General features: G+C 40.6%; 1 pseudogene; it reads right to left on the bottom strand.

Annotated features, from left to right (window-relative positions):
* Positions 1-14,959: 14,959 nt before the first annotated feature.
* On the bottom strand, positions 14,960-46,381 carry LOC134615573 (non-muscle caldesmon-like; annotated as a pseudogene).
* Positions 46,382-72,089: the final 25,708 nt, after the last annotated feature.

Below are 72,089 nucleotides of genomic sequence, written 5' to 3'. Positions count from 1 at the left end.
ACAGGAAAGCAGTGAAAGAAAGAAAGCCTGTTTAAACTTTGTGGCATATGGTCGCTTGCTCACACTTTGAACTAGGGCTGTGACCAAAATCTAATATCCCGATATAAGAATTCTATCGTCCCTATAACGATATAAATCACAAAAATGTAACGTTTTCTGTAAATTCTGTGAATCTCGGGCAGCTCGACTTGCAGGAAGTGTTTCCAGCTGCGCGTCATGTAGCTGGAGTCGAGTGTTTTAACAGATGCATGAAACGATACATTTTTAGACATAAGTTGTAACAGCCGCCGTTTTCTTTGTGAGTATTTATTACACGGCGTGCTGCGGGGAAAAGTCTGTTCTAACGTTTGAGTCTAAGGTTTATTTTTTAGCACCTGGCGGCTCTTTTTTACTTCTCAACCGTAAATAATCTGCTCTTTCACGTGATTCGGTTTATTTTGAAAAGTCTCAACAGGATCTTGAGCTTTATTGTGAAAGGTTTATGTGAAACATAAACAAGCGGACACGCGATGGTGTTACCGTCGTTGTTGCTAACGACAACACATAAAAACAGGCTCTTGTCCGTCCATAGTGTGGTTATATTAAATATAAGAGAAAGAGAGAACTTTAAGAAATTAATATAGCCACTACAGTGACCATCAAAATGATGAAAAAATATTGCCGTAAACACTTTATTTTGCGACACCACAAAACAAACGATAGCGTAAAATGAAACGATAGATGTTTTTATATCGTCATCCGATATATATCGTTATATCGAACAGCCCTACTTTGAACTAAACTGGCACCCCTGTGATCTTATTCTTTTAGCCAACACCCTTGTTTAGGGATGCTCAAACTGTAAGTTGCCAGCTTCACCTTCAAGCAACAGCTCATGCCCATCTTGGAGTGGGGTATTTATCCTTTTCTGCTAAGCTACAGACTTGGAGGTGCTAATTCTCATTCTAGTCATGTCCCTGCTGGCAGAGGACATTGCTTGAACAGACACCAAAAACAGAGATGAGATCCTGAAACCATCAAATCTGTAAGTCTCCGGCCCTTGGCTGTGCAGGGTGTCACTGTTGTCACTGTTGGTGTCATGTTTAAGTTTATGTGATAAATTTAGTAGCTTTCGAACTGTTGCCTTGTCAAATGTTACTTAAATCAGTAATTCTGTAGCATTAATGTATATGAGGCCCTGAAACCAAACAAAATGTGAAATGTAATGAGAAAACCTTTTTTTAAAAAATAGTTTGTATGGGACTGCAGACTTGTCCAGGGTGTACCCCACCTCTCACCCTACGGCAGCTGGGACAATTTCTCTTACTCTTGTTCTTGTCCTTCTTTATTTCACTTCAGGGGTCTGCCTCTACCTATCTTATTCGTATCATCCACTACTGTCACACCAACCTTCTACATCTCTTTTTGCATTCATATAAAATTTCAATTTAGCATAAACAGGAACAAACAAGCTAATCATCACTAATTGACCATGAGAGTGAGAAACAGGTACATTGTGGAGCAGTAGGGGCATTATTTATGCTTGAATGATTCATAGGATCATTCAAGCATAAATGTTTGTTTCATAAAGTGCTTAAGCGGTTTATGAAACAAACAAACAAATCAAGGAGTGGACTCAAAATGAATAAACAAGCAGCTGATGTCCAAAGAAATCTTTGAAAGAAATTCAAAAAGCCTGAAAAACTACTTTATAAAAATAGAAATAGGAAAGAAAAAAAAAACATGGTTTAAATGGACTCATTGAATTTATCTTACCACTTATCCTGTACACAGTGTGCTGCCCGATTAGCTGCTTCTCAAGATATTAATAAATCCTGTTAGGATTCATTAAGGCCTCCAAGGAAGAAAGCCTAATCCGCACTGACAAATATAAATACATGAGTACCAGCAGAGTAATGAAGAGAAGTCTTACCATACCATACCACCTTTATTTATAAAGCACTTTAAAATAAAACCAGGGTTCACAAAGTGCTGTACATATATAAACAGAAAATAACATCAAATATGTTAAAAACAGGGGATTAGAAAAAATAGAAATAATAGAGTCAACCTCTTAAAAAGTGCCAAAGACCTCAGCAAATAAATATGTTTTAAGAAGAGTTTTAAACTCACACAATTAAGTGTGTTACATTAATCCAGCTCAGATGTAACAAAGGCATGGATTACCGTCTCAAAAAGCTATTTTGGCTAACTGCCTTAAATGAAAAAAGCTAGTTCTTACAACAGTTCTGACCTGGCTTTCAAGTTTAGGATCTGCATCCATTTTAACTCCCAGATTAGCAATGACCAGTTTAACATAATGTGCCAAGGAACCAAATCCATAGAAGTGCCACCAAAACCCATCACTTCTGTTTTTTGCTCATTCAAATGTAAAAAGTTCGAAGCCATCTAGGCCTTTATTTCATCAAGACATCTGAACAGGGAGTCTACTGAGAAAGCATTTATCTTTTTAAGAAGGATATAAATCTGGGAGTCATTGGCATAACAATGGAAAGAAATCCCATGTTTCCTGAAAATAGAGCCAAGGGGTAGCAGGTATAGAGAGAAAACAAGGGGGCTTAAAACTGAACCCTGTGGGACGCCACACTGAAGAGAAGCAGCGAAGGATACACACTCACCAAGTTTCACAGAGAAAGTTCACTCTGCCAAATAAAATCTGAACCACTACAGCGCAGTACTCCTGACACCCACCAGCTGCTCTAAGCAGGAAATTAAATTTTTATCATCCACTGTATCAAAGGCAGCAGTTAAATCTAAAAGCACAATAATAACACAGTCACCTGAGTCAGTTGCTAAAAACACATCATTAAAAACTCTTAAAAGGGCAGATTCTATACTGTGTAAAGCTTTAAAACCAGACTGAAAAACCTCTAAAATACCACGTTCTTCTAAAAAGGTCATCAGTTGCTTGTTAACTACCTTTTCAAGAATTTTTGAGATAAAAGGCAGGTTGGAAATAGGCCAGTAATTTGCAATAATATCAGGATCAAGTGCAGGTTTCTTGAGTAGAGGCTGAATTACTGCATGTTAAAGATTCACAGGTATAACACCAGAGCACAAACTGCTATTTACAATGGAATGTAAAAATTGTGCTATAGTGAGGAAGACGTTGTTGAAAAATTGAAGAGGGAGAGCATAATAAAGGGAACGGTTTTCTGATTTGAAATCCAGTAATATTGTAATATTTAATATGACACCAGAAGTTTATCCTTCTTGCACGTCCAGCTCTCCGACACTTTGTTCTGGCAGCACGGGTGGGTTCATTCAGCCAGGGTTCAGATTTGGCTTTTCCTTGCCTAAATGGGGCCACAGAATCCAAAACGGTTTGGCAGATTGAGTAAAACCATGAGCTAAGCTCTTCTGAATCATTATAGTCAAGCTGCATTAGTGAATAAATGACTGGATTTAACTGGTCAGCTGAAAGTCAGAAGTAGCCATGAACATGCTATTGATTATTAAGCATGGCTAAATGATGACAAATGCTGATAATTCAGCAGACTTCAGTGCTTTGCTTGAGCAAATACCGTTGCAGGAGAAATAAGTCTTCAACCTCTCCCTGAGGCAGTCAGTGGTCCCCACGTCCCTCAAAACATCCACCATCATTCCCGTTCCTAAGAAATCAGTGGTCTCCTGTCTGAATGACTACCATCCTGTTGCACTGACATCTGTCATCATGAAGTGCCTCGAGTGGCTAGTCAAAGGTCACATCTGCTCCTCCCTCCCTGACACACTGGACCCTCTTCAGTTCACCTATCGGACAAACAGAGCCACGGAGGATGCCATTGCCCTGGCAATGCACACCACCCTCACTCACCTGGGAAAAGGGAATACATATGCAAGAATGCTCTTCATCGACTACAGCTCGGCATTTAACACTATGATTCCCTCAAAACTTGCCTCGAAGCTTGTCGACCTTGGGCTAGGAACACACCAATCTGCAGATGGATTCTAAACTTCCTCACAAACAGGCCCCAGGTGGTGAGAGTTGGTAAGCACACCTCCTCATCACTCATCCTAAACACAGGAACGCCACAGGGTTGTGTGCTTAGCCCCCTCCTTTATTCCCTGTTCACACACGACTGTGTTGCTAAACATAAGTCCAACACCATTATCAAGTTTGCGGATGACACAACCATCATAGGCCTCATCACAGACAACGATGAGACGGCCTATAGAGAGGAGGTGATGGCACTACAAGTGGTGTCTGGAAAATAACCTGTCTCTCAACATCAGCAAAACTAGAGAAATGATAGTGGACTACCGGAAACGACCAATCAGGGAACACCAGCCCATCCACATAAACAGTGTCAAGGTCGAAAGGGTCAGCAGCTTCAAATTCCTTGGAGTCCTTCACACAGACACTGCTATCAGGAAAGCTCGCCAGCGACTCTACTTCCTGAGGAGGCTGAGGAAGTTTGGCAACACTAACATCACCTCAAATTTCTATAGGTGTGCAATTGAGAGCTTGCTGACAAGCTGCATTACAGTTTGGTACGGAAGCTGCTCTGCTAGCAGCCGTAAATCACTACAGAGGGTGGTGAAGGCAGCAGAGCACATCACTGGCACGAGGCTTCCTGCCATTCAGGACATTTATCTTCAACAATGCCTCTGCAAAGCACACAGCATCATCAAGGACCACAGCCACCCAGCACATAAGCTCTTCTCCTTGTTACCATCTGGCAGACGTTACAGGAGTCTGTCTGCTCGGACTACAAGACTTAAAAACAGTTTCTACCATCAAGCCATACGACACCTCAACCACAACACTTAAACACACTCCACAGGATGCACTCAGAAGCTACCCTGCAGCTTCACAAGTACACTGTACAATCTGCACTGGTCACTTCACTTTATTGGTATTTATATTAGGAAAAGAATGTGCAATACTGTACTAACTGCCGCTAAAAAAATTGTACTGTTCAGTCTGCACTGCTACTCATTCCTGCCACTGTGCAATATCCCATTTGCCCCCCGTCACATTCCTATTTAAGATTTTCTTTATTTAATCACTAGAGTGTACATATATTTATATATACATATATATATATATATATATATATATTTAGTCTGTTAACTGTAAATCTTTTTTTCTTTTACTATATTTTATTAATATTTTGCTCTTTACTATTTTTTTCTACTGTACCATTCTGCTGAGTGACTGTCTTTTGCTGCACGATCTGATATCGTGGTGTTGGTGTTGTTCCCAGATCATCATACTAAATGTTGTTCCAGGATCAACATTGCAAGTCACCAATCAGAATGTTGTGACGTCATACTTTTGCGACTTCGGGAAAAAACGCCGTAAAACAAAACTGTACTTAATCTGCGAGAAACCGCCTCTGTCCGCCGATCAATGGACCCTGACCCTAACCCTAACCCTTTAATAAACGGTAAGCAGAATTGATATTGTCCTTGCAACATTGGAATAAATGCACGAATGCCTTGGTGCGCAAAAGAATAACGTCACAACAGTGTGATTGGTCACTTGCAATGTTGAACCTGGAACAACATTTTCATGATGCTCTGGGAACAACACCAACACCACGATATCAGATCATCCGTCTTGTGCTCGTCAAATACATTTCATTGCAATGTGACCCTGTGCTAACTTGCATATGACAAATAAAACTTAAAACTGAAACTGAAGTGTTAAACATATACACCCAAAAATCTTTAAAATTTCTTTGTGGCATCACACGTTACTAAGTTACAGTTAGTGAGACCAAACTCAGAGCTAAAAGGGGAATGAATATTGGACTTCACATGGCTACAGATGAATCTTATTATTGCTAAGTATTTGCTAACATGTTGCAACCTCTAACAACCTTGCACCCTGATGACTGAGTAGTGGTTGCCAGCCTAATTTGGCTATACACCAAAATAAATACTATATATTAAGGCAAATACCTCAACCATTCCTGTTATTGTTATTGCTAATTAATTCATTACACTTATCAAAGATTATTTTTGAATAAATTCAAATGATATGCGTTAGCTCAATAGATTGTGATAAGTTTTCTAAAGGCCCATATGCTGCCCACTCAAAGTTCGGTGGGGACCTAAATTTACCCAAGATTTCTACTTGGTCCCACGTACATAAACTTTAAATCTAACGTTCCTCTAACATTAACATTAATCTCTTTTTATCTGCTTCTTGTAATATTTGCAATGCAGTGAATTGCCGAATATCCCCACCCCATCTTTTAAAACTGAGTGATAGTTAGTTATTAATTTCAGGTATCAGAGCTCAGTATTCAACAACCAGCATCCCAGCACAGTTTCACATAAATAAGAAGTATATTGACAATACTATCTCATAGTTGCTACACTGTGCGGCACAATACTGCCCCTGGTGGTAAATTCTATATCTATATCTATACTTTCAGAGGCAAAAAAGATAATCATAAAGTTGTGATTAATAAATTAGTATGACAGAGTCATTAACCATATCATTATAGTGGACTACTAATTAGCCAGGTAACCATGCATGTTTTTTCTGTATTGCATGGCTGTGATGTAAACAACAATTAAATGTGGGTTACAAACCAGTGACCCCAGTCCAGCTGATGTCCACCCCGAATGACTGAGTTGCTGTAAATAAAAGTTACCACCTTTCTTCAGGTAGAGGTGGCCATCAGCTGCCTGTAGGGGCGGCACCTCCGCCATCTCAGGTGGCATGGAAACCCCCCGTCTGCCATTGCAACACACACTGCAGGAAACATTTTTATTTTTGGAGTAGCCACGGCCACTGTGGCTTGCTCCCCAAGGCTCAACTTCACTTCAGGACGGGACGGCCCTGTGGCACCCTGAGCTGGGATTAACAAGCAGAGAGCAGTTGGTCCTGACAGCAACTCACTGAAGGTAAACCAGTCAAACTCAGTGTCTGTTTGATTGACAAGCTGGTGGTTCTTCAACATATTCCTGGCCTGTTGGCCAGGTGCTAACCTGCAAAGAGCACATAGGATTTGATAGCAACAAGTGCACGATATGAAATCTTAAACGCATGATGCATATCAGACATAATATCCGTGAGAAGGAAAACTTGCAATGCAAAGTTTAAAATGAACTTTTCAGCACAGTTTTGTGCTATGACAGCAAAAATCAAAGCATGAACCAGTTTTCAATCAAAACTGTGCAACAACACATTTATTCTTGTCTAAATGAATTCTTCAATTATTTTCTTACACAAAAATGTTGTTTGCTTTGCAGTTTGACCAATAAAACACAAACAACATCTACCTAACACTTAACACTTCAGGTAAGTGTTTCGAATATGTGCAGCACTCTGATAACAATTATCATGCTCGGCCTCCATTTTGCCTAATTGAGCTCTTTAAAGATTGAGGTCATGACACAGTTTTAATGCAAGCAGCTAATCTTATACTTTCCTCTTTTGAGTTGCTGCACTGGAGACCTCCCACGTCCAACCCCAGAGCCTTAAAAGGGGGTCTTCTTGAGTGTCAGCTGGCCTTCTTGTCACTGTGACAGCAGGAGTCACTTTGACAACAGGGGTTCATGATAAACATTTGCACAAAACCTTCCAAATATCCCAGGGTGTTAAAATTTGAAGGTGGGGCAGAAGATTTCACAGAAGATTTGCTACAATTAATGTATTTAAAGGAAATCAAGCTCATGTAAGGGCTAAACGTCTGATGCTTTCTTCGGACAAAACTGGTGCAAGCAGGACAATAAAAATTTAAGAGAAATCATCACTTCGAAACATGAGGCTAAGCTCACATTGGGAGCAACTCTGAGAGGATTTGGCCCTGGGATTAATTTCCAGCAGACTGAGGCTGTTTCAGTGAGTGCAGGACAGCAGGCAGCAGGTGCTCGGTGTCAGGATGTTTGCTCTTATTTCCCTAAGACTAAAATTAGACTGCAGACATTTTCTGCAGCCACCCAAAGATACTCCAGAGTTCAGGAGGAAAGGGAACGATTCAGCTCATACTCAGCAGCACAGACTGCTTTAGTCCACAACAAAACAACATTATATCCAACTGAAACTAAGCCGGTTTCAAGCTGGAGTTCAACTTTGTAGAGTAATTCTCTTTCATTTACGTCTAAAAAACTTGCTTCTTTTATAGGTATGTCTGATAATCATGTTTTTAGTCTTTGGCCTCTAATTCTGTTTGGTAAGGTGTGGCTTAGACAGTATAGTAGATAATCCATCAAATGCTGTATTTGTAGATCTATCCTCAGTTGTTCTATATGTGCCAAAGTTTCCTATGCTGAACCTAAAGTTGCCCCTGACGGCTCCTGTTGCCATTGTTGTGTGAATAACTGTGTGAACAAACACATTGTAAAACACTCTGTACAACCACAAATGCTAAAAAGGTGTTATGTAGGTGAGGACACTTTACCATTTGTGCCATCAGTGGTTGATCATTTTCAGCCGAGTTTACTCCCTCTCACTTTTTAAAACTTTGGTCATGGACTTAAAGCTACCACCCCTCTCCTCAACATGAATCTGGTCACCCTCCTGTATGTGTCAGTGAGCTTCCTTCGGTTTACTTTTATTTGGTACAGAGGCCATTTTTAAATCCTGCAGTCTTCTTGAGACACTATTTTTATTAGCAGTTTGTCATCCTTTCAAAGCAGCCTTGCCATAAGGAAGGACTTTACATGCCTTTCTATTTCAAATAGTGACACTTCTTGTAACTGTGCAGCATCTTCAGGACCCAATTAAAAGTTATGAAACCTGCTAATGAGCCTGTTGTCATATGAGCTCATAGTTTCCTAAACCTAGCTGAAAACTTGGCCTGGAGCCCATCTGCAGAGGTTAAATCAGTACAGCTAGCATGTAGATGAATTCTGGGCACACAGCAAAAGATTTTAACTGCACCTAAGAGCAAATCAATGAATGCAAAAGAAGAAAATTATAAACAGATAAAGTACCATAATCAATCATCAGCACTCAGTGTAACTGAATTTATTTATCTGTAGTCAAAGATGTATTAAGTTCCATCAGAAAAATATAGTATAAACAGAGATAAGACCTACTTTTTGCTTCACTACATTTTGCAATATTACAACAAAGTGCCACAGGAAACAGAAAATTTAAGTACTTTCCCCAACCTAAAGGCAGAAATACAGAGAATTGTCAAGTGATAGTGGCATTGTACTTTCATAATCCAACATGCGTTTTACAAATCTTCATAGAAGTGGCCAGCTGTGAAGGAAAAAACAAACAAACATATTATTAGCATTTACACTTGTAGAATGAATTACCTTTATCAAAGACCTATTATCTCTAATTAATGAAGATGGGTTGCTCATAATATTTCTGGCACTTCATGTGTACATTTTGTGTCAACTTTGTTGTGGAACAAAAACAACATTTGCAGCTGTGCAGCGACTGAGATTATCATGCATTGCAACATCTCATAAAAACAACAAAAAAAGCTGCTCTGAAGACTTAATAGTCTATTTCTTAAGCCTTCAAAGGGAATGCCAAAACTGTTTCATCATCAGTGTGTTTAGCAATGGTGATGTCTAACATCATCACAAAAGTATTTGTTTGATGTTTTTATAGAGTTAATTTCTTTTTTGAGGAAATGTTGTCTTTGTCCAATTACAAATATTGACTAAGCAAACTAGTCTTAGTCAGAACTCTTCTTTTGCGTTATTTAGACTAATCCATCATCTCTGACTGACGTGTGTCACCTGTTTTGTAGTGTGAAATGCTGATGGAAGTCAACTACAGCAACGGGCTGGAGTCTGACCTTTCCCAGCCATATCCTCCGCCCTTATTGCCAAAGCCGGGAAAAGACAACGCAAGACTTCAGAAACTCAAGAAGAAGAGAGCCAAGAAAAAAGGCAGCCTCACACAGACGCCCATCCCCTTTCGCTCCTGTTTGTCACCTGTCAATGAAGCAAGCACAGACCTCGAACACAGCGACCAGTCTAGCCCACCAAAGACACCAGATTCAGTCTACATTGCTGATTCATCTGTTTTTGGTTTTCCCTTTGGTTCCCTTTATAGTCACTCTCCATCTGCATTCCCTCATTCTCAGAGTATCTCATATGGCCAAACTGGTGGCTTCCCTCCTCAGCCCCTTGCAGCTCAGTTCAGGACAGTAGACGAGCAGGTAGCTCCGCTGTATGAGTGCTCCTCTTTCTTATTTGATGATGCTACTCCTCTTACAATGCCACCTTTGAGTTCACCAGCCCTCTTGTCACCCGATAAGCTTAAAACGTCACTTCTTTCTTCTACTGTCAATGTAAACATGACACAAAATTCCCATGGGTCAGCCACAACAGTCCCTCCAGTCACTATGTCGCAGTCCAGTCCTAAAATATCAACTCATGGCTTGACCCTCTCCCCAGCTGCCACCCACTATGGCCCAGACCTGGCACCTCGTCAAGCTGCAGAACAACCTTCTGTTCCAGTGCTGAGATCAATTTACAACAGTCACACACAACCTTTTATTTCGAGCCAGAGGGAGAACGATACCGGTTCAAAGGACAACCCTCAGAGCCAGATATCGTCTTGGACCGCCAGACCTACCAGTAATGGCCACTTTGTTCCAAGCCACATGTCTCCTGAAGTAACCGCCTCAAAAATATCACTTGTTGAAGCAGTGAAAGAGCCAAAGCCTGAAGTCACACAAACTAGGATTTATACATCAAAGGCAACATTTTATGAAATTTCTAAACCTTCCTCCATCCAAGACCTCACAGCAATAAATTCAGCTTACCATGGTGCACAATTATCTGCCACATTCAAGGAGAAAACAGCTGTGTCAGTGGTGAAAACAGAGCAGAACACATCATTTTCTAGGACACAGCATGGAAGACCTAAGACTCCCTCTTGCATGCCAAATCGAGTATCCACACCCATTTTTGAAATATCAAAACCTAACCCGCTTTTATTTGCCGCAAGTCCTGCATTCAGCTCTTCTGAAGATATGCAAGTACCTGTTCTCCCCAAGGAGGCTCCAAGACACAATTCAGTGATTCACACTAGTGCTATAAGTAAACCCCCAGCTGCCACAGAAGAACGAAGGCAGACTCATAATAATAACATGTCTGCTTTCAAGCAAGCCAGCAATTACAAAGAGGTAGACATTCATACCCAGAGGAGTTCTATAAATTTAAGTGTTGGCAGTTCAGAGCTGTGCCATAGAGAGAAAATGACTGTACCTAACATCCCCATGGCCAAACCAACACCAACAGGACTTGTCACTCCAAAACAAAATGCAGGACACTTTTCTGGAAATGAAGCTTTGTCTTTGCCAAAGATTCCATCATTTCTTTACGTGCCAAAGACTCCTAACCCTACACCAGTGACATCAGTCCAAATACCACCGTGTTCCAGCCCAGTGTCCACCACCTATCGCCCTCCTGTCATCGAGGCACGCAAGTCTTTGACATCACTGCTGGAGAGTCAAATGTCATTAGCAAATTCAAAGCCCAAATCACGATCTACATATTATGGGCTGACTCCAGCTGAATATGCTGCCTATGGTGGAATTAGGACTATCACATCACATCACAGCCATGTATCCCCCAGGAATAATGAAAGCTTTGCCGATAAACTACACTCGGATGTATGCATAGATTGCTCAGATATCTCAAAGCCAGAAAAACAGCTCAATGGACATGAGGTTCTGCCCTCTTCAGTTCACAGTTTACAACCTGTGTCATCATCAAACAATTCTGAACATCCAGCTGAACAGGTTATATCATGCAGGAAAGATGTCTTTGAGGAAAATTGGTCTGAAGCTCACAGTAATGGAATGCAATCACTTAAAACATCTAACGTGGACACAGTAAAACCTGAGATTCCCCTTGGCTTGGCACAGAAAACAATACAACAATCCCCAAGTGATGTATCCACACCAAAAGCCTCATACTCTGAGGCTCCAATACCAATACCTAAAGCAGGTGAGGTACTCACACAAAGTGTGGCACAGTTTTCTGTAGAGGCAGCACTAAAATGCCTCACTGATAACAATGGTTTGTCAAGTTCTTCCTCAGCCTTAACTAAAATACATCTAAATGCAGAAACACACCCTAAAACAAAAGTGGTACATTTTATAGAAAATGGTTACAAGCCCAATAAAACACCTCAAGTTTCACAGACTAATAAAAGAGACCAGTCAGGAAAAACAGAGCTAGGTCCAGTCCAAACTTACGAAACTGCTGGTGGAGTCAGTTTGCCAAATGTCCAAATCAATGCCAAGCCCGAGAAAAACCTGTCCGACTGTGAAAACCCATTAGTTCAATCTCCTCCCACACAGACAGAGTCCAAATTCTCAGAAAGCGACATTATTAATGACGAGTTCAACTCAGGAATGCAGCAGTCCAACAAAATGTTGATTAAAATACCTGCCGAAGCCACACTACACAAACAAAGAGAAGATGTCAAAAAGCAAACTAAAGTGTCCACTAAGACAAACATTGGGAACATTATGCCTTTAATGGCCGAATGCATTGCTGATATATCAATCAGTGAGCCCACTTTTTTAAATATGCACCCCAAGGAGACAGTTATTACAGCCCCAAGGTCTGCGGTATCCTATGGGCCTGTCACAGCATCTGTATGTTCTGCTGAGTATAGTATCTACACACAACCTGTAGCTGACCAAAGTCCCAAATTTATACAACCACCCAAAGCAGAAATGCAGGTTTATACACATAATCAACCAGTTGAAAATAAGAGCTGTCTGCCCATGTTATCAAATATGTCTGTAAATACAGAACCAAACCCTCCTGCCCTACATACCGCCACAATTCAGTCACCCAAGATTTCAAACAAAAACCCTTTAAAAACAGACTCATTCAATGTGGCAGCAAAAGAGCCTCAAAAGCTAACAAATATTAGCAAAAATATAAACACACAGACTATAGGATCCAGTAATCCAAGTAGTGTTGTTCAAGGGATACGTTTTTACACAAACTCTAGCAGAGTAATTGCTCAACAAGCAACTGAAATCATTCTTAATACTAAAGATGGAGTAATATCAAGCCAAGCAAATACAGAACCCAAACTGATAAATTATATTAATACTGATGCTAACAGAGACAAAAACTCAGCAGTTGACAAAGTACATCCACAGACCATCACTGAGAGAGAAGGTTTATTAACTGATAATATGGCAATAGAATGTCTTTCCACTACATTTTCCAAAACAGAAAACATTCAAGCAAATTGTGAGTTTGAAACAAAACAAGCTGCTCCTAGTCTTTCAAAAGGGACCACAGCGGTTAGCATACCCTTAAATGAAAACAAACTAGCCAGCAAACCAAATGCAAACTCTTTCACAGATGCAGTTCCACCAAGATTACTAAGAAATCTGGAGGCAATTCAACGGGAAAAGACACAGTCAAACAATTTCCAAAACAGCAATACTCAGTTTATTCCTCCTGCTGAAACCAAAGTCCCCAACAGGCTTCACATGGAAACTGCCCTGCCAATAATGGCAGATGCAGCAGTGAGTGGTAATCCAATATTTAATGCTTTACAGGCTGGTAAGCAAACATTGCCTCCTAGCCCTACAATGAGGCATATGATACCAAAAAGCCCTCAGATGAAAAATGACAGATCTGAGAGTCTATCTTCAATAAAGCCAGCCATGAATACTTCTCTTTGTGGCTCTGTTGATGGTAACCAGTTTGGCAAATCTGACACACCTGAACATCAAATTGCTACTAGAAACCATGTGAATAAACAAGTCTCTTCCAGCGAGCCAGTTATAAGCAATAAATCTTCAGCAACTCCACCTAGAAAACTGAAAAACTCTGAAATATCTATGGATACAACAACTTCCCTTTGTACTGTTCATACTGCACCATATTGCGCATCTATGGAACAGCAAACTACACAACTGTCAAGATCTAGTCAAATTATTGGAAATAATGCTCAGACTGTGAATTCAGTGGGCTCTCAGACTCTACTGAAACAACTTAGTTCTGCCACTGAAACAAACAAATCAATAGAAACTAACATGTGTGTTGTAAATTCTCCTACAATCTCTTATGGTGCTTCAAATAAACAGCCTGCTACAAATTTTCAATGGTTCAATGAAGCCACCAGTAATTTAAAAGTCCCGCATAGCCCCAATACAGCAACTAAACCTTCCCCTCTACCAGAGAGAAGAGTGTGTAATACACCTAAACAATCATGTACTCCTACCATACCCCTGTCCCCTCAAAGCTCTGTGACTTTAAACCATGTGACAGAAATAAACCCCTCTACTACCATAATGAAAGATCAGATAAACCCTCCAATTACAGCTTTTCAAAATAATACACCTACTAGAACCACTGAGCCATTTGCTATCTTAGAGAATACCTCAAAAACAGAAATAAAACCCCTTAGAACTAATGATACTTCAGCCACTGAGGTAAAAATAAACTCCCCAATGCAACACAATAAAATTTCAGCTCAAGATGTAAAACTCCCCCAACTAAGCACTGACGCTAGTATTCTCACCCATCACAGCTATTCTTCGCTGCTTAGTGGACCTAGAGCAGAAGCAAAACCTCCCATTAAGCAGGTCGGTCTTGGGTCTCCAAGACCGTCCTCAGGTGTACAAATAGAATCCTCAAAGTGTCCCCAGTATGTGGCTCAGGTTAGCTCACCAACTATTAGTATTCATTCTATGACAGAGCAACTCGTAGAGAGCATTTCCCCCACAAATCCAGCAACAGATACTGTCATGAAACCACCCATGATTAAAGCCGATGTGATTGATTCTGCCACTCCTGCCTCTCTGCCTCAGGCCTCAATCTCAGTAAAAGCTCCATCCCCAAACAGAGGAACGTCACCACTATCTCAGCAAAAAACTGGACTCAAAGGCAAGGATGTTCTCAAGTCCAAACCAGCTGCACCAACAGGAACCCCGATAGTCAAAGCCTCCATGAAGTCAGTGACATCAACTGCATCTTCAATTGCTGACAAGAAGCCTGTTGCAGCAGAAATATCTCCTTCATCCAGTGAGCAGAAAGCAGCCCAGAAGCCAAAAGGCCTTAAGAGTAAGCTTAGTGGTTGGACACGACTGAAGAAGCACATGGTCGTTGAGCCAGAGGAACCCCAGTTTCCAGAGTCAGAGGCTAAACCTCAGGTTAATTCCAGTGGCAGCGATAAGAAAATAGAACAAATTGATAACAAGTCGACAGCAGACCAACATGATCAGGAGGTAGCTACGAACAAAGAAGGTCCTAAAGCACTGAAGATGTGGGATGCACTCCTCTTTCAGATGTTCTCCACCAAAGAGCGAATTATGCACCAGATCAACGCCAACAAGACTGATTCAGACAAGAAAAAGTCTGCTAAAGATAATCAGGCAGAGGTTCCTTCATTTGTCAATCGTCTCCCAATTTTACTGTACAGCCCTCGATTTGATGCCAGGAAGCTGAAAGAAGCAGTGGAGAAGCCGCTCACAAAAATAGCAGCAGTGTTTGAAAGGGGGCTGATAAAACGGAAATCTCAGGAGGAAGAACGGAAGGACTTCAACAGAACAGCCAAAGGATTTGGTTCAACAAAGGCTGCAGATATGGAATGATGGAAATGATAATGATTTGAAAATTATATATCAAATCGCTAATTCATAACTCAATAGACAGAACACTGAAAGTAATTTGAAAAAAACAAAAACAAAATATTGGCTGACTATTCTTGGAAAGGTGGTGAAGGCTGCAAAATGACAACAACGCTGCAACAAGTGTTTGACCCAAGGCTGGAACTTTGTCATTGCCGTGGTGTAGTTTAAAGTATAAAGGTAAAGAAAGTAATGAAAAAGTAAAGAAAAAAAAAGAAAGAAATCCCTGCTACACAATAGATGTTTTCAAGTACTCTTAGTGGTGAAGAAGTGCAGGTTTACTTGACCAAAAAAGTAAACTTGACAAAAAAAAAAAAAACATAACGTAAAAAGGAGGAAAAATATTAAAGAAACACATTATAAATTCTAAATCTACTTGCTTAAATTTTTCTTTTTTCATTTGATCGTGGGCTAGTTGGGAGTTTTAAATGCTTTTATTGTAGATTTGATTGTTTTATTTGTAATGCTTGACCTTTTTCTATTTTTCTAAACAATTTAAAGCTTCTAGTATTCATCGCTGGCAGGCAGTTTGTCTGTGTAATAAAAAGGGCTTTGACATTCCTGCAACAACAGGGCAGATGGATTTTGAAAGAAGGCACACTTCCTGAGACAAATGAAGATTCAACGTGTGGTCAGAATAAATGTAGGTTTCTGTAAGTCAGATATTGATGAGAAAAAAGTGTTGGTTTTCAGGCAAGGCGGGAAACAACAATTAGTGTATAGGTTGGCATACTGCAGAGGTGGGCATTAATGAAAAAATATTGTGTTAACTACAGGAGCAATGTTTATGGTTTTAGCCATGCTAGCAACTTTAGGACCTGGATAGACCATTCTTCCAATGGTACGGTGGTCTGTTGGGTGTTCTTGACCTAATATCTTCACCTTCTATGTAAACAAGCAATAGATTTTGTACTGATATCAATGCCCCTGTTAGAACACAACCAAATTACCGTTGTTTTTATCTGCCACAAATAGTCATGGTCAAGTCTGGGCCTTCATTAGGTCCAAACTTTAGTTTGTCCAGTTCTCAGATACCAAAGTACCATACATAATGGCTTATTAATTAACAATAGCATGCTAGCATGCTAACAAACTAGACTAAAATGATTAAGGCTGTTAAGTGTTATGCCTGGTAAACTTGTGCTAGCTTTGTCACAATGTTATTAAAGCTTAAACACTGTTGTGCCTCAGTGCAGACTGAGAGAGCTGCTAGCATGGCTCAAAACTTGTTTCTTTTTAATAGCTTAATCATATATTGCTCAGGCTGGGGGCATCCCAGAATCAAATCCCTTTTCCATCACTCTTAATTCATAATGGTAAAGATTAGCTCCTCTGTCAGCAAAGTCAGTTGCACCAACAGTTGCCTCAAGGTGCTTTCTATTGTAAGGTAAAAAACCTACAATAATACAACAATACAAAATGATACCTATGAAAGTAGATATTTTCCTGTATGAGCATGTTGGAGAATGATAGTTTCCACCAAACAATGATGATATGATAAACTATCTTCATCTAGTGTGATAGTTAAAACAACATGAACTGTTTTATTGGTGAGGATTAGTTTCCTACATTGTTACAAATTGTTAAGGGCTTCTGACTAGATTGCAAGAAGGATGTGTATATATATAACCACTGGTAAATGATGATGACAGTAAATATGGCTGATGTAGGAAGACAAACTGAAGGAAAATGAGTGAAGAGTAGATTTGTGATATTTCACGTGTCTGTCTATAGGATTGTGCTGGACGGGATGCTGTTTTGTTTAAATCTTTCTCTTACATTACTGGGATTCAAAATCTGTTTAGTTTGGGTTTTTTTCTGAGATCACCATTGTGATGTGGAATTTCTTCATTGAAGGGGACTTAAATCACATAATCTAAAAACAGCCCCATTTATTATGCTGATGCTTAATATATCTTTGTGTGATTTTTAAAAATACAAAAAGTTTTGTGAAACTGTTGGATTTTTCTTTTTTTCCCCTTCTCTGAGGAAATACTGTGAAAGTTCCAAGTGGCGGATCAGAGAGGATAGCTCATTAGAATGTTCCACTGTTATACTTGGGTTATTTTCAGCCCCTCCAAAGTCTTAATATTTGACTTCCCCGTTTGGTCAAAAACAGGGAAAGATCTTTTTTTTTTCCTGATGACAGTTTCCTGATGATGACAGTTTTGATGAAAAAAAATGCAAACAGGTAAAAATAGAGAAAACGTGACAGACTAATATAACACATTAGTTCACATTTGATGGTCAAGTGATTATTTCTGACAGTGGGCTAAATAAAAGTTTCAGTGTGCATTTGAGCAAAAGCAACAAATCTTTTATTTGTTACTCAGACAATTTGGTTTAAGTAATTTAATTTCCAAACTTGAGTGTAAATATTGTTCAAGACTGTACCAATTGTAATTGTAACTTACATTTAAGATTCATACAGTAAAACCTTTAGCCAGTATTTTACATTTTAAAGTAAAAGTAAGGCTTTGGTATATGGAAAAGCCATGGTTAAACTAACTGTAAAAGTACTTCCTCCCATTGCTCAAAAATTAAGCTAGATTCTTTTCCATCAATATTCCACACATAGATTAATTGTCTCATTTGAGCCCCACCCACAATGTGGTGGGGCTCAAATGAGCCCCACCACATTGTGGGTGACAATGTCACAGTCACAACTGCACAAACTCTGGTTGCAAATAACATCACCGCTCCTGTAGCGACACACACTCTGATATTATATTAACTTAACTTTAGGGGAGCTTTCCTCCACATTTATATAAAACTGGATAAAAGAGTCATGTGATGAAACAGTCCTTAATATATTGCTCCCTCTAGAAAAAGAAAAAGAATATTTGATCACTTTTTCCCTGATTAGCTATCTCTCGATTATTGTGTGTTTTATTGAGCTCTTCATCATTTTCTATTTTGTATTTTATTGAGCTCATTTTCTTTCTCCTTTTTTCTTGTTTTATTTTTATTTATTTATTTTTTTTAACTTTTCCAAGCTATTTGCTGTTTCATAAAATTGTACTGAGCTGGGTCATTTTTGACATTCTGGCTGCTACGACATGACAAGTTTCCAACATTTTCCATTACAATAGTGCATCGTCTCTAATGTTAGCATTACTAGTTAAAGGATTCTCTCACCTGACTGGCAGTTTATGTCCTCACTGCATCCGCTGTCAACAGAAACCTTCTCATACTTGCCGTGACCTGTCACCACAAATTTATATCTTTTGCCAGTGGAGCTCTCCTGCAGTTCAGTTGATAAAACAATATTGATCAAGACAAACGTTTAAAAGTTTGTGTACTGCCATCCTCCGTGTGAGCGTGTACCTTTCCTTCTTTCCCAGACGATAACATGTCTCCAAGGCTCTCCCATAAATTTTTCTTGTTTAAAACACCACCAGGCTTGATTTCCTGAAAACAGGAACAGTAAACAAACCACACTTTGGTATCTCTGTCTGAACGAGCAACATGTGAAAGCTGCTGATGTTGCCATGAGGGGGCAGACTTTCACTGCCTGCAAACCTGAGGCTGATTTACACCAGACAGAAAAGAAACTGGGAAGCGAAAACTTGAAGGAGAAAAGAACAAAGAATGATGTGGACTGAAAGACATTAAAGAATAAGAAATAGTAAGAGATTTAGAGAATAGAGGAAAAAGCTGAAACTGTATGAAACTGACAATAATAATAAAAATAATAATAAATAATGATAGGAACGGAATCATAGCTAATTTTAGAGAATTTTGTGAATCTGACAATAAATAAATAAGAACAACAACAAAAAAGACATTTTAAGGTCACAGGACGACGAAACATTTTAAAAGTGGCCTTTTTAAATTATATTGGCATGAAAGACTGCCATGTGGGAATAGCTGAACACTCTTAATGTCAAGTACTCTCAGTGCAGAAAAAACAACAATGTGCATAGCAAAGCCTTTGGCAGTGAAAGCAGATGACACACACATGAAGAGTGGGGCAAAGTTTGATTTGCTCTTTCACCAAATACTCATGACATCATTCCCTTGCAGATGGCAGAATTCATCATTGCTTCTGAAATCAAACTTTTCTTCTTTTAAGCTTCACTATTTTGTACTTTATTTTGTATTCACTTTAAGGATTCACATTAAATGAATCTTATTTATTTACTGATTTAGAGAGGTCTGAAGTCTGAGCTTTTGGTTTTATTTATACAAACTACACTGACCTCATGATACTTTGGGTATGTTTAAGTTGAACATCCACTGCTATAGCAGTATATACAATGACAAAAAATATGAAATATGAAAAAATATGAGCAATGGGGTACCCTTTAAACAAAAGCTGATAGCAGCTGACACCGTGAACAGTGTGATACTTAAAGAGTGTGTTATAAGCAAGAAAATATTCATGTTCAGAGAAACATCCATAAAAGCAGAAGAAGTAGTTTTGTGTAAAAAGCACTAACCACTAGCTTGTTGAATAAGAAGTTTTTCTTTTTGCTGTGTGTGTGGGTTTTTTTTTTTTAACTGTGACAAAATCTGAACAAAAACATGCTCTTAGAACCATAGAAATCTTCCTGAGAGGATTAATAAACATGGAAGCAGAGGACATCATCCTGACACCCTGGTAAATGTTGACTTTTGAGCCACCCAAACTGACCGTATGAACATATATGGAATTGGGCAGCATGCATTAAAATCATAAATTAAACTTTTGGTTTTGTATATTTTTAAAGTAGTTGTTGCCTTTCCATTTTTGGTTGGAAAAAGACATAAAGACTGGGCAAAATACCTGTTTAAAAACTGATGTAATCAATTTAATGTAATTCATGTAGAAATAATAATAATAATAATAATCTGACTTACTGCTGGTTTGGAGGGGGAGCTACATCTGCTTCCGTCTTCACTTCCTTTCACCCACTGGTTGATGAGATCAGCAACACCCACTTTTAGAGCATCTGCGTCCTGAGAGAAAAGTGAGAAACATCATGTATTACAGTAATATCAAAAGCATTCCCCTAGGAATGCCTCCCGTTTTCTGTTTAAAATATATTATTTTGGAAATTATTGGAAACATAAAGTAACAACAACCCCCCCCCCCCCCCCCCACACACACACACACAAGTTATGTTTCCATAAACCTTAGATGCTGTGATCGAGGTGGCATTTTGGTTCCAGGCGTCTCCGGCCTCAAACAGGTTCTTCTTGGATGCAACTGGTTCAGTGGGAGCAGTGAGATCAGTCACTGTCTGGCAGCCTGATCGGCCTTCCTTTGAGGAGAGCTGAGAAAAATAAGATGACAGAAAGAAAAGTAGAAAAGTTTAGGTCAGTTCTGAGAATCTAGTGAGAGAGTCACTGTGTGAGCGAGTAAAGGAGTGCTAGTTTGTAAAGCAACCAAATATTAGTGGAATTTGTTTTGCCTTCATTGTGAAACGATGATACTCCACACATACACAAAAATGAAAACTCATTTGCACAACAGACCAATTTCTTCTTGATTTTACATCCTTCACTTTAATACTTTACCTATTATTGCTATATATATAGCAATAATGATGTGTGATTCACAAGACAATGTAAACCAGTTTATTTAAAAAATGTTTTTTAACGCAATAATTGTTGCCAGTCACAGGCAAATTGAATAGATGTAACTGTTTTTTCTCCACTTTCTTTATGTTTTATTAAACACCATCACCTTTTCGTTAATTTTAGAATTCTTTTTATTTGGATAAATACCCAGAAACACTTTTTCCCTGTGATAAATGATAACCGTATTTTCAAACGAGCCAAGACCACACCATCTTTTTCACACTCAGGTTAAAATATGTTTATTTTAACAAAGACCTCACAATGTTAAAAAAAAAAAGAAAAAAAAAAGGAAGAACTGCATTTTTACAGGAAGAAACCTCCAGCAGAAGGAAGGAGGATCAGGGAGGGAGGGAGGGATCCTCAGGGAGGATCAACCAACCGCTGCTAATAAAAAACAAAATTATAGCAGTCTAAAGTGTCCTCTGAGGTTTCAAGTGATCAGTCTGCGGAATCTGTTAATGATTACAAGACAATTATCCCACAAATATCCTCTTACTGGTTGAGAAGAAAAACACTCTGCAGTTTTACCTCCAGGGCGTGTGTATATTGTTCCAGTCTCTTGTCGATCTTGGAAACAGGAAGAGGTGGCAGTGTCTTCTTTATGTTGCTGGTGCTTTAGAAGAATGCATAAACAACAGAATCAGTCATGGCAAAAGTGTAATTCTGTCTGATTTTAGCATGTGGTACAAACTCTTTATGTCCTTCCAGAGGAAAGTTTGGTGTTTCTACGTGTAAATGGTGATGGACATCATATTACACTGAAAGAAAGGTTCCTGCACGTGTTAGATTTTGATCATTCTTGTGTGTGTTTTTTATTAGTAGGCCTACCTTCTCCTCAGAGACTCTGTTCGCTCTGTGATCTGAGGAATGGAAATTTTCTGTTTATTAATTTGCATTTCGCAGATCAACAATTTAAACAGGAGTAAAAAACCAAACAAAAAGGAGACACAAAAACGTCAGTGTTCTTTCACAAAGGAAATCAGCTGTCAAATAATATTCTACTAACAATTACATAATTACTGTCTTCATGACTCATCCAAACATTACTCTGATAAATTCTCTGTCTTCCTTCTCAAGTCCTCATCTCAGGTCCATGCAACAAAGATAGTAAATGTTCCCTCTCTTCAACCAGGTTCAGTTTAACAGGATAAACCTCGATCCTATAATGTTTATAATAAGAGCTGTTCAATACTTGACCTGTTAGACCTTTTGCAAAACACTGCAGGCAATTTGTTATCAGAAAACAAAGGTGTTTTATGCCTTGTTTTTACCCTCTGACAGAAATCCTTAACTTCCTGAGGCCAAAGTCATCATTAACAACTCCCAACCCCAACCCTAACTTTAACCCTAGCCCTAGCCTTATATGTCATTTTTGTTTTTATTGAATTGTTTTTCCAAGTCTTGACTATCAGGGAACAAAGATTATTCTAATTGACACACATAACTACTATTTACATTTGTTTAGAAAAACGTCTCTTTTGACATTCTTCAAAATATCGGGTTAGTCATATGTCATGACTTCAGGGGGTTAATCTCCAAAAGTTGAATCTGTTTATCTGGACGTAGCGTTTTGTGGAAGAATGTTTCGTCACTCATCCAAGTGAGTTCTTAAATCTCGGCTGACTGCAGGTTTCCCCAATCTTATAAACAGTGCATTTGCATAATGACTGAAACCAGCCCACTGAAGGAACAATGGGCTGGGAGGTCAGTTCCTTAATCATAATTATGCAAATTCTCATGACCATTGATCAACAACCACTGACCAAAACCCACTGATCAAAGACCACTGATCAATGGCCATGAGTACCATTCACAGAGAGTTGGGGAATGGCTGCAATCACAGCATTGTAAGATGGCGAAAGATGTACCCTTAGGCCCCCTCCTCGATTCAGAGATGGTCTTTCCCTTTTCACGTAAATGGCCTCCTTGACTCCGCGCTCAAACCAGCGTTCCTCCCTGTCCAAGATGTGTACATCCTCATCGTTGAAAGAGTGTCCACTGGCCTGTAGGTGTAAATAGGCTGCAGAGTCCTGGCCTGACGAGGTAGCTCTTCTGTGTTGTGCCATCCGCTTCGCCAGAGGTTGTTTGGTTTCCCCGATGTATAAATCCTGGCAATCCTCCTGGCACTTAACAGCGTACACTATGTTACTCTGTTTGTGTCGGGGGACCCGATCCTTGGGGTGGACCAGTTTTTGGCGCAGCTTGTTTTGGGGTTTAAAAGCCACAGAGACGCGGTGTTTAGAAAAAATGCGTCTCAACTGTTCCAATACTCCTGACACATACGGGATCACTACAGGTTTTCGCTTGGGCAGCGGTTGTCCTTCTCTCCTGGATCGGCTGGAGCTTTCTTTAGGTGTCTTTCCAGCTTTGACAAAAGTCCAGCTGGGATAACCACATTTACTCAGGGCCTTCTTGATGTGCTGTTCTTCTGCTTCCCTGGCCGCTGTGTCAGTGGGGATGGTGTTCGCTCTGTGTTGTAGCGTCCTAATGACACCCAGTTTGTGCTCCAGTGGATGATGAGAGTCAAACCTTAGATACTGATCCGTATGTGTAGGTTTACGGTACACGTCAGCTTTTAGATGTCCCCCATTACTGATGGAAATCTCACAGTTTAAGAAGGCTAACCTGCCACTTTTCATATCCTCCCTGGTGAATTTGATGTGTCGGTCCACCGAGTTAATGTGATCCGTGAAATGTAGTACGTCCTGAGATTTGATTTTCACCCAGGTGTCATCCACATATCAGAACCAATGGCTTGGTGGTGTTCCAGGGTAGGATAGCAAAGCCCTCTTTTCCACTTCTTCCATGTACAAATTGGCCACGATGGGTGAAACTGGGGAGCCCATGGCACACCCATGTTTCTGCCTGTAGAACTGACCCTTGTATGTGAAGTAGGTGGAATGAAGACACAGTTCCAAAAGCAAACACACTCGGTCGATGCTGAGAGTGGTCCTGTTGCTGAGGTTGGTGTCATCCTGTAATCTCTTACAAACTACCTCCAACGCTTCCGTGACTGGGATGCAAGTGAAGAGAGATGTAACGTCGTACAAGACCATGGTTTCATCTGCCTCCATGATGACATCTCTCACCTTCTCAACAAAATCCAGGGTGTTCTGGATGTGGTGTTCAGAGCTGCCCACCAGCGGGTTGAGAATCGAAGCCAGAAACTTGGAGATGTTATAGATGACCGAGTTGATCATACAGACAATCGGTCTTAAAGGTGCACCCTGTTTATGTATTTTCCTTAAACCATACAGACTTGGTGTAGACTCCCCTGGGTATAGCCTGTGGTATGAGGTCCGGTCAATAGCCTTGTCTTGTTCTAACTGCTTCAGACAGTCTATCACCCTCTTCCTGTAGCCACTTCCTGGGTCTCGTTTCAGGGGCTCATAAGTATTTTCATCACTGAGTAGTGACAAAATCTTCTCATGATAGTCTTTCTGGTTTAGCAATACTGTGCACCTACCCTTGTCTGCCAGAAGGATGATAATGTTGTTGTCATCACTAAGTGATGTGAGTGCCTTCCTCTCCTCCATGGTGATGTTGGATGCTGGGGGCTTTGTATTGCTGAGACAGGCCAAAACTTTCGTCCGTAGTTGCTCTGCTTCCACTTCTGCAATATTGTTGTTACGAATTGCTGTTTCTGTGGCTGTGATCAGCTCCACTAGTGGGATTTGTCTTGGTGTGACAGCAAAATTCAACCCTTTAGCAAGGATGTTTTTCTCTGTTTGGGTGAGCTGTCTGTCAGACAAATTCTTCACCCACTTGTCCACATCCTCCGTGTCGCATCCTTGTCTCTTCTGGCCACTGAGGACACTCTCCGTATTTTGCGGTGGTTTCCGACGTACAACAAGTAAGTCAAACTTCCTTTGTTGCCTGGTCTTCAGTGGGCTGGTTTCAGTCATTATGCAAATGCACTGTTTATAAGATTGGGGAAACCTGCAGTCAGCCGAGACTGAAGAAGTCACTTGGATGAGTGACGAAACGTTTCTTCCACAAAACGCTACGTCCAGATGAACAGATTCAACTTTTGGAGATTTACTTTCCTGGATGATTGAGAATGCATCAAGACATTCAGGGGGTTAAGTTACCTAATACTTTTATTACCGAGACAGATTTCACTTTGCAGCTGTAGGTTTTTCCTCTTGTAGCAGGTCAAATTATCAGTAGTTTTGCAATCTTTCTAATAGCAGTGCTGCCAGATTCGGGGTGTATCAGGGTGTGTTTGCTTGAGTTTGCTTGAGAGTGGCCTGCTGTTTTTCACCCTGACTCACCTTGCATTTACCATCTGCTGTGACGCGGCTGCTCACTTCATCCTGTAAAGAGACAGAGTAAGCTGAGACACAAATTCCTATAGAAGTCAGTGACACTGCACCAAAAGACACTGCAAAATAAAAAATATATATCTCTGTGGTTCACAAGTTATTTTACCCTTTCCCTGTTCTGAACTTTTTAACATTCATCAGGTCACCAAACCACTGAGGGTTAATGTTAGGGTGGTATTAACTTCAAATTTCAAAGAGGTTTTTTAACCAACAATAACAGGTTTTCTCACCATTTAAAAATCCTACCAATAAAACTGTGTCATGCAGTTCATGGCTGCTCTTTAATCAGTGTAATCAAACCTTAAGTTTGACAAATGACTCTCTTCCATTGCTGCACAATAGGTCAGCTGACACATGCAGGTTACTTACTGGGTAAAACTGTATGAGGAGTTTCTTTTGGGACATCAGGAGGCATTAAAAAGACATTGGGTTTAGACATGATTAATACAATGTAACACAATAAGACCTTATCATCAGAAGTTCATTACATTATATCTGAACAATTTAACATCATCATAGGTAAAAGTGCTGGGTGCAACTGAAGCTGACCCAGACCGATCCACGTGGTACACACCTGCTTCATTGTTAAAAAATGAAGAAGGAACTAGTCCATCAAAGATGAGTTGCAACATCCTCAAACAGAACCAAGGGAATTTTACAAGAAATTTAACTTTTGAAGGAAACACCTATCAAATCTGTAAAGTAATCAAAATTCACTTGCACATAACATATCACATGAAAACTTTGCATTGAACTTTAGCTTTAGTTGTTTTCTGTATTCTGATTGAACAATATGTAAATGCAGGAACAGTACAATACATCAAATTTTGTACCGGAGCATAGTAGATGTTACCTTTTCTGTAAGGAGGCTTACACTAGACACCATATGATTATGGAGACCCAGTAAATACCAAAAGAAGTCCTACAGATCACCCTCGGTTTTACAAGTTACCTTGAATGTTGGGCTCATGGGACCGTAGCAGTTTAATGACTCTTCGCCTTCACTGCTGCTGCAGAGAGAAATGGCAGAGCTTCTGTTTTCCAGCTCGCTCCACTGGTCTCTGCTGTCTGTCAGTCGCTAGGAAAAAAAAATAAAAAACAGAACATTTGTATTTGATAGACAGATGTGCAGTAAAAGTACATTTCTGTCCTTAATTTGTATACACTGAAGGCAAGGTAAATATATGCCTCAAAGCAGTATAAAGCACATATTTGTATTGTTTCTTTTAGAGTTTAAGATGATTTAAATTAATAAGCTTTCTTATTTCTTTAAGGCACATTAGTATCCACTTCACCCTTGGGTGGGGAAAAGCAAAATAAAACCAGATGTTGCTAGTTTTGGTATCGCAGCCTTTGTACATTATGGCAGAAAATTTTCCTAAGAGGATCAAGGTTTGTTTCCATAAAGCACAAACCACAATTGTAACAAATAACTACCCCCCCATCAAGGATACAATGACAGCATCTTAAACAATAACACTCCAGACATAAGCTGTTGTAGGATTAATGGTACAACAATATACCTCTCTGAAAGCGTAGCTGGCGTTTGGTACTTTTAGAGTGCACCCCTTTCAAATGTTGGCGGGGCTGGGTGTTGATGCATAATTTAATTTTGACACTTTTCCCCAATATCGCCCTTTTTTAAAAGTGTGAAACTTTTAAAACTTGTTTTCACTGTTCGCTCACACTGCATTAGTTGGTGGCAAAAGCCTAATGAATACCTGGCCCACTGCTGGTGATAAAAACTGGAATTTCCACAGCTCCTTACATCATTGGTGCTTTTGTCAGGCTCTGATTCATTTTGACACCCTCTAAGCCAAAGCAGCATTCTTTCACTTTATTGCTTCAGATCTGGAGCCAAATTCTATGAAATTGGAGTTGTTTAAAAAGCTTGCGTGTACTTCGTGAAACACTTTTTATGAAACACTGGGGGAAACAGGACATTTTTCTGGAGCTATGTCAGTAAAGTACTGACATAGCTGCTTTGTAGATGTCTGAATAACAAAATGAAATGCCTAAATCCCAACTTCTTAACATCCCACTATGTGAAACTGTTGGACACATTTGACAAATTGTGTGAGAGATTGAATCATGGAGGCAAAACTGAAGTTAGTTTGTCCTTGATGTTATTATCTCATGAAGATTTCATGAGATTCATTGTTTTTATGTGCACACGATGGATTATAAATGACATAGCCAAATATACAATTTAAAATTGTTTCCAGAAGAGTGTAATTCTAGTTGATTTGGAACCTGTGTGCTTGCTGCATGACATCCATGTCAACAGTGTTTTATTGAAAATGGATCTTCAGTCTGCCTTTATTGATAGACTCACAAACCTCCTGACATTTTCTGAGGTAGCATTTTGCAAATCTTACATGAAAGTATGATCTTGTCCTCAAGATTGCTCTACATTGATCTTATTGTGCAAAAAGGACAGTTACCTAAGTAAATTTAAATATAAAAAATATATTTTATATGTAATATATAATACATATATTTTAAATTAATTATATATATATGTGTGTGTGTGTGTGTGTGTGTGTGTGTGTGTGTGTGTGTGTGTGTGTGTGTGTGTGTGTGTATAAATCCATAGATTTCCTTACAATCTGTACAAAGCAAACCTTGTTTTGCAGTGTTCTTTCTTCTTCTTCATTGTCCTCCCTCGCCTCATTCTTGTCATCCCTGTGTCGCCACTCCCTTGAATGGTGGAGGTCTTCCTTCACTTCATGTGTGAAGTCCACCTCTTCCTCCTGTTCATCATCTCTTGTAGTCTGTCTGCTTTCTGTCGACCTCCACTCTTTCTGCAGAGTTGGCTGCACCTCTTCTTCTTCTCTCTCCTGCTCATGCTTGTTATTCTCATCCTTCTCCTCCTGTTCCTTCTGCACCTCCACCTCCCCCTTCACCCTGCAGGCTTCTTCACTGTGGAAAAGATAATTACATTGAACTGACCAAAGTGTTGTGATCCAGACACATTACCACAAGTAAAAACCTTGGGGAAAACAACAAAGAAAAAAACTCTACACAACCTACACAAATGACTGCATTTCAAAATGCCATGCAATAGTGAACAAAAAAGTAAAATCACTTGAGTACTGTACTTGAGCAAAATGAGCAGGGTGTAGTAGAGGCTGACAGTCATACTGTGTGATTTCACCTCACATGATATAATCTTTCCCTAACATTTTCTTAAAAATATAGTAATTATGTTACATTTCTCAACAGCAGGAAAAAAAGAAAAGAAAATGTTGGAGAAAAGTAAAAAAAAAAAACATATTACTTTTCCTAAAACTTCTGCCTGGCTTCCTACAGAAACTACGCAAATAAATCCTAGTTAATTTTGGGATTAAAGCTTCTCATACTGCGGTATAAACCAACCAAAACAATTAGGTCTCTGTCGTAAAATCACTGGCCTGTGGGCTGATAAAATTCTACTGGAAGTAATGGAACCCACAAACCCACAAAGTCCTATAAAGACATGATGTAACACATTCAGAAATAAAGAAATAACAAGGGAGCGAGGGGACCTGGCAGGCTGATGATTAAAAAAAAAAGAAGCTTTTGTTGATAAAACATAAAAGACATCTTTTTATAACAGGTCTGACTATATGTCAAACAAGCACAGTTACACAATATTTAAATCATGTTGTTTAAATACACCAGAGTGAACTCTTTCCACAGTGACCTTGCTGGATAGTGACAATTATAGTTTGTTCACATTTAACAGAAGATGGTTCTTTGCTATGGTCGGTAACAGAAAATCACGATTACTTCTGAGCGACAAATGTGTATCCAAAGTAATGTGTTAATTAATCAGTCTTTTAGAAACACTTTTTTAAAGCAGGCATTTGGAAAATATCACCACCAAAATATAATTTTGTATTATTGCAACAAGATAACCCACAATTTTCATGACTATGACTTATTTATTTTCCTATATTTTCATCAAATAAAGTTTGTACATTGAAGTTTTGTTTCATTCCTTTTGTTAAGCAAGCTCACTTCTAATTCTTTTTTCATTATTATTATTTAATTCTTTCCTCAACCCAAATACAATATAGCAACATGCTATGTTATATTTTAGCTATATTTGTAGCTTTTTGTGTTTAAGAATTAGAGAAGATGAGTAATGCTGTGTGTCTATTACCTAGATGGGGCACAGCAAGACATTAAAAAAAAAAAAAGAACAAGGAAAAAAAACTAACAGTGAGTAGGGAGCATATCGTGGCTTCATTGTTCCTGCTGCCAAATACGATGTCATATCTGCTGGCCGGCAGGTTGTGTGCTGCAACCTTGTTTCGTGTGCCAAGAAGACCGATGAGCTGTAAGATGTCCTGACTTCCTTTTTGTCATTCGAGGTCTATAAGAAGTCAAAAGCAGAGAAGGGAACACAACATCTTTAATAAATTAATGCTATATACCAAGAGTGTGCTAAAGATGTTTACATAGATCAGCTTTAATAGTGTTGAAGCTGGATGATGAGCTTGACTGTATTGGTACAACATTAGTTGAGTTTAGTTAGTTTAGTTAGTTTAGAACTCAAAGGAATTATTAGCTGTACATGTTGTATTATGGCATTATAATTTTAAATATTTCGACTTTTGATCAAGACTAAGACCATGCATTTTTTCTTAGGATTGCAATAATAATAATAATTTTTTCTTAGGATTGCAATAATTATTTATTTACTTTCCCCCCCGCATAAACCCCTAGGTTACAAGTTACGATTAAAAATCACTACAGGTAATAATAAACATACTTAAATTCCTCCTGTGCTTGCAGAGACATTTCCCTAACAATCATTATGTAGAGCATTATTAGTGTAAATGATTGGGCAACCAAAGTGCAGATTTGGGAACCATAACAGAGCTACAGTGTAGATATGAATGTCATGGTAATTTGAGCTTTTAATGATTTCCTTGAACTTTTACCACTTTGCAAAGCATTTAAGCATTTAATGACTTCACTAAACAAGAATTGGTGCACAAGTTCTACAAAGGGTCAAAGGTATACAGACGAGATTAAATAATTATATACCCCCACTAATTTTTGGTTAAATCTCCCTTAATAACTCACATCTTGCCGGGATGGTTTTAGAAGTCATTAGATCCAAGTGGTTGTCATACTTCTTGCTATATATTTGTCTCAATATTTGAACTCTACCAGGGCCTGGCAGAACTGGTAGAGCTCATTTAAAATTGTTGATTTCTAGACACTGATCTGGCTTTTAAAACAAACTTTCAATACATTTGAGCTCAGAGCTTTGAGTGGGCAATTTCAGCAGCTTAATCCTGGAGTGGATAAGCCCACTGCTTTATCAGTTCAAAAACTGGTTCTGATGTGTAGTTTTGATCATTGTCCTGTTGGCATATCCAGTTGTGTCCAACTTTCAACCATCTAGTTGTTGGTTTGAGTTGAAGTTGACGAATTCGGAAGTAATCCTTCTTCGTTATTCATCCACTTTGAGCAATGTCCACTGACAACAAACAGCTCCAGACCGTGATGCTCCATGCTTGACAGTTGGTACAGAGTTTGAAGCTCCGGCTCCGTCTGAGTCCGAAGACGAGGATTATCTGGTCGATGTCCCCGCAATTAGCTGGGCTGACCACATGGAATATGTTGATGGGTTATGATGATCCGGAACCATGCAGGAGCGCTAACGGACTTCAGCCTGGGTTGAAGCCCTCCAGCGCTTCCCAGGAAGACGATGATATGCTGGACATCGGCCTGGACATCCATGGTTTGTTGGAGGATGAGCAGGAGAGCTCATTGTCGGCCCAGTGTGCCGCTGTTGCTGCACCGGTCGGCCACGACGACACCTCTCTTTTTTCCCTTTTTCACCGTGCTGCTGAGAAGCTGCAGACAGATTGGCCCTCTCCTCTGCTAGCTCAGAAGCTGTCGCAGTTCACGGGTTTTTTCCTCCGAACGGAGCCCGCAATGGCCAAAATCCCTCAGGCCGGCACTGCTTGTGCCATGAGCTCCGTCACCATGCTCCAGACATGCCAGGCGATGTGCCTGCGGAGCTCGGATCTCTGGTTCCTGATGACAGCCCGCTGGCACCTTTTCTTAACAAGGTCAGAGTCGCCACGGATTACGTCCTCCGTGCGTCCTGCTGTGCAGCGCTCTCCCTGGGCAGAGGGATGGTGTGGCTGACCCTCTCTGACGTACTGGATATGGACAGGGCTGTATATCTGTGTCTGCGGCTGGGTTATTCGGACATTCAAGCTCTGCGCGACATCATCCCCTGACGTCAGGCGAGGCCCAAGCCCGCAGCTAGCCCTCACAGGCCCGCCACTCCTTTGCCGACTGGCAAGAGACCAGCGCCTACTGCCGCAGTGGGTGTGCCACCAGCGGGAGCACATCCTCCGGTCCGAGCTCCACGCCAGTCAGTCTGGAGCAAAGGCCCACCCTCGGGCCCCCGGCGGAACCCGACGCCCAGAAGGAAGAAGCCTCAGCCCTCCTAGCTGTGGTTCCGAGTAGAGAAGGGGTTCAGCAGCAGGAAGACGCTACTTTTACCCGTGTGTTGCCGCCCTCAAGGTGCCGCTTAAGTTCTCTCCAAGCACAAACCCCCTGCACACAAAATGCCTCAGGTTGTAACTCCCTGTTCAGGTGTGTTAAATGTTCAGGTGACCACGTCAAGTGTTCCCGCTGTTTTTCATTGTTGTGCCCCAGGAAAGGTGCCTCCAACAAAATGTGTGAATGTACATGTTCCCATGTTACAATCAATAAAGAGTGTTGTTTATTCTCAAACAATCGCAAATGCTCAGCCTGCAGGCAGAATGAGCCAGGTCAGGCAGGTGAAGCATTCCCTTGCAGACACACTGGGGGGCGACAACGCACCGCCGACGGTGCCGCAGGTTAGCTGGCTGGCTGCTCACTTCCCTCAGTGTCACGCTTGCGCCCCCTCTCCATGGATGTTGTGAACCGTTGCCATGGGTTACCGGTTACAGTTCCGGGTCAAACTGCCTTGTTTCCGGAGAGTCGTAAACACTACTGTCGGCACCAAGGCAGGCATCATACTCAGGGAGGAAATAAAGGCGCTATTACAGAAAAGAGCAATACGAGTGGTCCCGGCTTCGGAGACAGACAAAGGTTTGCACAGCCGTTATTTTGTTGTTCCGAAGAAAGGGGGAGGACTTCATACCATCCTCGACCTGTGAGTCTTGAACACGTATCTACGAATGTACAAGTTCAAGATGCTAACACTCAGACAGCTCTTGAATGCAGTTGGCCCGGGAGATTGGTTTGCCACAATTGATCTAACAGATGCTTATTTCCATGTGGCTATACACCCGAAACACAGGCAGTTTCTGAGGTTTGCATTTGAGGGCGTAGCCTACGAATACCTGGTGCTGCTGTTCTGGCTGTCGCTCGCTCCTCTGCGAAATTGGACGAGGCAGCACTAGCACCCCTCAGAGAGAGAAGCATCCGCATCTTAGCCTACCTAAACGACTGGGCTCTCGTAGCTTGCTCCAAAGAGCAGGCGGAGACACAGCTGTCACTGGTTCTCTCACACATTCAGACAGAGGGGTTCTCTGTGAACTTTCAAAAGAGCTCGCTAATCCTGAGTCAGCAGATTTCTTTCCTCGGTTTGGAAATACGCTTGCTTTCCAGCCGCGCACATTTGTCGGAGTGGCCGCGTTTCATCGCTGCCTCGCTCAGTTTCAGTTTTCAGTTTTATTTGTCATATGCAAGTTAGCACAGGGTCAACATTGCAATGAAATGTATTTGACGAGCAGAAGACAGTCACTCAGCAGAATGGTACAGTAAAAAATAGTAAAGAGCAACATATTAATAAAATATAGTAAAAGAAAAAAGATTAACAGTTTCAGCTGAGATGCAGACTGCATTTCCAGACGATATCAATGCTGGACTCTCTCTCACGGCCTGTGTGCATTGCATCACCTCCGGAGGAGGCTGACAGTAACCACGTCTTGCATGCTAGCTCTCCATCCCTGGATTGAGGCCGGGCTGCTGCATCAGGGCTCTTGGACTGGTTGGGTGTTGTTTCACAAGGTGGTGTCCACAGATGCTTCCCTAAGGGGGTGGGGAGTGCTGTGCGAGGGTGCATCAGTGAGAGGGATCTGGTCCGCAGCCCAGGGTGAGCTGCACATCAACCACTTAGAGCTGTTAGCAGTATTCTTAGCTCTCAAACATTTCCGTCCAGTCCTGGAGGGCCAGCATGTCTTAGACAGGACGGACAATTCAACAGTGGTGTCTTACATAAACAGGCAGGGAGGGACACACTCCCTTCCCCTGTTGAAGTTGTCTCGCTTTCTGCTGTTATGGTGCAGTGTTCATTTTCTGTCTCTAAGAGCCACCCATGTTCCGTGCACCTGAACCTGGGGGCAGAGAATGGAGGTTGCACCCTTTAATAGTGGCTCAGATTTGGGATCTATTTGGTAAGGCTCAAGTAGATCTTTTTGCCTCCAGAGTAAATACTCACTGCCCCCTGTTCTTCTCCATAATCGACCACAATGCACCCTTGGGCTTGGACGCGCTAGCGCACCAATGGCCAGACGTGCTCCCGTATGCATTTCCCCTCAGTGGAAATGATATCTCCAGTTCTAGAGAGAGTGCGTCGGCAGTCTCTCTCTCTGATTCTAGTGGCCCCTTGGTAGCCCACAAGGTCGTGGTATGCAGAGATAATCAGCCTGCTAGCAGCGAGTCCTTGGCAGCTTCCTATCCGCAGGGACCTCCTCTCTCAGGCGGGAGGAGAAGTGGTTCATCCATGCCTGTGGCGTGATCTGTGGCGCCTTCATGCTTACCTCCTGAGAGGTCAAACTTGATTGCTAAGGGTCTGCCACCTAGTAGCAACAATTCAGAGTGCTAGGGCCCCATCTACTAGAGGCTTGTATGCTTACAAATGGCGAGCCTTCGAGCAATGGTGCCAGGACCGCCACACTCTCCCATTTCAGTGCTCTATCCTTCCTGTTGTGTTCAGGTCAAATTTGACCGATTTACAGCTTAAAGCACTCATAAATATTGTGTTTTACATCCGATTGCCTCAAGGCCTTATGCATCCTCCACACCATGCGGTAGAACATCTCACAGTGATTATCGCCTCTTTTGTTGAATTTTGAGTGTTTTAACTAACTTTGATTACATCTGTAAAAAGTGACCGCCAAAAGTGACCGCCATAGGAAATGAATGGGTATCCCACTGAATAGGCCACTGAACGACCCATTGAATGGGCCACTGAACGACACCCACTGAATGACCCACTGAATGGGCCACTGAACGACCTATTGAATTGGCCACTGAACAGGTGGGTGGAGCGCCTACCAGTTATGTACAATGCAGGCCCTGAGGTGACAGTTGATGAGCACCTGGTACCTTTCAGAGGTTGCTGTTTCTTCAAGGTGTACATTCCAACAAACCAGGAAAAACACACACACACACACGCACACACACACACACACACACACACACACACACACACACACACACACACACACACACACACACGGCTTCTTGTTGAGTTTTACATTACATGTTCATTTTGTAATACATTTTCAGTGCCTATTTGTATTTTCAATGCAGTTATTTTATGTCTAATTCTATTTATTCATGTTAAACACTACTTTGAGACATTGTTCAGAGCTAAAGAAGGTTGAATAAAAATAACCAGAGGGCTATTGTGGATGTTTTGACATTCCTGCAGGAGCTGCTCGATAAGGGCCTTTCATTTTCAACAATTACAGTTTATTTAACACCTATATCTGCTTGTCATGTTGGCTTTGACAGGGTGACACCAGGTGCACATCCCCTCGCTATACATTTTCTGAAAGGGGTTCGCCGGCTGAGATCCATGCTTAAGTCCAGTGTCCCTGCTTGGGACTTGTCTTTGGTGCTGGAGGCCCTTTGTAGCCCCCCGTTTAAACCCATTGAGTCTGTGGATATGAAATTTCTCTCAAATAAGACTCCATTACTTCTCGCTTTGGCTTTGGCAAAGCGAGTGGGTGTCCTCATGTGCTGTCTGTGCATCCCTCCTGCACACAGTTCTCTCCTGATGGCCACAAGGTCATAATGCATCCAAATGCTGCCTATTTTCCCAAGATCATGCCTGCATCTTATAGCTCAATGGAGTTTGAGGTGCTGAGCTTTTGCTCCCCTCCTTTGGCATCTGAGGAGCAGAGGAGGATGCATTCTCTCTGTCCAGTGCGTGTGCTACGCACCTACATTGAGCGCACTTGGAATGTGTGTTTATGTGACCAGCTGTTTGTCTGCTTCGCTAATCCAACTAGAGGTAGAGCTCTGTCTAAACAGAGGCTGTCCCACAGGATTATAGAAGCTATCTCACTGGTGTACAGCACCAAAGGTCTTGCTTTGCCCCACTTATGTGTTGTACCATGTGAATCAACTGAAAGGCAACAAATAGTTATGTCTATAATTTCTGTTCCCTGAAGGAGAGGAACGAGGTGGCCCCACTGAGCAGTTTGGCTCGGTGAAGAGCGGCTATTGAATTGAGGGATGACTGTGATGACAGCGGTTATATGTGCAGGTGGGACCGTGCGCGTGTCATCACATGTCATCTGCCTTAAAGACGTGAATAAAGGTTTCTTCAGCCAGGACATGCGAGGGCGTGATATCCCTTACTTATGTGTTGTACCTCGTTCCTCTCCTTCAGGGAACAGAAGTTATAGACATAACTATTCGTTTCTAGTCTTTAGGTTTTGTCACTGTGCCTCCCCTGTATTCCACGTTTCATGTCTAGTCTCCCTTGTCTTCATGTTCGTTTATTGCCTGTGTCTGTTTTGTGTTTTTGTGTCAGTTATGTTCCCATGTCTGATTCTTCCCCAGTCCCTGTGTCAAAGCCACGTCTTAGTGTGTGGCTCATGTTTCCTGTTTTATTTTGATAGTCCCTTGAGCTGTGTTCAGAGTGTTCTGTTTTGCTTCCTCCCTGTCTCATTGTGTCAGATGAGTTCCAGCTATGTTTCCCTCCTGATTCCCATCCCCTCGTTATCCTTTGTGTATTTAGTCCTCTGTCTTCCTTTGCCTGTTGTTGGACTGTCTGCTCATCTCCCTTTGTTTCCTAGTCCCATGTTTTTCTTGTTCCAGGTAATTTCGATCCATGTACTTAGTGTTTAGTTAGTTTAATCTTAGTCTCCCTTTGCTTTTGTTTGCATTTCATGCAGCCAGAAATAAAGGCTCACTTTTTGTTAATATTAAATTGTGTCTTGGTAGTCTGCATTTGGGTCTACTCTCTCTCTACACTCCTCACCGTCTGCCACTGCAGACATGACAATTTGAGCCTATATGAATGCTTCAACACTATGCACCCAATTCTTGTTTTTAAAGTCATTAAAGGCGTACGCTGTATAATCATTCCACTCTGAAAAAATAACAAAATGACATGGCATTCATGCCCATGATAAGTGTATGTAAACATCTTACTACAACTGTAAACCAGAACTCTTGTGTCTGAATGAACCTCAGATCACTATAGTGAGGTAAATCTGCACTGAAGATGTAGGTTTAACACTACGTTAGTATGCCATTGAAGGTACAAATCTATTTGACCTTCACTGGAGCTTCTGTTGAAGTGTCCTGGGTCCTACTCCTTGGTTCTAGTCCTCCTGCCTGTCCCTCTTCATCCACCTGATGTTGGTCACTCTGAGGCTTTGGTGGTGATGCTGAAGGTCTCTGCTCCTTTGCCCTGCAGCCATTCTGCATCTCTTGCTCATTACGGCTTTCTAGCCTGTGGCTCCAGTCACTGAAACCTTCATCTTCATCCAGGCCCAAGGAGCAACTGGGCTTCAGCTCCTCATCTGACCTAAGAAAAGAGCACAGAAAATTTATCACTTACCTGATCTCAGAAACCGAAGCTACTGGTTTTGTTATTGGGTGCAGTGTTTTAGTCATGTAGTCTTTGACTGTGTTAGGACGATTTGGACATTTTCACAGTAGTCATAAGTAATTGGTCCTTTAAACAGAGGAAGGAGAAGTATCACATGCCTTTATGGGAAAGCCTGCAAGTCTCACAACATAGTATAACCAAAACAATGTGTAAATAATTGTCAGAAAATAGCTTTAATACTTCATTTATGTATTGTAATTTAACCATGTTTTCATTATTGCTAATCTTAATGGCATTGATAGTCCATATGGCAGACATCCAGGTTTATAATATCACTACAATAATCACTATCAGTGGTGCAAAAGGTGAATGTGAAGTTCGGCAGAAGATGGAAAATAACTAATTAGTAAATCTGGCAAAAATGGTCAGAATCTTACTAACTTTAATAAAATAAAATCTTGACAGCTGACATGGAGTTCAGGACCCAGTCTGATCATTTGAAATTTTCTGACTCTGTGTGTGGGAGCTCACCTGTCTGAGGTGTAGAAAGGTAGAGCTTTTAATCTACTATCCTGAGTGAGCCCATCCCAGTCAAGAGAAGAGTAGTTATCAATAATTAATACGGTTTTCTCTCACATTGGGAACGCCCTTACACTGAACCCGAGGAGAGAATCAGTAGCAAGTACAGCAGCAAGTACTGTCTAAGAATCGTCTAAAGTTTAAATGATTCCCTCTTATGATTACACCCCCTCCAAGACTTGAAGTCTTATGCACAACATCTGATGACCTGTATGTACCAACCATGCTGAACTGATTTTTTTCCAAGCTGACCACATAAGGTAGGAAAATATAAAAGGAAAGCCAGCCAGTTTTCTTATTTTCAGTTAATTCTGCTATTCATATTTTCAGAACTTGATAGTCAAGTTTAGATTCTGTTTAGTTAAATTTGTTAGGCAGCAAGTGAGCTTGCTTCTGAGCAAACAAAGAAAATATATGCATGGGGGCAAAACTGTTGAAAGATGGCTGGCAGGTGGCATATGGGACCTTAGGTTTCAAGCTCCATGGAAACAGAGACAATAACTGTGGAAACACCAAACAGAGGCACTGCTGCCTCCTGTTTCAGAAAAGCTCGAGTCAGCAAACCGACCTTATAAGCAGCAACAGATTAAAAGCTACTGATGTCTCTAAATAACTCCTAGTAGAATTTGTTTTTACACAAATGTTTCTCTAAAAAAAGCCATTTTCAGATTGTCCCTTGCTAGCGCAGGAGGCACTGGATGTCCTTTGGCAGAATGTCTTACACTGGATCTTCTTCCTGATGCAAACTCAGAGGGGATTTGTGTCTCTCACTGGAATCAAACTGTCACCCTCATACTTGCCAAGCAAATGTGTTAACCATTACACCACTGGAAATTCCAGAGTACCCTAGATTTCTCTATAAAGGTTCATATTATATTCAGCATTTCAGATTTTAGCAACTGGAATTCTATTTAGATTCATCTAATTCAAATCTTGTCCTTTTAGCAATCTATAACAACAGGTGTCTCACAAACTAATTATATTTCAGTGTGACTGGGTGGTAGTTAAGGCAATGGGTCAGGAAAATTACTTACAGTTGTTAATACAGAACTTTTCTGATAAGAGAATGAGTGAGTTGTGCAGTTTTTGCTGAGTATCATAAACTCAGGCGATGGGAATATTTCCTCCAGAGATTCCCTTTCTGACATCTGCCCATACAACCGGAAGCTGATGGTGCAGCAGCTTTTTCAGCTCCTTTACCTGCAGCATCACTGAGCTAGGTAACTGGGCTGAATGTACTGATGACACCAGCACACGCTTTTCCCCAACAATCAGCACAGACAGGCTGAGCTGTAAACATGAAGAGCAGCTCATCTTCAGTGTTTGCAGTAAATGCAATGGTTGGGTTAGTGAGAGAAACCAAGCCTTGTTGGAACAGATGGTATCAGCTGAGAAGTCTTGGTAGAAAGCAATCCAAGCAAATTAAATATTCTTCTTGGTTGTCTTATTGGTGTACTAATCCTAGCTTCACTTGATTTAACATTCCTAAGTTTTATAAACTGCTGCATAAAGACTAAACATGCATGCAACTCATTAGAAGAGTCTTTAACTTGGACATTTTGCAAAGTTTGTGATGTGAATTCTTGTTGTTTTAAGTTTATCAATTTATTACTGTGAATTGTTCACAGAGCACAAGCTGTCCTTGTGTTTAATGAAAGTACAGCCTCTCTAAGCATTAAAACATATTTTTTAAAAGTCTTTGTCATGTCATACAACTGAAAGTTCAAAAAATAATTTAATGTTTCATTGTTTACTTTAACATAACGTTCTGGTTTGAACCTTCTGGTTGGCTGGGGCTTTTCTGTGTGATTCTCCCTATGCCTCTGTTAGCCTTGTGAGGTTGGTGAGGTTTGTAAGTGGATGTCTGGATGGATGGATACATATCCTTTTACAGTTCTGTTACATTTCTTTGGGTGGAAGATTATAAAAAACTCAACTTAAGCCTAAGATAAAAGGTTATTTGCTATGTGATGAGAAAAATTATGCTCACCTGTGTCGCTCTGACCTAATCACAGCACGTTAAAAAAATATATATATATTACATACTTTTATATTTTCTGTTTCTAGACAGACTTGTTGATATTTACGTAGCAAAAGCTGTAAGAAGCTGTATAAGAAGCTGGAAGGCCTGACAAACAATGTGTGGTACAACATTACTTACTCTGTGTTTTGTGTGTGGTGGTTCTGTTGGGTGGGCTCAAGCCAGGAGGGGCTCCTCTCTCCTCTCTGCTTTTCCCTGGCTCTTCTCCTTCTCTCCCGCTCAATCTCTTCAGCATCCTCCTGGCTCCGCTGTGCTGTCACCCTGCAGTTCGCACAAAAATCAAGACACTTACAGGACACACAGTGTATACTGCAAATGCAATATTATACATTTTAGAAAAGACCTTTTAAAGAGCTATATGTAGCTTATCCAGCCCTGACTGGATAAGCGCAAGGACATGGATGGATGGATATATTAACTCTAAATGGATATTTATTCTTCATTAATTTATACATACATACATACATACATACATTTCCAAAAAGTGTCTTTGAAAAAAAAAGCCATAAGTAGTTGTAAAATTCTTCTCATAGTTTTCATGTAATTACTGTTGGTGGACTTTTATGCTGTTGAAGAGATGATAAAGTTGGCTTCCCCTCAGTGTGTGCCCATATAACTGCCCAAGGTTCCCCGACCTTCCAGATTTGCTACATTGTTCTGAGTTTGTGGACACCTACTGTAAATATTAGAACAACATGTGATTGTTTAGAAGGTTACTCTGCCAGGAAATATGCTGCTCTGAAAGCCAGTGTTTTGGTTCAGTATTTCCACGAGAGCACTGATGTTGAGCAATAATGCCTGCATTGCTCCAACTCATCCCAAAGCTGTTGAATTGAAATGAGGTTGGGGCTCTGTGGATGCTCTTAGAACTCGGGGAAAAAATCTTTTCAGAACTTGCTTTGTACACAGGGTGCTACAAAGATGTCACTGAACTAAAATTTCCTTTAGTTTAGTCTAAGAGGCCAAACCCAGGATGATATAGTGAGGATTGAAAGTTGTAAGAAATGAAAAACTAAACTGACCTTATTAGCAGTGAGCAGCCACGCTGGCACCCAGTCTATGTTATGCACATTTGCTATTTATCTGGTACAATGTTGAAATGAACCTATGGAAAAGTCTATGCATGATGAGTTTTTCACACATAATTTAAAATTCACTGGAAAGAACGAGTTCTTTTCCATCAAAAGCTCATTAGTTCATTTGCCCGATTGGTTTTAGCTTCCAGTGGGTGTGACCTGATAACAATAACTCCTTTTATTGTCCAAAAACATCTGGTGGAGTTTGAGCCAGCTGCTGTGCTTTTTCACTTAATTTCAATCTCGAGAGAAAAACAGAGAGAAGGAGAGTGAGGAGGTGGAGGAGGAGGTCAAGATATGGAGGAGAAGCAGGACAGAGGACAGAGAGAGACCTTAATGCTCCATCTTGTCATACTACTCGAGGTCTGGATAAAGTCTTGTCTGGAAATTGGAATGAGCAAAACCTCGGAAATATTTATTCATCTGACTGGCTGGGAGTTTGACATCACCTAAATCTCTGGACTTTCTATTGTGTACAGAAAGGGTCTTTGGAGTGTGATGTCATTGTTTTGAAGGAAAATGTCAGCTCATTACAATTTGGATACAGTTTTAACAGCCACAATGGCAGCGAATTCATCACTTTAATTGCTTCTGTTTGGAAACATAACAACATTGTTGCATATTCTTTATTTCTGGCATGCAACAAGAGACATTGGGCTTAAAATAAATACTCTGGAAGCATTTAAAAAAAGCCAATAAATGATTAAGTTTTAGCACTGTGTGTAAACATTCAACTATTCAGCTTTGATTTCTTTCTCTGGAATGGGATGGTAACGCTAATGTCCATGTTGTAGTATAGTATACACATCATTACATGATTAGCTTGATGAATGATGCATATCACCTATATATCACATCAAATTATCAACAAAGCAACCAGAGAGAGAAATACTACAGGAGAGTTGCATTGTTTGGAAAAACACCCCTCTCCAAATCCCATTTGGAGGGGATGTGGTTTTGTGAAGCGATACAAACCTTGTCAAACATTTGGAATTTATTCCACACTAACTTGTTTTGGAAATTGTTAGTCTGTGATGATGGGTGTAAGTTTAATAGTGAGGTAGTCGATTCAACGCTATGTTAAAATATGACTATATAACATTAAATATCACATTTACATCCTGGTGCAAATAATTGGTTTGGTTTGTTTGTCAGATTTTTATTATTATTTTTTTTAAAAAAGGGATATTATCTAGTTTATGGATTTAGTTTGCTATTAAAGCTAGCATTAGCTGCTAACTTATCATTCTTGACTCTTGTCCACATATAATCACTATTGGCTCATGACAGCAGTCAAAAAGCTAGTATTGAGTCTTCAAAATACATTACTTTATTTTTAGTGTCTCATTTTGAAATAAATTTTTTTCTGACGTTTCATAAAACTGAACAAGAACAGCAGGAACAAAGAAAGGCAAAAGTGTGATCGTGTTGGTTCTAATTGAAGGAATACATAAAACATGCAGAAAATTTGCCAGTGCAATGCAATGCAAAAGGCTTAAATATAAATCAGCTCATCTGTGGATAAAATCTTTGTGAAAGTTTTTAATAAGCAACTGAAGAAAATATCATTGCTTAAGACTTTTGGTGAGGACGCTGACCATAAGTTCTGAGTCAAACATGCTGTGGTTGTTATGTGGGAAAGTGACCTACATAAGATTGTACTCACTAGAGATGTAGGAGTCATGTTGCCAAGTCTGTCTTAAGTTTGCTGTAAACTGATTTGATGTGTGACAGGGCTGTTTTGGCTTTGCAGTCAGGCTATGGGGAGAGAGAGAGTGGGTGGTGATGGGTCAATTGGAGATCAGGTTTGATTGTCTGGACCTCATCACTACTGCATGAAATGTAACAAGGGGAAGAAGCATGAAATCTTTATATGTCCATATGTGTTGGCTATTCGCTTACTGATGTTTGATGTTTCTGTTGGTGCCTTTTGGAGCATTTTGAATGAAATTATCTGACAAATAATATGACCTATTGTGAGGTACAATGCACTCAGAAACGTATCAAAAGTATTTTGATTGGATGTTGCTTATAACTAATTAGCACCTATGCAGTTTTTGAATACACGATGGTAACAAGCTAACTAGCATTTTCTGACAACTGCTAACCTCTCATCCAGATTTGTTACATAAACTTCTGGCTCCAAAAACAAAAATGGCAGCTGAACTGCTAACCTGAACAGATTAAAAATGTAGGAGTCTCGAACTCTTCTCCAGAAGAAGTCACTAAACGAAGTGACCTAATGTTTCTCAAACTGAAAACGCAACATCCAGAAGAACAGAATCAACTTTTTGGGAGGGCTATGCAAATGTATTGGAGCCTTTTGGAAAATGATAGCTTGTTATCTGTTTGGCATAATTTGTTGCCTCAAGGACAGCCTACCTGCTTCCTAACACACACACTGTTTGCTTATCTAAAAGCTATGTTCAGGAAGTGGTATAAAAAACTGTGTCAGGTTAAATTTCAGAATTAGTTGATCATACTTGCTGAATTATTATTTCTGTGCAAAGGCAAATGTAGTCTTATCAATTCCTGTAAAAAATGTAAATTAACGCATGAAATAATTGCAATTTTACATATGTTGGCCAAACTGTAAATATAGTACTCTCACATAGTCTTTAATTTTTATGGTTTGTGATGTGATCTAAAATTAGATGACATCCCACTGACACTATGTCCTCAAGTAATTGCTTCCTTTGAGTAAATAATAATTATGTACCTCTCTGGAAGTTGATTAGGCAGTATTGCGGCTGTATAAACCGCATATTTGTGTGGTGAGGTTTATAGAGTCACATCACTTTGTTTAAGGTGAGTTGAACTTTATGGTTTCTGTCAAATGTTAATACTGGCAAATGTCATGCCTTTGTACTCATTTGAGCACTCAAAGTATTTTCTTACTAGAAATCTCATTCACCAATCACACACATTCATACAGTGCTTTATAACATTCACACACACACATAGTCCCATATGGTCCACTGGGGTAGCTGTATTGAACAATGAGTTCAGTACCTTGCCCAAGGATACTTTGGCACTGGCAGAGTCAGGGATGGATTCACCAATGTTTCGATTGGTGGATGATCCACACAATCAATCCATGCAATGTGTGGTATAACATCAGCAGCACTTAATCTATGCACACAAAACAGTGGACAAAAAACTGACCAACAGCTGGCTTGTCTGCTGACTTGTTGCATTCTACACGACTGCTTTTAGATGCAATAACAAATCAGTCTGGCAGTGTGAAACTGTTTGTGTGATCTGCCAAAAAGCACAGTTTTGTATTGTTGCATTTTCTTCACATGCTCAGACAATGTATTGTCTCTGCAGAGTGGTCTGAACTACACGGTATCCTTGGGGTCTGCTGGGGTATTTAACACAATGTTAATAACCATAAAATTACGGAGGATGTCTGTCTGATTAGCATAATTTTTTCCACCATTTACACAATGAGGCAATGGAGGCCAGCAGAACGGGATTTTCTTTGTGTGTGTGTGTGTGTGTGTGTGCGTGTATGTGTGTGTGTATGTAGTAGAGCAGGAGGGGGTTCAGGAGTCAGCCAGATGATGTCATAGACATTAAGGAAGTTGCAGCTATAAAGGAAGCCATTGAACTCAGCCTAGTGTCATTTTGAGTGTAGTCACATAGCAATGTTCCAACACTCATGGAGGAAACAAGAAATACAGAGACAATGATTGTATCACTGATTCAGGGTCCTGTGCCTATTAGAGGTGAAAAATTAGAGTAGATTGCTGTAAATGGCCAAATTAGGCAAATAGAGAACAGAAAACAACAAATGGCTGGTTGAATTAAAAATCATTGTGATGATAAAACTAACTTAAATTGAGCAATTACCTCCATTGTTTTAAAGGAGGAGCTGCAGAAACTGTTTAGAACTCATTTTACAAACTTCTGTTTAATTCTTGGTAACTTGTCAGGTCATGCTCCAAAACAGTGGTTAACAGCTAATCAGCAGAAGACACTTCTTTACGTTTTCTTTAGAAAAAAGAAGAATACTTTGTCTTATTTTGTTTAACACTAAAACTACTAAACTATACATTTTAATTTCTCCGTTCCCACATTTCTGGTTTAGAAGTATACACAATTTCAGTAGGACGTGAAATACGATTCAGATAAATGTGGTGCAAACTGGTTGCAATAAACCTAAACAGGGGTGAGGTGACATGTACAAAACAACGATACTGGACTGCTTTGTTATAAGCTTTTCACTCACATCATTTGAACAAACAGTCACAGCTTCATGTTATTTGCCAAGTACTCCATTGTAATGCTGAAGTCATGAGGATGAAATGTCTTGATTTTCAAAAACCCACATCACCAATCTTCAAGTACATAATTTAAACCACATTTCGTTGTCATCCTCATTTTCAGTGTTTTAGTTTGATTTATTCAGATTTTAACAGACTCGTCACCAAGCTGCCAAAATCGAGTGGGAAGTAGAAGACAAGGTTATTCAGAAGTATAACAATTCATTTGCATTTTACGGATATGATAAAAGATTTAATGTTTTGTGTTTGCCCCAAATTTTGCCTTTTAAGCAATATAGAGGCTACTGCTCTATCTTCTGATTGGTGGAGGTCAAACATGCAATCTGAGAGCGAGACCTGCATGCATACAATTGCATATTAAAGATAAAGTAGAAAGGACAGCTTTTAGTTTTAAAAGCCTTCTTAGAATTTGAATAAATTGTATTGTTAATGATACTTACAAATATTGCTCACTGTTTTTTTCTCTATTTAAAACTGCATAAAGACCAGCAAATTTCCCCAACGCTAGGGTTAATTAAGATTAGTGAAAGATGTCCTTTTGGTGCACATGTTTAATGACACCTGCCTCAGCCTATTATGCCCTTAATTTGCAGCACTTTTGCACTTTCATCTATGTACATTATGCATACAGTCAGTGGTACACTTGCCTGTGTTTTCGATGTGTAATCTGGCTACAAAATGAACTTTCTTTGGGGACTAAGTTGAAATTGAAACATAAAAAAGCCATGCTGCTTTTCTGCTGTAATCAGTTCATCTCTTCATTTTTACTGTTTTTCAATTTGTACATTACAGCCAATACAGATGACGCTTGGTTACAAACAATATGGTCATATGATCATAATATAAGATGTATTACAAATATTGCACGTTCAAAAATGTATCTTGCTTCAAAGTATGGCTGATCGAAATTTTAGCTGTACTCATAGGTTTTTAATATCTGCTAGATATGCACTTATCTTAAGTTTATTGCTAGCATTTAAATATGCATTTCCATTCTTCCACTGTTTTGGCTGATGTGTCATTATGTATCTACTCATTTTATTGTGCAGGTGAAGAATCTGTGACCAAAAAAACATTTCCCACTGACCTGATGAGGTTCTGCAGAAGCTGCCTGCTGGAGCTTCTTCTTCTGATGGAGTCTGACATGGTGAACTGGGTCGCTCCTGGTCCGTGGTCCTGGATTCAGTCCTGCTTCTGAGTTTGGTGTACTCTTAGACCTCCTCTACAGCTGTTTTTTCTTCTATCTTACTAGCTCAAGTGGACCTCTCTCTCTTTCTGTCTCTCCCTCCCCCCTCCCCCCCCTCTCTCTTTCTGGTCTCAGGTCTCTCCTCCCCCCATGTGGTTTTCATTGAGGCACTTTAACCCCCTCCACCTCCTCTTGCCCTAACAAATGTCATGTGACTTTCCCAAGGGGGAAAGTGAGATGATATCATAACACTGAACTGGTAACAATACTATATGCATGTAACTGTGTGTTTTCTTTTATTTAATTATTACTTATATTCATTTAGTAACACTTCAGACTGTTAATAATTCACAAATTTATACTTCTTATGTTGTTTTCTAATGAAAAAGTACATTTTCTTTACACTACCTGAGAATATTCACACACTCGTTACCAGTCAATATCTCTCATTCAAAATCCACAGAGCCTGAGCTGCTAAGTGATTTATGTCAGCCACTGCAAGTAAAACAGACTAAAAAGCACTGGTATCACACTTTTTAACAGATTCCTTCAGCATGTGCTCTAAAGGTTAAAGGTCATGTTGACTTTTGGTAATTGATGAGCTGTCACTTTTCTGTTCTCTTCCATGTAGCACAGCAAAAACAACTGGAAATGTCTCTGTGATCTTTAGTGCTCACAGTCCTGCCTGGAACTGCTTAACACCAGTGAGAGTAGCTCAGTCAGAGCTCGGAACCTGTCAGTTTTAAGGAAGTTTTTTGGATTTGATAAGATTGAATTGTTGTTTCAATCAATTACATTTTAAGTTCTCAGTTTAAATGCAGTATATAAAAATATATGTGAGTTAAGAATTCGCTAGGGACTATAATGATGTTTTTGCACCACTGGCACCGCTGGCTGTCATGTCTAATCTCTCATTGGCAGAAAGCATAGACAGGAGGGTAGGGCTGTCAAAGTAATCTTAGTTCAAAGGTCAAAGTCTCAAAAAAGAAAAAAAATAATACAAAAGCAAAACAAAAACCTTCCCTGACTTGTAACAAAAAGAAGCATAAGTGCATACTGAAAATGTTCATGTTTAATGGATGATTAGGAGGGCCATTACAAAACCAGCTGTTGTAAATCAAAGCAACACGTCAACGTCACTGCTTGGCTTTCACTGAGTTCTCTCAAAGCAACCCTTACCACTCGACAGCTAAGGATTTATCTGGACAGTGATTTTCTATTCAGTTCAGTTTAGTTCCAAATTACAACAACAGTCACCTCAAGGCACTTTATAGTATAGGTAGTTCATAAAATAAGGGAGTGAGGGAGACAGAATAACAGATATGCTGTGGAAGAGAGCCAGAGATTAATAGTAACTAAATGCAAAGTGGTGTGTAAACACATAGTGATAAAAATCTGAGTGAAGAAGAAACACTTAATGTATCATGGGAAGTCCCCAGCAGCCTTAAACCTATTGTAGCTTAACTAAGGGAGGAATCAAGATCACCTGATCCAGAACTAACTATATGGTTTGTCAAGAAGGAAAGTTTTAGGCCAAATCTTAAAAGTAGAGAAGTTGTCTGTCTCTGGAATCCTAACTGGAAATCCCAACTCTGCCTCCAATTGTACTTTTATATACCCTTGGAGCCAAGTAAACCAATAGTCTGAGAGTGAAGTGAAACATATACTATTTGAATGAAATGGGAATATGAGGTCTTTAAGATAAGGTGGGGCCTGATTATTCATGAGCTTGTATGTGATGGGAAGGATTTTAAATCCAATTCAGATTTAACAGGGGACCAATGAAGAGAAGCCAGTATTGGCAAACTATGCTCTCTGTTTCTAGACTCTGTCAATACTCTTGCTCTAGCTGAAGGCTTTTCAGTGACCTTTAGAACAACCTGAAAATAAAATAAAAAATTACAATAGTTAAGCATAGAAGTAATAAATGTATGAACTAGTTTTTCAGTATCATTCTGAGACAGGACAATTTTACTAATATTTTTGTTTGTTTGTTTAATATGGGCACTGAAGAACATGTCCTGGTCAAAAATAACTCGATTCCTTACAATGTTACTGCAGGTCAAGATAACCAGGATAAATATTTGATTAGACACTATGTTTCTAGGATTTTTGGGTACAAGAACTTCAGTTCTATCTGAATTCACAAGCAGGAAATTAGAGGTCATCCAGGTCTTTATGTAATCAAGACATTTCAGCAGTTTAACTAACTGGCATGTCTCATCTGGCTTCATGGAAAGATACAGCTGTGTATCATATGGGCAGCAATGAAAATGTATACTATACTATATGCCACTGAGTGATACTGCCCAGGGGAAGCATGCATAATATAAATAGAATTAGACCTAGCACAGATCCCTGTAGAACTCCATAATCAACCTTAGTGTATGAATAAGAATCCCCATTTACATGAACAAATTGGACCCTATTAGATAGAAATGATTCAAAGCTCTACAGCCCAATACAAATAATATGTACAATGTGTTCTAATCTCTGTAATGAAACATTGTGGTCAATAGTATCAAACGCTGGTCTACGAGGATAATCACAGAGATGAGTTCACTGTCAGCAAACATTAGTAGGTCATTAGTAACTGTCATAAGCGCTGTTTCTGTAATGAATTTTTAATCCTGACTGAAATTCTGCAAAGAAACCATTCCTCTGCAGACAGCCACTTTGCTGTTTTACAACTACTCTTTCAATAATTTTTTTAATTAGAGAAAGTTTAGAGATTGGTCTGTCAATTGCTTAAATTTGAAGCACATGAATAAGGCAATCTGAATCACCATTCAAATTTGAAATAACTAATGTTGCTTTTCACAAAAAATTTTTTTAACAAATGTATGTCTTTTAGCGGACATTATAATTCTGCCACCACATTTGCTGTAGTGAAAGTCTGTAGATCATGAAACTGATTCATAATAAGCCATCCATCCATCCATCCATCCATCCATCCACTTCTTCTTATATGTTTCAGGGTCTCGGGGCAGATGGAACCTATTCCAGCTACAGATCTATTTTTACCAACTTGAGGTGAAATGCTTCCTGATACAAAACAAAGTGAAAAATTGTGTCCCTGACCTAGACCCTTTGGGTTGGGTGGTTTTGGACTGTGAGACCGATAGACCTGCTGTGTGTAAAAACAAACAAACAAATGGTTGTGGACTACCATTTCAAAACTTCAAAGCAACAAATTTAAAAGTAATGCAAGACCTGGAAGGATTAAGGTGTAAGAATACTGAACTACTTTTTCCTATAATGGGACTTGGTGCTTTTTAATTACATTTCTGAAAGTAAAATGAATAGTATGATAATAGGAAAGAGCTGGATAAGAATAATAAACACACTAGATAAGTGAGATGAAATGAGTAAAACTTCAACTCAGAGATAAAGCTCTTTCTGGCATTGAGAAAATGTAGAACAGCTTGAGAATGAGGCTGAAGAACTAATGAGTTGGTTGGATCTGGTTACTGTTCTGCAGGTTATTAATAAGATATGGCAGGTTAGAACATGAGCAGCTGCTGGAGGGGGCACGATAACCTTAGTCACATCCCCAGTGTCAGAGCATTGGGGCCCGATAACACACATGCTGTTTGTTTGCTTGATGTTTTGTCCTAAATTTGATTTTTTTAATGCCTCGATTAAAGTTGCTGTTCTGCTCCTCTGCACGGAGGAGACTTTTAGACTTTTAAACGCTCTCTGTCTATCATTCCAACAACACAGATGTGCATTAGGTCACCCAGGCATTTCCAGCCAGCACTCATTTACACACACACATACATAACCACACAAACACACATGTACACACACACACACACACACACACACACACACACATGTACACACACACACAGTTTCTTACTTGCCCGCCCCCTGAATCCCGTGGGAGCTTGAAACACTCACAAACACTCCACAGAACCGTTACCACGGCAACACTCCCACAGCACTTAACTCAGCCTGACTCTTGTACGACTCAGTATGAGGTTGATGGTGGTGGACAGAGACACCACCCCGACCGCCAGCTTCGACACTGTTTCCAGTATTTCCCCAAAGGAAGAGTTTTAGTTTTAGAGTAGTAAAACCCAACACATGCAGTGCTGCTACAGTAACTGTGAACTTCAAGCTTTCTTCATGGCAACCATTATTTCTTTAAACAGTTGATTAGTCTCAGTTAAAGCTTTAAATTCCATTGTATTTTTCAGATTTAGACTAAAGTAACAAAGTTAGCATCCCTTGTATTTTCATGGAACTAAACCCTGTCTTTATTGTCATATTCCTTCAGCAGTCATTCACTGTATTTCATGACTATCCTTTTACGTAGTGATCTTACACTGAATAAAAATTGCCTTCACACAGACTACAGGATTTATAGGATTCTAAGATAATGCTTTGAATTTTAGCTTAAATATATATCAGCATAACATAGATGTATTTACTGTTAATGTATTTCAGACATTAGCTTCTGCTGAGACTTCACATTAAAAAAAAAAAAAAAAAAAACAGGTGACAAACCTCAGGGTAGCTTTTATTGTGGAACCACTACCAAGCCAGGAGGAGGTGATAACAAGGTTAGTCTGAAAATATTGTGTGATACTCTGTTGGCACACTATTCTTTCTTAGAAAAGTGCAATGGAAAAAGAAGAACCCTAATAATGTCGTCATCACTGTGGCGTAATTCAATCAAGACAGGGGAGCTTAGTTGCCTTAAGGTGGGATCATTTTAGATGTGTAGATTTCTTTTCATTTAACTAAACAGCCAAGAATGATTTAGCATTTTCTCCCCATGTTTTTCCTTTGTGATTAAATTAGTCAAAGCATAATGTGGCTTGTATCTTTAAACACACAACCCATGCACACACTGTAATGAAGTAATCCCTTGTTAGGTCAGTAGATGGCGCTACAGTACCGTTATGGATCCACAATAAATTTGCTTACATATTCTCAAAGTTGTTCTTAGGGCAAGTGATAAGTGCTACTGGTTAGGCTAGTAGCATAAATAAATTCTGAGAGTAGACAAAGATAAGATGCAAAATGCGCTAATGACACAAAAGGTGAAATTTTTTGAAAGATTTGAGTCCTGTTAGATCTGACTTGAAGCTAACACAGCGTTTCATAAAAAGATCATCATACCAACAGTCAGACATGGTGATTATAGCATGCTAGGGCTCCTTTGTAATTGATGTAACCATGAATTCTGCTCCCTGCCAGAACATCCTGAAAGAGAAAGATCAACTGTCAGTTCATGCCCTGAAACTCAAGCACGCTTAGGTTTTTCAAAAGGACAATAAAATCATTTGGCATGACCTTGCTCAAAAACCCTGCAATGTGTTTCAGTTAAAACAGTCCTGAAAAGAATAGGGGGCCAGAATTCCTCCACAGTGCACCTTTAAAGTCATTATAGGGGAAATATAAAAATTGCATACTCTGAGCTACCCATTAGGAGACACTGAAAAACAAAAGAAAGTGGCATATTGAAAGCAAAGCCTGCATGTAAAAAAAACGGTGTGTGTGGTTGGGTCTTATAGAGGATTTGTTCCAGTTAGAATAGTGCTATTTTTCTGACCACTTTCAAGCATTTGCATCTGGTTCATGGTGGAATTAAACAAAGTGAAATACAGATTTGTTTTGGTGGTGTTTGTTTTAGCTTTTTAACAGTTCTTCAAACATCACCAAACAATCTGAGAATTTCCGTCTGAGTTTTGCCTTAAGGTTGCAGCTCAGTCCTCAACTACTGGCCCCAACTCCTCATCAGTCTTTCACACTGCAGTAAACGTTGCCAGCTGCCCCATAAAGACGACGTCACGAGCAGGAAACCAGCCGCTGCTGGTCTGATCCAGACAGATGAGGGAATGGATTCAAGGTGAGTGACATCAACAAGAAGCATTCAACAGTTAATCCAAGAAAGTCTGTTACTCCAGCTTGTCAGAGATGAAAGGAAAAAAAAGGCATCTCAAGAATAAGTGTTTGTTCCAGAGTAATGATAGAATGAGGCATTCATAAAATTTGCCACAGGGAGAGAGTGGAAAATAAGAACTCATCTGCAGGGCAACCTTCAGATAACTTACAGGGTGGAAAAAACACAGGCAGGTTAGTTTAAAAGGCATTGATTTAGAAAGGTTTGCATTCAATTTGAAACACCCCTCCCCAACCACCCACCTATACACACACTCTCTCTCTCTCTCACACACACACACTGCTATTTCCCCTCATCTCTCATCAACCTAAAATATTGGCCGAGAAACCAGATCATAGCTCTGTGATCTGGTTTCTTTTAGACATGAACCCTAACAATAAAATTTTTCTGGTTTATTTCAACCTGTTGTATTTCTCACTGATGAGGTTACTGTGGCACTGTGGGTTTTTTCTTTCTCTTTGGGGAAACAAGTAATGGCAGAAAACAGTAAGAGTTGTATTTATGGGGGCAATCCATGTGCTGCATTTTAGAAAACTGATTATTATTTAAAGTGTACTTAAATATTTGCTTTTAATATCACTCTTTCTTTTAGTATTATTAAAAGCAATTTGAACCCATTGTTACGACCCCCTCTGCTAGGCGACAGGTGGGGAGAAACATACACAAGCCCTCTCACAAAATCAGAGTAAATGAGGGGTTTTATTGCAAACATTAAACTGAAAACCGACAGGGCTGTTCAACAGACCACCGGGCAAACAATTAATACACAAAGAAAAGAACAGGCAAGAATAAAAGCTAAGGGTTAACTAAGGTGAGCCAGCAAACACAAGACTCTAATAAAACTAAGGTCAGCTGTATATCAGGGTTTACAAACACAGTTCAAATGCTAGGCAGACAAGGAGGACACTGCATGTTCACTTCAGAGCAGCAGTTCCCCACAGTGTGAAGAATCTTCAGCCTTTTTATACTCCCAGGTGCAGACATTCAGCCAGTCAGTTGGTCTTGGAGTGTCATGGGATCTCCAGGCAGCCAATCATCCGCGTGGTCTGGCACACTTTGATCTGCATAAAAGAAGGCTGGCACAGGACTCCCAGCAGCCAGTCATCCACGAGTCCTAGCACACTTGGATTTGCATAAACAAAAGGGCAGTCTCACTTCCTCCATGGCCCAGGGCTGTAACACCCCTCCCCTTAAAATAAAAGACTACGTTTTGTATACACAGATTTCAATATTCGTGACAGACAACAAAACAAGTCATACTCACAACCGGGAGATGCCATCAGCTCGTACATTTTCTGATCCTTTTATATGCCAAATCTCCAAGTTGTACTCTTGCAGCAGCAAGGCCTATCGCATGAGTCGTTGATTGTGGTTAAACATTCGGGCAAGAAATACAAGTGGATTATGATCAGTGTACACTACAACGGGTAATGTGCCAGACCCCAAGTACACATGGAAGTGCTGAAGAGCTAGCAACAAGGCCAATGTCTCCTTTTCAATGACGGAGTAATTTACCTGATGCTTGTTAAACTTGTGGGAGAAGTAACAAATGGGATGGTCCAATCCCTGCAAGTCTTCTTGCAACAGTACTGCCCCAGCCCCAACAGCACTGGCATCAACCTCTAACTTGAATGGACGCGTCAAGTCGGGTGCAGTTAACACAGGAGTGTGGCATAGGAGGGCTTTTGCACTTTCAAAGGCATCCTGACACTCACCAGACCATAGGAAATAAACCTTAGGACTCAGTAGGTTGGTCAATGGCTGGACTACGGAGGAGAAGTTTTTGCAGAAGTTCCTGTAATAACCCACCATTCCCAGGAATCTGCGCAACTCCCGCTGGGTGGTAGGCGCGGGATACTCCATAATTACTGCAACCTTGGCGTTAAGAGGTTGCACTTGCCCGCGTCCCACCTCTCTGCCCAAGTACGACACTGTGGCCTTAGCAAATTCACATTTAGCTAGATTGAGGGTTAAAGAGGCCTGAGCTAAACGGTGGAATACTTGGCGCAGAGTGCACAAATGGTCTGACCATGTTCTAGTGTATATTACCAAGTCATCTAGGTAAGCACTACAGTTGGAGAGGCCATAGAGGACCTTAGTCACCAACCTCTGGAACGTCGCAGGTGCATTACACATCCCAAATGCCATGACAGTGTACTGTGTACAGTGTCGGTCGCGAACGAAACGGCTCTTAGAGCCGGATCTTTGACGTGAACGACACGAGCCGGCTCCTTATCGCGAGCCGTGGGTTTTTTTTTTCTTTCTCTCACCCTCTCTCTCGGACTTTTTTTCTGCTTCACTTCACATGCGAGCCTTGTGCTTGCGCTGGGAAGAGGGGGGAGGGGCGGTAGTTACACTCGCAGTAGCACAGGAACAGAGCAGGAGGGAGAGACAGAGAAAGAGAGCCATGGACAACAGCGTCACATTAGAAAGGTATAGTAATCATCCACAACTATTTTCAGTTGCAGATGATAAAGGATTCAAAAACGTCTTGATGCATTCTCAATCATTCAGGAAAGTAAATCTCCAAAAAGTTGATTCTGTTTTACTTTGAAGGTCCCTGTCTTATGTCAGTGTGTTCTGTTTACGTTTCCCCTGCCTCGTCAGCTGTTATGTCTCCCAGGTGTGTTTCCCTCCTGTTTCCCATCCCCTGATTACTGGTGTGTATTTATAGTGTGTGTTCACCCGTCCTCGTTGCTGGTTCGTCTGTGTTGTTCCCCTCGGTCTTCCTGCATCTCTCCGTCCGTCTCTCTGTGTATTTTCCCCATTCCTCCCTGCATCTTTGTTCTGGTTTGTTTTGTTAGTTTTGCCCAGTTTAGGTTTTCCAGTTTCATGTCCACCCGCCATTTCTGTTTGTATCTACTCCTGTTCAATAAATACTCACCTGCACCAGAGCTGCCGCATTTTGGGTCCTATCTTCAACTCCACACGTCTGCCACACCGGATGTGACAGTACGAACCAGCCACCATGGACCCAGCAGCAGTAAATCCGTCCGAGGAGCTCTGGGACGACATTATCTACAATGTGGAGATTCTCCTCGGGCTGTGGTTAGAACACCCCCCGGAGGAGCTTCGTCGCGCTGTAGAAACATGCCTACAGCGGCTCTTCTCTGGCCTTCTGTGGCTGCTTGGCTCACTTCCCCTGACCATGCAGGCCTTTCTGCAGCACACACCACACCTTCTCTCAGCCACGACTGCCTCGCTGCCCGACCCGCCGGATGTGGTTTTGCCCGGCCTGTTGGAGCCGTCGGCGGGGAGGAAACGCCGATCGCGCCGCCGGCGCGTCACCCCACAGTCGGACTTTGGGACTTCTGAATCACCGACTGTGGTGAGTGAGGACTCTTTTTCTTTTTCGGACTATGTGACGGTTCGTTCAGGGGGTGTTTTGTGCGGCAGATAGCAGTAAGAACTGCTTATCGCCTGCTCGGCTGCCTTCGGCTCAGCTAGCTGCCCAGCAGCCACCGTCAGCTCTGTTTCCAGTATCAGCCGTTCACTCGCCCTTAGTTCAGTCTTCAGTCTCACCTGGAGCTCAGTCTCCAGTGCCTCCTGTGTCACCGCTACCCGTAGCTCAGGCTCCTGTGTCACCAGTTTCACTCATTTACTCCATGCAGGGAGGTAATCTAATTTCTACTCAGGGTGCTTTTCATGGTTTAGCCGCTGTTGGCACAGTTTGCCACTCCAGGGCTTCCCCAGAGGCTAGGTCTCAGTCCCCAGCTGATTCTGGACCCCTGAAGTTTAAGCAGCCCCCTGAGAACTGCACCATGTCAGCGTTGCCTGGGCAGAGCCAGTGCTCAGTGCAGCGCCAGTTGCCTTTATGTCAGCCGAAGGACTCCATGCCTGCTGGCTTTGTTTTGGCCCCCGCTGGAGGGTCCGTGGGACCGCTCCGGCCTTCGTCTCCTGTCTCCGCTGGAGGGTCCGAGGGACCGCTCCGGCCATTGTCTCCTGTCGTCGCTGGAGGGTCCAAGGGACCGCTCCGGCCTTCGTCTCCTGTCTCCGCTGGAGGGTCCAAGGGACCGCTCCGGCCATTGTCTCCTGTCGTCGCTGGAGGGTCCGAGGGACCGCTCCGGCCGTTGTCTCCTGTCGTCGCTGGAGGGTCCAAGGGATCCGTCCAGCCGGCAGCGCCACCACCTGCAGCTGTCACGCCGTCGCCTGCAGCGCCACCACCTACGGCTGTCACGCCGTCGCCTGCAGCGCCTCCGTCTCCGGCTTCCACGCCGCCACCTGCAGCGCCACCGCCTCTGGCTTCCACTCCGCCACCTGCAGCGCCACCGCCTCCGGCTTCCACGCCTCGGCCTGCAGCGCCACCGTCTCCAGCTTCCACGCCTCCGCCTGCAGCGCCACCGTCTCCGGCTTCCACGCCGCCGCCTGCAGCGCCATCACCCTCGTCTGGTCCAGCCTCCGAGTCTTCATCCTCGTCTGGTCCAGCCTCCGAGTCTTCATCCTTCATCATTGTTTGGTTTCCCTGATGTATAAATCCTGGCAATCCTCCTGGCACTTAACAGCGTACACTATGTTACTCTAATTGTGTCGGGGGACCTGATCCTTGGGGTGGACCAGTTTTTGGCGCAGCATGTTTTGGGGTTTAAAAACTACAGAGACCCGGTGTTTAGAAAAAAATGCGTCTCAACTGCTCCGATACTCCTGACACATACAGGATCACTACAGGTTTTCGCTTGGGCAGCGGTTGCCGTTCTCTCCTGGATCGACTGGAGCTTTCTTTAGTTGTCTTTCCATCTTTGACAAAAGTCAAGCTGGGATAACCACATTTACTCAGGGTCTTCTCATCTTTCGCCATCTGACAATGCTGTGATTGCAGCCATTCCCCAACTCTCTGTGAATGGTACTCATGGCCATTGATCAGTGGTCTTTGATCAGTGGGTTTTGGTCAGTGGTTGTTGATCAATGGTCATGAGAATCTGCATAATTAAGATTAAGGAACTGACCTCCCAGCCCATTGTTCCTTCAGTGGGCTGGTTTCAGTCATTATGCAAATGTACTGTTTATAAGATTGGGGAAACCTGCAGTCAGCTGAGACTGAAGAAGTCACTTGGATGAGTGACGAAACGTTTCTCCCACAAAACGCTACATGCAGATGAACAGAATCAACTTTTTGGAGAAGGATTCAGAGAGTTTATTCATGCAGGCCCATATGACAGAGAATGTGTACCTTCTTCTTGTTTTCATATTTTAATTTATATTTAATTGTGTTGTGGTTTGCAGTGTTTTGTGTTGTTTCATTTTAAATTTGTTTAAAAGGAAAAAGCTGAAAATTTAAGTAGTTAAAAGTTGAAATGTGAATAGTTGGTTTTTGTATTATATGATTTATTTATTACATTTTATGTGGAGTGAATAAATAAAAGTATATTTACGGTGGCCCCTAGAGACAAAGCACGTACAAACTTCAAAACACGTACGAACTCTGAAGCACGTACAAACCCTGAAGCACGTACAAACTCCAAAACACGTAAAAACTCCAAAACACATAAAAACTCCATAGCACGTACAAACTCCGAAGCACGTACAAACTCCAAAACACGTAAAAACTCAGAAGCACATAAAAACTCCAAAACACGTACAAAAGACAACAGAAGTGCTCCAGAATGCTAGGCGCAGTGTTGAGCTTTTGTTACATAGTGGCTACACAAGCCATCAAGTACCAACGACCGGATTTGGTGTGTGGTAGTAACAGGTAAATGAACTTTTTTTTTTTTAAATTATTTGAATATATATGAGTGCTTGTGTATAAGTACACAAACAATACACATATGCTTTCAATTGTGTAATTTAAGTGATCTAGGTAACTCTGTTTTGGAAGTGCAGTTAACGCTAGCAATGTGTTTTGGAGTTTGTACGTGTTTTGTCTATAGTGGCCACCACATATATTTATATATAAACATATATAAATAAAACCACTTTTTTTTTACATTAGTAATTCCTTTTCTGCATAATTTTATATTGTTGTTAATAATAAATTAATTAAAGCAACAAAACAACCTGAAGAGCCAATTCGGAGCCGAAAGAGCCCGCTCTTTTTAGTGAGCCGAGCCGAAAGAGCCGGTTCTCTAAAAAAGAGCCGGAAATCCCATCACTAGTGTACTGCAAAAAGGTGTCGGGCGTTACGAACGCTGAAATGGTAGAAGCACGCTTGGTTAAGGGGACTTGCCAATAGCCTTTGAGAAGGTTATTAAAACCTGATTCTTTGATCCCCATGATAGAACAGAGAAACCCGACTCAGAGTGGTCAAAACTTTTATAATTCTTTATTCAATCATCTTCCGGAAGAGAGAGCCCTGCACAGCCCAACGCCAGTTGCAGGATCTCTAACATTAGAATTTAAAATGTGTCTCATATAGGTGTTATTTTGGTCCTTTACACGTCACACATAGTTTCATGTTCCTAGTTCCTCTTTTTGTCTGGTTTCCTGTTTTTATTTATATGCTTGTATAGCTCTACACTAACTTCCTGTTTTCAGTCTGGCTGAGCACTTAGTTTATGAGTCAAAAGTGGCCTTGCTTTACAAACCTTACAAGTACATAAAACAATATAATCAGAAAATAAGCACTAAGAATATATTAATTACATGACAGTTCTCCCCCTTTTCGTGTTTCCTAAGAAACACGACATAATTCCTAATTTATCTCATTAAGTTTACTTGCATGTTAAAAGGCTAAAATATAACAAGAGATTATGCTAAACAAAATGAAACCTTTCAATTGCCCAACCCTATCTGTCCCCTCAACGGGTTGTATGTTTTCAGTGTTTCCTTATTATTTTGTCATAATTACGTCTATACACAACAAATAAATCAAGCTCTAAGACAGCACCTGTGAAATGTCCTAAATCTACTTCCTACACCCCCTTTTTCTACCCAGAATCCCAATTTAAACCCACTTCTGACTTCCCTCAGTGCTCACTGTAAACTCCAAACAGATACAATTAACTTTTTCTGGTAAAAGGTCCCAGATTATTATCTTTGGAAACATCCTCTATAGAGTTAACCCGTTTCATCTTTAAAACTTAGTCCTGGTTTCTTCGCCCCCTTTAACGGGTAGCGCATATCCAGCCTGAACACTGTGTTTGGGCAATTTACATAACATAGAAATCCTACAAACTATTCAATCTAAACAACAAATTGTCTGAAACTGGGCGATTCTCTGTGCTTCTTTTGAGTCCCCCTTTCTGATGGTTGGCTTCTGGATTCTCGCCAACCCCTCAGTGGTTTCGCTCTGGTTCTGGAATCTTCTCCTGTAAAGGATAGAAAACAAAACGCCTCTCTCTGCTACACCTCAATAATCTACTGTGTTCATCTATTGTTCCCTTAATTATTCAAAGTTGGTTCAAAATATCATGTTCTGGGCTCTATCCTTTATATTAACTTTACTTAATCTTTACTTAATCTTAATTTACTTAATCTCAATGTTCTTTATGTGTGTGAGCAACACTTTTAATTTTATTAAACACACCCAGGGTAAGATATACACCATCACCATATCAGCATAAATCTCCGCTAGAAAGCACACTCCAAATTTTTTGTCTATCAGGGTTTACGCCCCTTTTTTGCTTCAAGCAGCTACATAACATGCAAAAGTTACAGTTAATGACAGTTAGACAGGTTTCCATTATCTGCAACATTTTTGTTTCAACCGTCTCACCCCCACACATTTCCTGTTGACTTATTCATGGCATGCTTATCTTTAACACCTTCTGCATCACTAGTTGCTAAGCAAAGACAAAGCAAAATGTGTTCCACCTTTACCCTAGAAAATAAATCTATGTGATGTTTGTGTATGTAAGCATGTTATGCATTCATTCACTACACTCCACGCCATCCCTGCAATATATCACTTCAGACAGTCATGCTGAACGAAGCTTTTGACCTTCTTAGGGCTGAGTGCTTAACAACTCTTTATGAGCACACTTTGCAATATGTATAAGAAAATTATTATAACTGCTTATTCTAATAAAAAGAGATCAAGGAGAAAACAAACACTTTCAATTAATATGCATGAGTTTTACCGTAGCTAAATGATCAAACACCCAAAAAGTCATAAAATGATCATAAAGCCCCTTATTTCAAATTAAACCCAAAATCCCCCCCCCCCCCCCCTTTTTTTTTTTTACATATTTTATGTGTCTCCCGGCCTGCAAACCTGTGTTTAAGCAATAAAATCAATTTAATCACCATGTCAAATCTTTTGAACTCCTGGCTCCATCCAGAGCCTGCATCCTTGGAACTTCCTAGAAACAAAACCTGTGTGTTAACCTGAACTTCACATTTCATACTCAGTTTTCTCGCTGTCCTTCTTTCACTGTGATCCAATCTGCGCTATAAGAAAGAAAACTTAGAACAGTTATCAGTCATGTGCTTCATGGAAAATTTCCCGTATTTTAATTTCACATTGATCCTCTGAGTGTCATGGTACTTTTTAATTTGAATTTATCAGAGCTAACCAAAATGAGTTTGCTTTCCTTACTTTGCTCCTGTCTTTCTCCAGTGCCAGCAAGTATCACAGACCCTTACCAATTGTTCTCTTCTTAATAATTTACTATTTTAAACGGAAAAAACCTCAGCCACTTGTACCAGTCATTTTGTTATTCCATAACTTACATTTTTAATGTAACAAGTCTACCAATCCCCTATATAATTTCTAAATTTTGCTTTGGTTCTAACTGTTTTCCTCTATAAAAGTTGATTGACTTCTACAGTGGCCTGCTTTGGTTAATATAACATGAGTTATATCAAAAATTTTCTCCCCTTTAGCATTTGGCATTTTCCCAACAATAATGTACTACCATAATCTAAACCCAGTCAATAAAACAGAATTTCCTTAAAGCAAACCTCAGCAACCCAAAATTAGCAGCCCCAGAATTAAGTCTTCCGCTCCTCCTGCTCATGGCAAAAGCAAAACAAAGCAAAGCATCCCCTTTCTCTTGCCAGCGTGGTGAATTGTTTGTCAACATTTATACATCCTAACCTTGGTCCAGTCTTTATGTCAGTGTCAAGTCTGTCCAACCTTTAGTCCACATCGTCAGTCCAGTCACAGTCCATTCACACACATTCACTCACACGCATTCACACGAGATATTGCTGATAGTCGAGACTCCCACGCAAATAATCAGACTCTCCACCCTCAGCAACATGAGCTCATTCATTTGTTTTATTTTGTTTTGTTTTTTGTTTTTTAGAAAAAGAGTTCTTTATGCTCTTGGACTGGATTGACTCGCTGCAATCCTTTTAGACAGGGACTTACAACCTGATCAGGTCCCCACAGGTAGCCTTTTCCTCAGCCCATTGTAATCTGGAAAAGCTCACCTTAAATCTGTTCTCCCGAACATTTTTACAGCGCTGTTAATTCAATCTTGCAGGCCTGCTTAGAGCAAAAATGAGAAAAAGAGAGCTGATTAGTAGCTCATCCAAACACAAAACATAATCACCTGACAGGTTTTCTCTAAGTGCACTGTTACAACTTTAAAGGCCCATTATAGACATGTCCATGTTTAATAAAACTCCCTCTATTAAAATAAGAAAACAACCCAAACCTAACTGTCAGAATCAACCCACCACTAAAACAACAACCCTGAAACTCTTAATCAGAGAAAAGTTTTGCTTGTTAATCTATCAATATGTTGTTGGGATTAGAACTTCAGGGCCACAAAGGTTTTGCCCCACTCTTGTTTTAATTAATACTTACATAGTCTGAAATCAGACTTAAAATCACTCCCTCTGTTCATTTTCCCCACATCACATTTCAGTGGCCTCAGGTTCTTCAGCGTCCTGACAATCTGAGGTCAACTGACATAATTTCACCTGCTAAATACACAGAAAATCTTGTTAAAAGCCACACAGTTTTGCACACCATTGATATTCTCATTAAGCCCTTTCTAAAGACGTTATAACAACCTATCATCACTAAATTCTAAATTTCTTTTCCAAATCTGGACTACTGCACTTAGTCACAGACCTAACCACTTCATTTAATTATCCTGTATGTTACGAAGCCTTTCTTCTCACACAGTCACAGTGTCTCTTTTAGTGCAAGCTTCACTCATACAGTCAGACAGGAAACTTCAGTTCTTCTTTTTCTTTTCCTGTCCCCAGTCATTCAACTAATTTGCATACTGAGTCATATGTAACCCAACTTACAAATTATTATTACGAATGACTGAACTCCCACTAGCCAGTATCAGAAAATCTAGGATCGGCAGGAGCCCAAGGTATAAACATCAATAAGGAGGGGCCACACCACAGTAGACTGTTCACAAATTTGTTATATTTGACACACAGCAGCTGCAAACAAATGTAATGAAAGCAATAAAATAAAATACAAAATATTTCCCCCAAAATAACAAACTAAATAAAAGTGCGCGCATACAGCTTTCTCTGAGTCAATTGTATGAGTGAATAATGTCTGGTAACTGGTGGATCGTTGGGGCCCGTTCAGTTTGTTTAACGTTTGTCCTACCACACTCCGATGAAGGAAGAAAGTTCGTAGTCCTGCAGGTATCTGAAGCTTCAATGGGAACGAAACTTTGGCTTCAATAAAACCTCAGCAAATCCTATTCACTTTTGGGTTGGCTCGCCATCCAGTTAACTGGAACTGTGGAATCACTGCTCCTTGATGGGGCTTGCTTCAGACTGGGTCCGTCTGTCGAGTCATCCTTTTACCAGATAACAAAAAAACCTGACCTATAAACAGGTCACAGGTCCATATAGTCACATACACCGTTGTGAAACAGCCACACTTACTTAGAACATTCAGAATGAACAATAAGTATCAGTGTAACTCTATATCTTAATTCAGCTAGCTCTGTTGCACAACAAAATTATATCACTGTAGCATCATATCCTCTTAGGTGAGCTATAATTTTATCAACCTGAAGGGTTGACAATGTTCACAAAAACACAGCTTCTAGAGTTAACACTGTAGCTGCAGTCGGCAGCTCACAGTAGCTCACCAGACTTGTACATTATAAACAACTCAAAGAACACAACTGAAAATACAAGAATCGGCTTACAATTGAATTAAATTGTTACACATAAAACTGATTAGGACCATTTCTTTTGTTTTTGTTTCTTTCCTTTTTTTTTTTTCTTAAACGTAATATGGTTGCAGTCACTAGCCATTTCACACACAGAAACACATTCAATTCTGCTAGTGTGAGCGCTAGCTGTTAGCTTAGCGACTAGCGGACTTTCCGTCCCGTTAAGTCTGCCCTTTTATCCTTAACAAATTCGGTTTTCCCCACTTTTCTTACTCACCGATGACAGGGTGAAACTCTGAACGACCAAAAACAACTGCAGCAGACTTGCTTTTAACTCCTAGCAATTCGACTCCGGGAACATTAGTTTCTCTGGCACATGGCATTGTGTGAACAGGAACGAAATGGCAACTACAGAAAATCATGTGATCAAGGTCAACAGCAAGGGTCGCTGGGAGCTCATTGCTGATTGGCCAAGTTAAACGACAACAGATAATCTTATTTGTCCACATCTTCCTTTAAACACACACACAAAAAAAGAAATGACCAAATTGTTTACATCATACACCAAAAAAAACCTACTTTCCACTGCTCTTTTTTTCTAGCTGGGCTATACATATCTCAAGAAGTTGCCGTGACAAGAGAAATACATATTTAAACATTACCACATTATTTAATTATTTTTTAATTTTCTTTCTAGAGTAATCACTTGTTTTGATCAATCTGTACAAGAGCACTTCTAATTCACTATTCTAAAAACTACTTTAAGCTTTAATCACTCTTTCCTTTTCACAAAAATCACTCTATTGTCATGGAACTTCCCTGAGTTATTCCTCAACTTCAGGGTTTAAGTGTGTTAAATTCACACTATTTTAACACTGATGAAAGATAGCAAGCTGATTTTCATTGCATGTGTGTGTGTTATTAGCCAGATTTAATTGATGTCTGTGCACTGGAGCTGCAGATCCACCAGGGCATGTTCTCAAAGCTGCCTTTCCTACACATTTCTCTGCTATAATTGTTCAAAAAAGGAACTGTTCAGCCAGTTCATTTTTTAACTACTTTGCTATTAGTCCAATGGTCTTTGTATCACTTTTTCATCACACTAAGCGACTTGGACAAGATGATAAACAGACTCACATGCTCAAGATGCTGTCTAATCTTCATGAGCTCTCTTGTATTTGTAAGTGTTAGTAAGGTTAATAGATTTTCTGTTTGTGTGTGTGATTTTGTATATGTTTCTTTTTGCAGTGTTTCAGACTCCTTCACAATTTTCCCACTTAAGCAGTCAGTTTTCTTTTTCCCAGGTTTGCTAACCCAAATTTTGATTTCCCACATTAAATAACAGCATTCCTCTGTGTTCTCACCTACTCCTCTCACTCCGTTGTCCTCTCCCACTTCAACAGTCCAATACCAGACAGTTCTCTTTCCGCTTTGTCCTGCATTCTCCACTGTCTCTCGTTAACTGCCATGTTATTGCTCTTTGGAACTGCATTCCTTGTCTTCAGCCAGGAGTGAGAGCTCGCTTATCAGGTTTAGGGACACATGGCGCTGTAAACAATTCAGCCAGAAACTTGGCCTGAACGTTTCCAGTGATGTTAACCTATAACTTTCTTCTGACTGCTGCATGTGGAAAATTGATCCAGGTCTGCTTCTCACCTAAAAGTGACAAAACTAAGACATTTTCATTATTATCATCACTGCTTAAACAACACACATCTCTCTCTCCGGGCAGAAACACCAGTTTAAGTCATGTATTCACATTCATGAGTGTAAGCGTGTCTTCGTTGCCTCGATGTGTTTTTTATAATCAGGTTTAATTCATGCATCTTTGCACTGAGCTGTGGATTCAAACTATCTCACTTCTGATTCTCTCCAAAAATAATTTCACATGTAACAATTTGTGTATGTGTGTTTTCTATTCATTCATGTAATTATTAGTTTATGTATTTCTTTCTTTCTCTCTCTCTCTTTTTTTTTTTTTAAATTTACCTTTCTGTTATGATGCTCTGGACATTTCTAAACCTCCACCAGTTCAGCCTCAATTTTCAATCCAATTCCCCATACACTCTCACTCTCACTGGTCCGGCTTGACCTCTCACTGGTCCCTGTCCCTCTTCTCACAATTTCCTGTGTGGCCTTCAAATCTCCAGCAAACACAGGCCCAACTCAGTTGTTTCTTCTTCTCTGATTCTTCTCTCTTGATCTTTTCAGTCTTTTCTTCTAGGTTAACTCCCAGCATGGCAAATATCACGTCCAGTGCCTTCAAACAGTCATGTCACTGGTTAAGTTCCCAGCTTGTAATTCAAAGCGCATGTTCCATCAGTGGTATTCATGCATGCTGCTGCTTGACCCTTCAGCGTTTTAGGTCAGTTGCACTGTCTTTTGCCTGCTGTTAACTCTTCAAGTCCACGGTGTTCTATCTGTCTTCTGTCTTCATCAGGAGATTGACTGTCCTTTAAGCTTCTTCTCTGGATAAGGACAGAATGAGAGGTCAAGCTGTAAAATTTTTAAGCCAAAGGCTGGCCTGTTTGTCGTCCCAATTCTGTTAATCTATCCTTTTGCCGCTGTACTCATGTTTTGAGGTTGAGTAAGTCCATGGGCACCTGTATTAACACACTAAAACACTTATTTAATATCATTTTCATTACTATTTCTTAAGACATTCATTCTCTTCCTCTACCTAGATTTTTAACACGTCTCTCTCTCTCTGGTTGCACACTACACACATCAGCCAGTTCCTTTTATGGGCATGCAAAGTTGTTCACTTCCTGCCAGACACACACACACTCTCTTCTCTCAGACTTCCTCTTTTCACGCACTCTGCTATGAACCCACGATCTTCACCCCAGTAGTGCTATTATTACTTATTTATTATTTTGTACAAATCACACAGAATCACTCAAATCCAGTACCCACAACGTTCACACACTTAGAATCACCCAAAACATGCTTGTGATAGACTATTTCCATCAAACATGCTGTTTAGAATCAGAAAGAGGAAGTAGACCGTACCCTGCTAAGTGCGTATACGGCCTCAAAACCAAAGAAAAACAATTAAATCATCGAATCAATTCTCACATTACACACCAAAATCAAAAAATAAATCACACCAGCATTTATTACTGAAATTCTTGCCTAGTTAAACTTGCTATTTAAACAGAGATATTTGTCTTCAATGCCTCAGGGTTTAGGCCCGACACAATATCTTCAGTATGCACAACTCACCCACTCTAGACCCAAAGATAAATCAATTCATCAAATTTCACTGCAACAAGCGATGTTCATCACAATATATTTATAGAATCAGCAATCACTAAAAGCATTTCACAGCATGCATACTTTCATTTCAACACACACTCTCAGCATCCTTTCAGCCTTTAAATCACTGTTAAATTGCAAAGTTCTTTTAAACGCCAAAAATACTTGTTTTATATTACAAAGATGTCTTATAACACTGAACAGATGGATATCCGACATATGTAACCCAAAGTCCTACACAATTTTGACAAATTTTAGTAGATTCTAAAAAAGAGCCGGAAATCCCATTGCTAGTGTACTCCAAAAAGGTGTCGGGCGTTACGAACGCTGAAATGGTAGAAGCACGCTTGGTTAAGGGGACTTGCCAATAGCCTTTGAGAAGGTTATTAAAACCTGATTCTTTGATCCCCATGATAGAACAGAGAAACCCGACTCAGAGTGGTCAAAACTTTTATAATTCTTTATTCAATCATCTTCCGGAAGAGAGAGCCCTGCACAGCCCAACGCCAGTTGCAGGATCTCTAACATTAGAATTTAAAATGTGTCTCATATAGGTGTTATTTTGGTCCTTTATACGTCACACATAGTTTCATGCTCCTAGTTCCTCTTTTTGTCTGTGTCACGGTTCTGGGTCAGTGTTGACCCAGCATTTTGAGTTTCGTATATTTTGGTTTTATTTTGTATTATGGATTGTTTTCCTATTCTTTTGTAGTGCTGCTGCTGATGATCTAGAGTTTCATGTTTCTGTTTATTCGTGTTTTAGGAAGGAGTGTGCCTCATGTTAGTGTGTGCAGCTTTGTTCCCCCTGTCTCGTCAGTCCTGATTTCTCCCAGCTGTGTCTCCCTTCTGTTGTCCATTCCCTGATTACTTCCTTGTGTATATTAGCCCTGTGTTTGCCCCTGCTCAGTGTCGCGTCGTACCCTCAACTAGCTGTGTGTGTTCTGTTTCCAGTGTTCCTTGCGTGTAGTCATCTGCTCAGGTTTAGTTTTGTTTTCCAGTGTTTCAGACCTTAGTTCCTCTGTTCTGTCTTTTGTTGTCTTTTTGGTGAGTTTAGTTAATTCAAGGTTTTGTCCCAGCAATAAAGCTGCGCTTTAAGTTGAACTCCCCGTGTCTGAGTCCTGCATTTTGGATCCACCTCTCCTGCCTGCCTGCCACACAGCCTACCATGACAGTCTGGTTTCCTGTTTTTATTTATATGCTTGTATAGCTCTACACTAACTTCCTGTTTTCAGTCTGGCTGAGCACTTAGTTTATGAGTCAAAAGTGGCCTTGCTTTACAAACCTTCATTATTAAAGTACATAAAACAATATAATCAGAAAATAAGCACTAAGAATATATTAATTACATGACAAGGTCTAATTTAGTCACATATTGGGCCATTCCAATACTGTCCACGCAATCCTCAATTCTAGGGAGTGGATATGAGTCAGGGACAGTAACGGCGTTTACTTTACGGAAGTCAGTGATAAAATGAGGTGAACCATCTGGTTTTGCTTCTAGCAAGCATGGTGAGCTCCACGGGCTCTGACTGGGCTCTGCCAAACCGTGTTGTAGCAGGTACTCAGTTTCCTGCTTCATCAACAAACGTTTGGTGGGATTTACGCGATAAGGGTGTTGTTTGATGGGCTTTGCATTTTGAACGTCTATGTCATGTTTTAGCACTGTAGTGCTAAAACAAATAAACAGGGGTACTCATGGACCAAACTAGCTACGTCTTCTTGTTGCTCGGGAGACAGGTGATCAAGCTGACTCCGGAGTGATTTTAACTCTTCAGAGTTAGGCAAGCGGGGCCTAGAACAACTGGAGTAGTTCAGTTTTAAACCATCAGCCTCGTCTGTGCTTCTACCTCTGAGTGACTGAAGACAGCCATAGGAGCACAGCACCCAGTGGGTTTTGGTTAGGGACGGGAATGGTATAACTTTAACCTGTTTATGTGGCAAACACGAGTTTTGCGTCTTCGATTTGGCGTGCCGATTATGTAATCAGTTTCTCCTACTCTTTCGCGACCCTCATACTTAGCAGAAAGAGATGATCCGGGGACAGGCAAGAAAACAAGTACTTTATCTCCTACCTGGAATTGTCGTTTGACAGCAGCCTTATCATAAGTGCGTTTCATTCTTCCTTGTGAAACAGCGAGGTGCTGCTTAGCCAGAGCATTAGCCTGACTCAAACGCTCACGGAAATGCACATACTTGCACTCCCACTCTAGGGCTCCCTTCCTGGATCAAAAGTTCCTCTTTTATTGCTTTAAGTGGGCCACGAGGCGTGTGGCCAAACACTAGTTCAGAGGGACTGAACCCGAGTGACTCTTGGACGGCTTCGCGAGCAGCAAACAACACAAAGGGAATCCCTTCATCCCAATCCACTTTGGCCTCTAAGCAATACTTGCGGAGCATGGCTTTTAAGGTTTCATGCCACCGCTCTAAAGCTCCTTGGGATTCTGGGTGATAGGCAGAGGACACAACCTGTTTGATATTTAGGCTTTTAGCTACTTGCTTGAATAATTTAGACTGAAAGTTAGAACCTTGATCTGTTTGGATGACTTTAGGCAGGCCGAATGTAGAAAAAAACTTAGTAAGGGCTCTCACAACTGACCTTGCCGTAATTTTGTGCAGTGGAATAGCCTCAGGGAAACATGTAGCTGCACACATAATGGTGAGTAAATATTGGTTTCCCGACTTTGTTCTTGGTAGTGGACCTACGCAGTCTACTATGACATGATCAAATGGTTGGTCGACTACTGGGATGGGACATAATGGTGCAGGAGGTATAACCTGATTTGGATTACCTGCAAGTTGACACACATGGCAATTACGGCAGGAAGCTGCCACATCACGTTTCATGCCAGGCCAGAAGAAGTGTTTTAATAGTAGCTGATATGTTTTTGTGATGCCTAAATGTCCTGACCACTGGCTTTCATGAGCAAGCACCAGGATCTTGGACCGATACAGCGTGGGTATGTCAATCTGCCTAACCCTTACTCCAGTCCACACTCCTAGCACCCAATGGAAACCATTGACGCATTAGCACATCTTGTTCTATGAAATAGGCTTGTTGCTCATTCTTAGCTTGCTCAGCACTTACCACATGCTTAAAACATCGCTGCAACAATTCATCAGCCAACTGGGCCGCCGACAGATTTTCTCTGGTTAAAGGCAGTGGTATATCTTTTACAGATGGACCAGGCTTCTCAGGGTTTACCAAGTCTGGGGAAGACAAAACACTGTTTTCGTCAGGTAACGCAGCACCCTCCTCAGAAAATGAGGTCATCAACACAGAATCAGCGAGGGTAACGTCGCCATCTTTACGGGCTTGGGCACGAGTAACCACACTGGCTGGGTACAGCTTTGGGGTCACAGAAACATCTAGGGCATCACAACTGAGGTGCTTATCCAGCACCAGCAGACTAGGATGCATTAATCCGCCCGCAATATCATTTCCAAGCAACATGGCCACCCCCTCTATGGGTAAGGTTGGGCATAATGCGACTGGGAAAAATCCCGTAATGAGTTCTGATTTGATATGGACCTGGTGAACGGGTCTGGGAGCATAACCCATCTCTATTCGAAACAGCACAACATTAAATCAGCATGCAATGTCTGCTGAGAAAGGTAAAGCACTAGAAAGGATTAAGGTCTGAGACCCTCCGGTGTCTCTCAGTATGCGCACCGATTTTAGATCAGTGGATTTATCAGTTAGTGATACAAAACCATCAAAGATAAATGGGTCAAAACAAGGGTCTGGCACCTTACCACCACAATCAAGCACCTCAGGATGGGACGCTGCTTTCACAAAGCCTCTAGCCTCTTACAAATGAAGTAACGCCGTTACTAACGCCGTTACTTTTTTCAGTAACGAGTAATCTAACTAATTACTATTCCTATCGTTACAACGGCGTTACAGTTACTAACAAGGAAACGCGGTCCGTTACTATTTTTCAACAAACAGATGGTTGAAGCTGTGTTCAGCTTAACGATCTTCTGGACGCTACAGCTTTAAGCAGCTGCGCGCGCTCCCGCGGACGGTAATCACGATCACTGTCTAGCACAACACCTGGAGCTAAGGAGGCAAAACAATCGCATGAGTGCTGCTGTTTGACTGAGGAAGAATAAAGTAGTCGTGGTAAGCCAATCACATGACCACTTAAAGACAAAGCAACAAGGTGATATATACCGGTTTTTAAATTGTGTTGAGGCCACGTAAAACCACAGTCATGATAAACAATATATACGCGGCGTTTTTTCCTCAATAGTTTCACCACGTTAGCGCTAGCAAGCACTCTCTGCTTATGAGCAAAAAACAAAACAAAAAAAAGTTTTAGGAGAGAGAGAGAGAGAGAGAGAGAGAGAGAGCGAGTTTTGAGATGTGGGAGATTTGTGACGTTTAGCGTGTTTGGAGTGTGTAGTTAATGTGTTGTCTTGTGTAGTTAGTGTGTAGTGTTGTGGATAGTTTTGTGTTGTGTGTCAGAACAATGAGGCGACTGCTGTCTCCAGGTAGAAACAGGAGTGATACACCTGCTGCTGTCAGACCTGCAGGTATCAGGCTGTGATGTTCTCCTTTATAGTGGACAGAAATTATTTTTTTGGAGTGGCACAAATAATTTGTGGCATCTTATTGAAGAACAGCTGATTGTTCTGTAAATAGTTTGAAATGGTTATTTTAAAAAAGGGTAAAAGGTAAATGGATGCAAATAACTTTGTTGTTTGCAAAACCTGTGCATAGGATTTTAAAATTGACAATTAATATTTGCATTTGAAGTTATGAAATATGATTCATTAAACATGTTTATGGTTGTTACAGTAAAAATATAACTTTTTTTAACTCTGATTTTATGTTTTTTGTCTGATTTTAGATCAATTCTGGTTATACAGTATGACAAAATGAGAACATAACTGTAAATTCAGGCACGTGAAGTTGCGCTAAAAAGAATGATACCAAACAAGGCAAAGTAAATGTTTTTAAAGGTAAAATGTGGAGGGAAAATCAAGAGTAGTAAAAAAATGGCCAATTATACTCTGGACGCCAGAAGTTAAACGTTCTTTGTTTATTTTAAAGTAACGCAATAGTTACTTTTCCAAGTAATTAATTACTTTTAGAATATTGTAACTGAGTTACTAACTCAGTTACTTTTTTGAAGAAGTAACTAGTAACTATAATTGAATTACTATTTCAAAGTAACTTGCCCAACACTGTTTGTGGGTTTGAGTATCCTTTATGACTCCCATATTCATGTAGCTCAATTTTGTTAATGAATTAATTTATCGATTTTTTGGCTTTATTAAACAAAGTGAGAGACTGGCTGACAAACAAAACAGCAGCTTCTCAGTCCACTAGTGCTAGTATTATATCAGCCATGTTTTTGCTGTGAATATCAGTTTTCATCAGTTTTAACACTGACCAACACATCCAGATTTTACAGTGTTTCATCATTTTAATCTGGAGTGATACAATTACATAAGCTACTGTTACTGTTTGAACAGGCAGGTCTACGTAGTGTTGCATGCTTGCAGAGATATTAGGCTCTTTTG

Source organism: Pelmatolapia mariae, linkage group LG1 (assembly GCF_036321145.2).
Source record: "Pelmatolapia mariae isolate MD_Pm_ZW linkage group LG1, Pm_UMD_F_2, whole genome shotgun sequence".
Classification (NCBI taxonomy): domain Eukaryota; kingdom Metazoa; phylum Chordata; class Actinopteri; order Cichliformes; family Cichlidae; genus Pelmatolapia; species Pelmatolapia mariae.
This window is presented reverse-complemented; position numbering and strand designations above follow the sequence as displayed.